We start from the raw sequence: 72,089 nt of genomic DNA, 5'->3' as shown, positions 1-72,089 counted from the left end.
GTCGGGGTACAATGACACCCAATCAACCAAATCACCGAGTCTGACCACCAGATCCACCTTGTCAACCCTTATCACGAGTAAAGGTTGGTGAGGACCAGCTTTAACCTGGAATCCCACGCGGCGGTAATGGAATGACTGAGTGTATAAATGTACATCTGTGTTGACGGGAATATCTTTATTGACTGGAATTGTTTTTGTAATGTAATTGTTCTCAAACCCGTGAAATTGACACGTCAACGACATCCCTGATACTCCTCCAGTACCTGCAAACGCAAACCAGCTGTTTCGACTGGCACCTGTTCACGTGTTAACTCGTGCAGGGGTTTGTTAAAAAAGTGTAACAAATCTAAAAAGTCTAAAATATCTAAAAACAATTTGGTTCACTTTTTTTGGCTGTTACTATGTGAGTTTATTCATGGGTTCCATTGGTGCTGATTGATTGAAACTAACCTCAATACGGCAACCCCCATGGAGTACTGCAGAGGAGTCCATTTCCTCGGGACGTGCCATCTCCTACAGGAAGAGGCATATGCGCAGTGATCGATCCCCAATCAGTCTTCAATAGCTTTCATCGATTGCAAATAAAACTCAGTGGTACTGCTGCGCCGTTTCCGCATGGCCGTTACATCCATGATGAATAACGTCTTCCCTGGAAGGTCGTGTTAAACTCTTAATCGCGCCATTGGCGTTCATGATGTAGGTTTTGCAGTGAACGTGACGATGCCGGGAGTTTAGACAAGCGGACAAATCAGTGGTAATGATTTAGCTTGACTATAAAGGCGAACAGTTTGGGTGAACGTGAAAAAATACGGACTGGATAAGGCTTCGTGTGCTTTCTGATTCTGGTAATTGACATGAGACTGGCTTTGTAAAGAAAGCGTGACACTGTCGTAAGATGAAAGGGGAAAGGGAGAACTCTTTGTAACAATATGAGCAGAGTGACCTGACGATGGTCAACCATCACTCAAAAAAAATATAATTATAAACGTTCTAAAAGACCGACCATTGGATATGCTAATGTGGGGTGGGGTCGGGTGGTGGGTGGCTGTGGTGGTGGGTGTGGTTGTGGTCGTGAGGGGTGATGGTGTGGCTAAACCTGCAATGCCAGAGATTTTTTAATTAATAGTATAAGGCTAAATAAAATGTTTTCAACAATCTGAGGCAAGATTATATTTTACAGCACTTTCTGGGACGATATTAAATTCGATAAAATCCCAGAACCATCCTACTACCCCACCGCCCCGACCCAGCTCCCCCCTACCCCTCCCCCACCAAATCGTCGGTTCCTAAGCCACCCACAATGATAGCATGTTAATCTACATTTAACATAAAAGTAACATGACATATGAACACGATGTGACCTCGAGCGTGTGCGACGTGAATACGCAAAGTGGACCTTGTTTCCGAACTACGGGCTCATGTCACAGTATCTCACGCCACATACTACACCTCGCAACGCCACGCCACGCCGCGCCGCGCCGCATACTACACCTCGCAACGCCACACTACGCCACACTACGCCGCGCCGCGCCGCATCACCCTACTGAAAAATGTTCTGTGAAATCAGTACGTTATATTCGAATATTCGCTACATATCCAACTTCATGACATCTGGAGCTGACTTCTACGTCTTTTATTACAACACATATACGTAACGTGGAAAATCAATACAGCGTTAAGAGACCCCAGTTGTTACAACCAATAAAAACACAGTGAAATTGTCCGCTTCTGGAGCAGGACAATCAAGATGGCGAGAAATATTGTCTCGGTTTTATCGTCACTTGTTCAATACTGCAGCGTCAAGTGTATTTGGTTTCTCCTCGCAAGTGTATACTGTTATAGACTTCCGAAAGATGATAATTTCTGTTGTTTTTTTTAACTTGATTCTCCTGTTGACTTAGACTAAGATGAATTGAAATCCAATTCTTATCATGAAAGTTTTTGTCCATGTTCATCCAAACATTTAGAGAACGCACCAATCATGCAGCTAACTTACATCTCATGGAGGCCCTGTGTCATAATATACTGCTCAAAACAAGTTAAAGAACAACAACGTTTGAAGGCTGTGTGTTGCAACATCCCCCAGTCATGACAGACTAACTCTAATCATATGACAAAAAATCGGGTGTTCATTCACATCTTTTGAGTAGTATACTATAAGTTGTAGCAGGATCACTCGCCGGAGTCAAGGCTCATGTTATAAACCCCATGTCCCCCGAGTGATCCTGCTACAACTCATATATCTTATCAACATGGTTAATCTACCATTGTGAAAGAATTAAACAAATTCAAAATTGATAGAAAACAGTCGAGGTTAACTCGTGCTATGTCACGTGACTTTCACATGCCTGTTTTCTTCGTGGCGGGGTATAAGGGACTTATTCTTTATCTCAGAAATATATTTCCCTCGCAGAAAGTATACATCGTATTTTATCAAGATCACGTGAACCAATAGATCTCGACATTCTAACATGGAGGTATGATTAAAGAATTTACTGTTTCCGTTGTCAATATGCATGCATGCGGATAACTATTGGCCTATATCAGCCTAAGAATCACGATGGTGTTCGAGAATCGAAAACGTGGGACACCAAGAATAATAAAGTGATTCTTGCCTAGAAACAAACTTAGGTATTAGAGACCGAAATTAGATATTTTTTTCAGCTAGAGTTACAAACCAGATATATTTGGTGTGAAACTATGAACCTGATTGTTTTTATTTGAAGAAAAACACCCTGCAACAATGTCATTATTGTGTCAGGCACTTTCTTTTTTTCCAACAGTTTGAAGCATAAAAAATGTTTTTGAAACTCTTCGGGGACAATTAATTTTTTTTGGGTGGGGGGGGGGGGGGGGGGGGGGGGGGGGATAAAAACCCGGCCACCTGACCCTTGAACCTGCCAGAACAGTGGTCGATAGCCTGAAGCTCTTTGACGTCAGATGCACGGTCAAAGTGAGTGAGTGAGTGCGTGCGTGCGTGCGTGCGTGCGTGCGTGCGTGCGTGCGTGAGTGAGTGAGTGAGTGAGTGAGTGAGTGAGTGAGCGAATGAGCGAGTGAGTATAATAGATAGATATTATCTGTTTATTTTCAATCAGGACCACTTAACTAAACAGTATATACAACTGCACAGTTCACTGCCTTAACACGTCAAATTTTTTAAGCGATAAAAATACATGTTTTGTCACCTCAGATCCAAAGCTAAAAAATAATAATGTGATTTTGCATATATACCATTGTAGTACCACTTATCCAATAAAAAGACAATGATATGTTTATTGGCTAGATATAAAGAGAACTGCCATTACGTCACTGGTATCACAGGCCCTTTAAATTTTGAAGACAAAACCTAATATTTTCGCCCTACTGGAAATGTGTCAACATGGCTGTAAACAAATCTCTGGCTGTCTCTCCCGTGGTTCCCTCGGTTTTGTTGATCGTCTTTGTACAAATAATGAGACCAGATAACTCAGATATCCCCGGGCTGATGATACAGCGACCGGCCCCGGAGACAGGACGTAGCACCCATACACAAGATTTATGCAGTAATAAAGGCGTACATCCGGGCTGTTGGTTGTACAGATCTGATTTCCACGGAATGAACGTGTTCTGTGGATCTGACTACCGCCTTGGAAACATTGTCAGACATCTAAAAACAAATCTGACAAGAGCCGATCCATTTTGAAGTAGGCATAAGTCACTCACTGATGTCTTTGAGAACGGTGTGCTGTTCCAGCGCGTAGTAAGGCTAAAGGAACAAGGAACTCGTTGAGGATTATATCATGGTGTTTAGTGTTTAGAAGGCATGTTTTAACAATGGTATGATCAAACAGTATCAGGGCGGTATCTGAATAAAGGATTTTGGGTCCGGCAAACCAGTTTTGGCTTCGGCAACAATACGCGCAGTACAATACCACAATAAGGGGCGTTAGGATAAGCTTTGGCACCTTAGCCGAAAACCCGGGTTCGATTCCCTACATGGGTACAATGTGTGAAGCCCATTTCTGGTGTTCCCGGTCGTGATTTTGCTGGAATATTGCTAAAGGCGGTGTAAAACCATACTCACTCACTCACACATTCCTTGTGACCACCGGATCCCCATTGTTTGCCTGAAGTTTGGCCTACTCCATCCCCTTCCACAAAGCACTCAGCGCTCCTACTAATTCTAAAGTATAGTGAGTGAGTGAGTCGGGTTCAACGCCGCTGTTAACAGTATTCCAGTATGCCAAGTTGGCCTAATAGAAGACGAGTTTCATTTCCTGCTAGTGTGCCCTGTATATACTCACCTACGCCATCTCTGTATTCCTTCAACATATTATCTAGACCCAAATGTCCATAAGTTTAATATTCTTTTATCTACAACCAACACAAAGCTGATTATTAATATCGCTAAATATCTGCATCACAGTAAAGAAGAGAGAACACGTATTTTATCATTGTGACGGTTGCCATATATATGCCATACATTTTGTACAATGGGCCTGTGGCCTGTACTGTACTGAATAAAGAATTCAACAGTATTCCAGTTATATCACGGCGTGTCAACTTAATGTGGGAGGAAAGCCCGAAGTGATGCAGGTTTCAGACGTTTACCACTTCGATGAAACCCACGAGCACGGGTATGGTGCTGACAAACCAAGAAATATAACCGGGGGGAACCTGGATTCGAACCAACAATCATAGGTTTCTGGCAACTCTGCGCAGCTAATCGCGGCGCCTTAGACGACTGGACCAGTCGTGCCTCCTCTAAAGTACAGGAGTTACGCTTAACACTGAGCGCTCTTCGTATAATTGGATCCTTGGAATCAATTCCGGAAACCCCTTGTTGATGGGTGAACAGGACGGACAAGAGCTTATTGTTCCAGATCATTCATGGTTTCTTAATATCCTTTGCGAAAGAGTTTTGTGAGCATGATGTGATCGATAGAATTGCTTGGAAATCTATGATAAATTTTCAAGAATGAATGCATATACATGTATGTTTGAAAAATGTTTTTCATGTTTCGTTTAGGACCAGAGCATTTTCGGAGAAAATAAGTACCCCCACATACACCCCCGCTAAACTCATAAAGTACCATTGAAGGTACATAGGTCCCGTGCTCGTTCACCCCACATTAGTAATTGTTGGTACATACGTCCCCGTACACGTCCATCCACTTTAGTAATTGTTGGTACTTACGTCCCCGTACACGTCCACCCACATCAGTAATTGTTGGTATATACGTCCCCGTACACGGTCAGCCACATCAGTGATTGTTGGTACATACGTCCCCGTACACATTCACCCACATCAGTAATTGTTGGTATATACGTCCCCGTACACGTCCACCCACATCAGTAATTGTTGGTACTTACGTCCCCGTACACGTCCACCCACATCAGTGATTGTTGGTACTTACGTCCCCGTACACATTCACCCACATCAGTAATTGTTGGTACTTGCGTCCCCGTACACGTCCACCCACATCAGTAATTGTTGGTACTTACGTCCCCGTACACGTCCACCCACATCAGTGATTGTTGGTACTTACGTCCCCGTACACGTCCACCCACATCAGTAATTGTTGGTACTTACGTCCCCGTACACGTCCACCCACATCAGTAATTGTTGGTACTTACGTCCCCGTACACATTCACCCACATCAGTAATTGTTGGTACTTGCGTCCCCGTACACATTCACCCACATCAGTAATTGTTGGTACTTACGTCCCCGTACACGTCCACCCACATCAGTGATTGTTGGTACTAACGTCCCCGTACACATTCACCCACATCAGTTATTGTTGGTATATACGTCCTAATGCACGTCCACCCACATCAGTAATTGTTGGTACATACGTCCCCGTACACGTCCACCCACATCAGTAATTGTTGGTATATACGTCCCCGTACACGGTCACCCACATCCGTAATTGTTGGTATATACGTCCTAATGCACGTCCACCAACATTAGTAATTGTTGGTACATACGTCCCCGTACACGTTCACCCACATCAGTAATTGTTAGTATCCGTAAACGTCACAGCGAGGTATATCAATTTATTGGACCCATTTATTTCTGAAAAGCTTATTTACGGTGTAATGGCCATTTGGATGTGTTACGTTGCAGGTTGCCTCCGTGGTGTAGTGGTAGAGCGTCCGCCCGGAGAGCGGAAGGTCGGGGTTCGATCCCCGACCGCGTCATACCAAAAGACGTTAAAAGATGGTACTTGTTGTTACCCTGTCTGGCGCTCGGCAGTAAGTGGCTAAAACAAGGACTGGTCGGCTCGGAGTCAGTATACTGAGTCTGAGTGGGATATTCATGTTAAACTGCGGCATGGTATCTCAGTGAGCTAGCACTATAAATCGGCATCAGTCCGGACTAGTACAAGCAGCCACACACACGCACACACATACACACACACACACACACACACACACACACACACATACACACACACAAGTGCATAAACATTGCTATATACGTGCAATGCTAGTAATCCTGATAGCGGCGTTAAACCCCATTTCACCTCAGTTCCCCCCGCCAGGCTTACTTCCAATAGGGAGTCCGAGGCAAACCTCGTCCCCCATCACTCCTAGCTTTACCGTCTACTAAATTGAGGACAGGACTCGGTGATTCAGCTAATGAATCGTGCACCTATAGCGTTTATCATTCCTGACAGAATCATACACCGTGCGCATGCTCTCAGTCACTGATTTGTCAGGGGCGATTATATATTACCTAGCGTTTTATAAATTTCCCCACCACTAGATAATAACATTGATATTCGAATCTTCGGACTAGTACAAGCAGCCACACACACACACACACACACACACACACACACACACGTACCTGCACGTCGATATATAAGTGCAATAATCTTGGACGCGACGTTAAACCCCATTTCACCTCACCTCACCTTCATGAACAGGTCTTTAACATTAATAAAAGCGACGAGAACCGGGACATGTGATTGACTGTGTGAGTGGCACGACGACGCTGGTGGGAGAAATAGCAACCTATGATATCCAATTTCCTTCTTATTGTCCATCTAAAATTCAGTCGCTTGGAATCAATAAGTCTAAACAATATAAGAAAAGCAAGCCGGTTAAGTAGATACAAGCAATACCATGTGGGACTTGGTAGCTTGGCCTTCCACTGGGGGCGTTTTCGATCAGTTGAACTGGGACTTTGGTGAGTTTGGGTTTCAGATGTGAACTAGTCCCGCGATGTTCCCTGTAAACTCGCTGGTCATTTAGATATCGGTTGATATTCAGGAACGGAACGGGTGGGTGATTTAGGTTTAAAGTTGCTGTACAGTTACTCAATATCATCACGACGTGGGTGAAAAGGGTGAATTTGACGCAGGTCATCGACGCTTGCCACTTTGTGAAACGCTCAGTGCTGAGGAAACTAGTATTTTAATCCGAACTCGACCCCACAATCACCGTATATCAAGACATCTCATCACAGGACCCCCTTTGACCACAAGCCCACCGCGTTCTCGGTTTGTTTGTTTTGTTTGTTTATTTGTTTGTTTGTTTGTTGTTTAACGCCGCACTCAGCAATATTCCAGCCATATGACAGCGGTCTGTAAATAATAGTCTGACCAGACAATCCAGTGATTGACATTATGTGCATCGATCCACGCATTTGGGATACGATTACATGCATCAACGAAGTCAGCGAGCCTGACCACCCAATCCCTTAAGTCGCAGCATCAGATACATTAGCGTGACATTAGTAGACGACTACTCTCCCCCAACACCATGATACAATGGAGGCAGACCGCCCCCGTGGTCTAGTGGTAGAGCGTCCGCCCGGAGAGCGGAAGGTCCTGGGTTCGATCCCCGACCGCGTCATACCAAAAGACGTTAAAAGATGGTACTTGTTGTTACCCTGTCTGGCGCTCGGCATTAAGGGGCTAAAACAAGGACTGGTCGGCTCAAGTCAGTATACTGTGTCTGAGTGGGATATTCATGTTAAACTGCGGCATGGTATCTCAGTGAGCTAGCACTACAAATCGGCATCAGTCCGGACTAGTACAAGCAGCCACACACACACGTGCATGCACGTCGCTATATCGGACGCGACGTTAAACCCCATTTCACCTCACCTCACCTCACCTCACCTCACCTCACAATGGAGGCGTCATCCAAAAGGTGGCTGGTATGTAACGTAACGCAAACTAAACACATTAAAGACAAAACAAAGGAAGACAACGATTGGCAATTTGTGATAATCGTAGTTTGAGGTGCGGAGAAGAAAAATTTCGAGATAAATACCATACGAGACACTGAACAAGTGAAAAATGCTTCTGTGTGTGACTGGGTGACCCTAAGGAGCGAATGAGTGAGGTTTTACGCCGCTGTTAGCATAATCTCGGCATTTAGACGGACACAAGAATTGGCTCTTGAGATTATATCCATGTGGGAATCGAACTTGGGTTTTGAAAGTTCAACGCTTCCACCACGTGGCTGCTCTGTCGTTGCGATTCTAAACTAAAGGATGCCTGTTTGTGTGTTGTCTAACGCCACAATGGCGACCAGGGACGTGGGTTGATGATTGTCTCACCTTGGTCAGAAATTTGGAGCAGATTAAGTAATCGATGGTGTCTTTTTACTTCTGTGTTAATACGATTATTTCTATATGATCCACAAACATTTGCTGATCAAAGAACCTGAGAATCGTTGAAACACTCTGGCGTGTTTCTGTGTGGCGTAGGTCAGTCTCTCCGGATGTCACTGCTCGAACCCAGTAATCCGGTTGACGTACAACAGAAGTGAATAAAAGGAAATTGAAAATTGTGGTTCAAACGATGAAAAAGGACTTAAACAGCTCGCTTTATGCCGCTGACATGCGAATGTGCTACAGAGCCGATGCGCTCCGAACGCTGCTGGGGGACCGACTGTAGGGAGAACATGGCCATCAAATCATCTAAAGTAATTTGTGAGATCTTGGCAAATATTGGAGAACAGTCTCAAGCACGAGTCTTTGTGCCGGACTGCCATGGAAATCTCATACACGGAGATTTATTGCCCAACCTAATTGTTTCCGTTTAATTGGAATAAGAATATTTTGACTCAGTGTGTTAAAGGCGCGACCTATTTTCTGAGGACTTCGGCATATATTGTGAATAGTCTCGTGTGTCTATACGTGTAGTCGTGCATACATATACATGCATACTTATAGACTCTTGTCTGAGGTCCTGTAGATAACGGTGTTCATATCGGTCAGTGGCTCGGCAACTGTTGGGGAAGGTGGGGCAGCCTCGTGGTTAAAGTTTTCGCTCGAATGTGATGCTAAGAAACCATTAAACCATTGTGATGAAGTCACGCTATTGTTGACGTTGATTCTGTGTCAGGAATTCGCTGTCCATTCTGAACTTGCATTTTAACAGGTGAAACTCACGCAACTATAGGACATTATGCCAAATCATAGTGAAGTTGAATATCAACCATAACATGGTTGAAGTCGGAATCACTCGAGTCGGAAGTATAAGTAGAATCAACTTTTTCAGATTCTCATGTCTCGATTACTGAATAATATTCAGTATTCGAACCCAAGATTATTGGAATCTGGCACCCAAAAGGGACGCAACACTGCACAGGGTATAGTGAGTGAGTGAGTGAGTATGGTTTTACGCCGCTTTTAGCAATATTCCAACAATATCACGGCGGGGGACACCAGAAATGGGCTTCACATATTGTATCCATGTCTGGAATCGAACCCGGGTCTTCGGCGTGACGAGCGAACGCTTTAACCACTAGGCTACCACACCGCCCCACACAGGGTGGGCAGGCTTGCTGACTTGATGCACGTCATCGTATCCCAATTGCGTAGATCGATGCTCATGATGTCAATCACTGGATTGTCTGGTCAACACTCCATTATTTACAGACCGCCTCCATATAGCTCGAATATAGCTGAGTGCGGCGTTAAACAACAAACAAACAATCAAATAATTAGACAGTTATTACTGCTACAGTAAAAAAATACATGTCGTTGTAACGTAACAGTTTGTCGTGATACGATACATATTTCGATATTAAGATGCGATGCGATACATATCTCGATAGGAAAGTCGAGATACGATACATATATCGATATTAAGATGCGATAAGAGAGATAAGATGAGATAAGACTTATTTATTATCCTGGGGGAAATTCATATTGTACAGTTGATTAGCACCATAATATGAATAAAATGAAAATATATGATATTAAAATATGTACATAAGAAAATGAGACACTTACTGATATAACCACAGGTAAAAACATGTAGAAGATTTAACATTATCACAGTGACGACAATGAATGGCATTTAAAAGTACATTAATAGTACATGTACGGTACATATCTTGATAGGAAAGTCGAGATATATGTCTCGATCATAAGGTCGCAAAACGATACATGTTACAATAAATCGACACTTGTCATATCATAAGAAACATTTTCCAACATTAAAGGGCATCAATAAAAGCTTAATTGAGTTAATTAATGAAACAGTATCTCGAGACATCCCGGTATAAAATAATAAATTATTTTCATATAATCTTACATGCCAACCATATCGTCTTATTACATCGATTTGTACCGCTAAATGACCCGACGATACGATACTCGAAGGTATCGTGATGTATCAACATTCGACGAATCGTGACACCCCAACATGCATCATGCTGTGTTAACAAGTAACTCTTGATATCATGGGTGGCTTAGTGGTCTAATGCGATCTCATTCGCCAGTTACAATACATGATCTGCTGAATGGTGAGGTTAAATGCCAGATTCGCTATGCATATGATCCTTTATCTGTCAGCATCATACACGTCCCTGATAACGTCTACGTTAACATCAGATACGTCCCTGTAACGTCTACGTTCAACATCAGATACGTCCCTGTAACGTCTACGTTCAACATCAGATACGTCCCTGTAACGTCTACGTTCAACATCAGATACGTCCCTGTAACGTCTACGTTCAACATCAGATACGTCCCTGTAACGTCTACGATCAACATCAGATACGTCCCTGTAACGTCTACGTTCAACATCAGATACGTCCCTGTAACGTATACGTTCAACATCAGATACGTCCCTGTAACGTCTACGTTCAACATCAGATACGTCCCTGTAACGTCTACGTTCAACATCAGATACGTCCCTGTAACGTCTACGTTCAACATCAGATACGTCCCTGTAACGTCTACGTTCAACATCAGATACGTCCCTGTAACGTCTACGTTCAACATCAGATACGTCCCTGTAACGTCTACGTTCACCATCAGATACGTCCCTGTAACGTCTACGTTCAACATCAGATACGTCCCTGTAACGTCTACGTTCAACATCAGATACGTCTCTGTAACGTCTACGTTCAACATCAGATACGTCCCTGTAACGTCTACGTTCAACATCAGATACGTCCCTGTAACGTTTACGTTCAACATCAGATACGTCCCTGTAACGTCTACGTTACGTTGGTCTTTCAACAGCTGACACCAATGGTGAAATACTGGTCAAATGTGTCCAAACTCACTCACTTCTAAATGAAGAAAACAGGGAAAGAAAAGACGTAGATTTAATCAATATCCCGCGTACAGATATTCATTACTTAATAATTACTTCATGATTACTATGTTAATGATTATACGAACAAAGCACCATTAGTTTCTCGTTTGCCAAACCACATTCTGGCTGAATGATCTGCACTGCCAACTCCCCCCATCGCGGACCATGGAAACTACTGTATTCGCGTGGCACGAGAGGGATGACAGCGTAATTCTGCCTCCGTATTAATGGCAGAACCATGTTCCTTTCTTGGTTGTGGCTATTGTCACAATCAGCAACACTGCAAACATACTCACACATACTCCTAACATTAACTGGTTCAGCGGCTTGTACACGTAGGCAGGAGCTCAGTTCATGGGCTATATAGTCCTAGGATTTATTGCAGGTTATTTGTGCGATATGTCTATATTTCGTTAACTTGAAACAGATTTGATTAAAGTTGCTTATTTATGCGGATTGATATATAAATTTACCCATAAATTTACCCATCATCGCATCGCATTCATCGCAAATAATAAAAAAGACACGGGCCTCCCGATGCATAAATTCTCCATGCAGAGTTCCGTCCCTTAGATTTGTAAGGATCATCTGGTCATTTGTTCGAGTCGCAGCTTTTCCCCGATTATGATTGGATATGAATACACGTGGGTTTAAGTGGTAACACCCCTGATACATATAAAATTGCACTTCCCTTTCAAACTGTGTACATCACCAAAATGAAAATAAGCCAACACTTCACTAATACTTGTGTAAAGAACAAAGAAATTACTTGACAGATTTAAAATGTTACTTTACAAAAGACTCAAATATGCCGAGAGCCTTTGGCGTCTGCAGTTTACTCTCGTCGCTATATGCCTGAAATAATGGCGATGCGACGTACGATTTAAACTCACTCACTTACTTCAATTAAAATGAAACACGGGTACTTTAATCTTCAAAGAGACTGTGATATTTGTGATGTTTTTTTTGTTTAACGTCGCACTTAGCAGTATTCCACCTATTTGACCGAGGTCTGTACATAATCGAGTGTGGACCAGACAATCCAGTGATTGATAACATGAGCATCGGTCTACGCAATTGGGATACGATGACATGCATCAACCAAGTCAGCGAGCCTGACCACCCGATCCCATTAGTCGCCTTTTACGACAAGCATAGTCGCCTTCTATTCTACCCCGGATCTTCATGGGTCTCCAAGAGAATAACAAGAGCTGTGAGTAATATGTTAAATGTGTGAATAATCAGAATAATAAACAAGAAATGAACACGGTAACCTTTTAGTAAAGTTATATGCGATGTGTAATTATTAATAGTAACTGTACGAAATACAATGAGAACAACTGACCTATTCAAATTGAATTTAATCCCCACATAAAGAAGACATATTTAAACGCGTAAGGAAAGCTTCAATATTTTACGTCAACATCTTAAAAAATGAAAAGAACAGGTCAAAGTATTTTTTAAATTTTATATAAAATATAATTATTAGTAGTATTAGTAGTCTTGTGCGACTAACAATGTGTCTACTGATGTCCTTGACCTTTGCACTGTGTACCTGAGGACCTGCGAGTGGGCTGGGAATGTCCGGCTCGGACACTGGTAATGTGGACAGACTAGAGCTGGACTTTAGTACGCATTTGTGATAAACAAATCAACTATGTACGTCTCGACTCGTGACCAGTCTGTCTGGCGTATGACAACACCGTCATGGTGGGAACAACAGGAAAAATACATATTGTTTCAACTTCTGGTGATTGTGAATCATGGTATCATCAGCATCACGAACTATGCCTTTATTTAGAGAAAATTAGGGGATTCGTTAATCTTTCTTATATGGAAGATATACAACAACGCACATACCAAATTACAGTACTATTATAACACTTGTGGTTGTATATTTTGCATCACAATTTGAAAATTGTTGTTTTTTTCTGATTATTTGCGTTCATCTGTTATTTGTGTGTTGATTTATCACAAAAAGCACCCATTCATTTTTCAAAATGGTTCACTATTCTGTTATTCGAAGTTAGAAGACCGCCTCCGTGGACTAGTGGTAGAACGTCTGCCGGAGAGCGGAAGATCGGGGTTCGATCCCCGGCCGCGTAATACCAAAAGACGTTAAAAGATGGTACTTGTTGTTACCCTATCTGGCGCTCGGCATTAAAGGTTAAAACAAGGACTGGTCAGCTCGGAGTCAGTATACTGTGTCTGAGTGGGGTATTCATGTTGATTAAACTGCGGCATGGTATCTCAGTGTGCTAGAACTATAAATCGGTATCAGTCCGGACTAGTGCAAGCAGCCACACACACACGTGCATGCACGTCGAGTAATCTTGGACGCGACGTTAAACCCCATTTCACCTCACCTCATCCTTCAACTGCCCTCGTGGAGTGTACATGATCTATAGGCCATCTGAAATGAGTCACTTACATCTATAAGCATAAACATTATTATGTGTCTTTTTGTTTGTTCGTTGTTTAACGCCACGAACAGCTGCACACACGTGTATGCACTCGCTATATGAGTGCAATATTCTTGAACGCGAGATTAAACCTCATTTAACTTCACCTCACCTGCGGGGGCACGGTTGGCCAAGTCGACAAAGGCGCGGCGATACGCTGTGCAGAGTTGCGTCCATTGGCCACGCCAGAAACCTATTATTGTTGGTTCGAATCCCGGTTCGCCCCGATTAAGTTTCAAGGTTTGTCAACACCATACCCGTGCTCGTGGGTTTCACCCAAGTGGTAAACGTCTAAGACCTGCATAACTTCGGGCTTTCCTCCCACATTAAGCTGACACGCTGCGATATAACTGGAATACTGTTAAAAGCGGCGTTAACCCAACTCACTCACTCATTTTTAGCCACCATCAAACATGGAGTTTTACTTTCTTTTGCCCGGCAGATTATATAATGTACGTAGATCATAGATAGAAAATGTTGCATTGGTATTTTAGTAATAATATGGAATCTTTTGAGACGACCCCTTATGACTCATCTGCCAAAGCTGTTTGACTGTAATATCTAATACATCTGACATACTTGTGGTTATGAGAGAAGGCCATCGGCGGAGTGATACAACTGACGACGTCCAGCAGTGAACGACTTACTCAGGGTTGATGAGTACGATAATACGCGGTCTATATTTCACCTTCCAGGCATATGTCGTCGATTAATAAAACCAAATTAAACTAGTTCTACGAATCGCGTGCATAGACCCACTACATTGGAACAGAAAGCTCCTGTTATCATTTCATCTAATGACATTTCAAATATCTCACATTTCAAGACTGCACTCTCAATCTCTGCTGATGGCGGAATTATCCGACCATCTCCAAAGCTGATATGCGCAGAAATCACAATTACGGACATAAAGGGAGGATTTGCATCAATAATGCATATGAATGCCAGACAGATGCGCGAATGTGAAAGCTTCTCCATTCTAGCTCCTTAATGGTTACCAGTATCAGTTTCAAGGTCAAGGCCGGATTGTACGTAGAATGACGTAAAAGACTCATTTATTTATCAGGGTTGGCCATGCTGACCAGGCAAATTGGAGGTTGAGAATTAGATTGTCTCAGTGCTCAAGAGGCCCAAATTCCTGCGTTAGGTTCAGTCGGTATGGTATTCTGACTACGAGTCGTCTTGAAGTCTTACGTTAATTCATTCACAACCGAGCGCGCGCAGTCCCGGCGTGAATGCCCATTCCGCGAATGTGTTGTCGCACGGCATGGTCAAATCTGTGGTTTGATGGCATATGTTTGGATGGCACGTGTCGGGGCTCGTGGCGAGGCGTCCTGGCGGATATGGATTACACTGTGTGATGTGTATTACACTTGTGACGTACACTTTCTCTACACGCCAAATGAATGTGTGGCAACAATGGCAGCGTTCTAAGTCATGAATGGCAGTACTGATTAGGTACCACAACAGACCCTCCCTGCATGACCTTCAACAAGCAACGACTATTCGCACGTGGTTAGCGATATAGAGACATCGATTTCTACATATTAATTATTGTCCAATTTTAACGATGAATGACCCGTGCTACACACGTACATCGATCACAGGGCCCACATTCTCTGTGGCTGACTTGGTATGAGGTGAGGTAAAGTGGGGTTTAACGTCGCGTCCAAGATTATTGCACTTATATAGCGACGTGCATGCACGTGTATGTGTGGCTGCTTGTACTAGTCCGGACTGATGCCGATTTATAGTGCTAGCACACTGAGAGATACCATGCCGCAGTTTTAACACGAATACCCAACTCAGACACAGTATACTGACTCCGATCGACTAGTCCTTGTTTTATCCCCTTATTGCCGAGCGCCAGACAGGGTAACAACAAGTACCATCTTTTAACATCTTTTGGTATGACGCGGCTGGGGATCGAACCCCGGACCTTCCGCTCTCAGACGCTAAAACGTGGTACTTGTTGTTACCCTGCCTGACATTCGCCATCTCAGTGGGCTAGCTAAATGTTTGTGTGTAGCCACAAAAACTAAAGCGGGTGGCATGTAACTGTATTACACAAACAACACATGTATCACAAACTACCGCAGTTCGGCAATTCCCTCAGATCAGTTGTCTAGATGAGACGTCGCTCTCACTATGACGTCAGGTTGGTAATCATGACTATCGTACTCTTTTATTTCCAATGTGCCAAATTCCAAGATATCAAAATACATGCCACCCACCCAAAAGGTTAGAGTTCTATGTTAAACATAAATGAAAGCGACGTTTAATCCGTGTAAATTCGGAAAATACGAACGAGTTAGCACCGACGATTTATATAATGCATCTGTTACTGCGTTACCGGTCGCGGGTATAGACCAATTAGCTTGTCCCTTTACAATAGTCAGCGTTCCTCGGGAGATTTCAAACATCTAAATTGGATCTGGGTGTCGACGCCAGGAGCTCACAGACGCAATACCTGTCGCTGCTCGAAAGATTATGTCACAAAAGAGAAGCCAGTAACTTTGTATATTTGTCAAGTACATTCTTAAGGTGGTCGAGTAGTTACACAATTAGGGCCCAAAATGGGGTATAGTTTGACCCTGAACTGTTATACATGGCTACGTTTGTCTTTCTATGTGATGAATATGCCACTTACAATGGATTACGGTGGTGGGAAATGGTTTAGAACGTTAAGAAAAGTTAAGAAAAGTAACACGTTCGCTTTCTCATAGAGGTCGTGGGCATAACAAATCTACTCCGTGAGATATGTAAACTGATACTTTACAATCACGTCTTTAAAAGCCCAAACAATTGTTGTAAATATGACATTTACAGGCCAAAACAATTGTTGTAAATATGACATTTACAAGCCTAAATAATTGTTGTAAATATGACATTTACAACCTAAACAATTGTACGTATGACATTTACACCCTAAACAATTGTACTATTACATTTACAACCTTAACAATTCTGGTAAATAACACATTTACAAGCCCAAACAATTCTGGTAAATATGACATTTACAACCCAAAACAATTGTTGTAAATATGACATTTACAAGCCTAAATATTTGTTGTAAATATGACATTTACAACCTAAACAATTGTACGTATGACATTTACAACCTAAACAATTGTTGTAAATATGACATTTACAAGCCTAAATAATTGTTGTAAATATTAACACCAGATAACTATGTAGCTAGAACTAATTTTGGAACAAACAGGGATGTCTAAATGTAAACGTGGAACAAAAACAGTGGTCTAGTCTGGATCTAAACTTGAAACAAACACGGCGGTTGGATCTAAACTTGGAACAAACACCGCGGTCTAGACCTAGACTTGGAACAAACACCGCGGTCTAGACCTAAACTTGGAACAAACACGGTGGTCTAGACCTAAACTTGAAACAAACACGGTCTTGGTCCAAACTTGAAACAAACACGGCGGTCTAGACAAACATGGCGGTCTAGACCTAGGTTTGAAAGAAACACAGCGGTCTAGACAAACATGGCGGTCTAGACCTAGGTTTGAAACAAACACGGCGGTCGAGATCTAAACTTGAAACAAACACATCTGTCTAGATCTAAACTAGACCACCGATGGTCTACATTTAAACCTGGAACATTCACGGCGGTTTAGGGAGGTGAAAACTAAAACGAATACATTTCAGTATGGACATGATTCGAAGAAAGGCAGATTGTAATGAATATCAAAAGCAATATGTTTAGTTCCAACCCGTGATTATTACTGAAACATCGCAGAACCACAGCAGAACCCAAATGGCTAACACTGAGTCTGACCTGCTCCATATTGTCTGTACATAATCGGATCTGGACAATCCAGTGATTGACCTCAAGAGCATCGATCTAAGCAAGTGGGATACGATGCGTGCATTAACCATGCCACGCCACTCTTCTGGCTAGTCGGCTCTTACGACAGGCGTGGGTTGCTGAAGACCAATTCTAACCCGGATCTTTACGTCTAAGTCATGACACATTAGGGTGTTAACGTTCAACATCTTCCATGTTACCTTAACGCTGAAAATAAACTCAAAGAAAAAAGTTAAGCACACCCTAATACATCTCATTATTGTTTTGTCTCATTATTTGGAAGTCATGAAGGATATAATTACGGGAAGAATGATGTTTTCTCGAAATGATGTAATCAGTCATGCAAGACGAAAGCTCACGTGCCATGCATGGTGTGCCCGTGCAGCATGCTTCCCTCGAGTATCTCTAAAAGCAGTATATTCAAACGTTAAAATTGCTTCGCTTAAGCTCGGTTTTAAACAGTTGTTCCATGACATTGTGTGACCATGGCACGAAGGCGATTATCAAACGCCACAGGATGGCAAATAATCGGCATGCATAACGCAGGAATGTCTTGTAATGCCATTGGTCGGACCCGGAAGACCTCCTGTGACGACACATCGCGAAGACAGCGACCTTCTTCTACGCCGAGAACCCTTTTTAACAAGCATGCGTCTGAAACAGCTGTGGTTGCCCAATCGTCGTTTCAGCACCAGAACCGCCAGGAACCGGCTGAAAGCAGCAGGACTGAGTGCCAGACGAGTCATAAAGCGTCTCTTGTTCAGAGATCACCACAAAGATGCTCGTTTAGCATGGTGTATTGCGCGACAGAACTGGAATCGGAGAACTTGGAGACGTATCCATTGGTCAGACGAAAGTCGCTTTCTGCTCCACGTCACTGATGGAAGAACGGGAGTTCGGAGACACCGGAACACGGCCTACACCTCCAGGAACATTAAACCAACTGTTGCATACGGCGGGGGCTCGGTAATGGTTTTGGGGTGTATCCCTCACGATTGCAGGTTTGATTTGGTCACCATAAGGGGCAACTTGACAGGGGCTCAGTACATCCGGGACGTTTTGAGGCCAGTCGTCGTTCCTCATTTTGACAACCACCCTCTTGATACTCGACCTCAGTACATGGATGACAATGCCAGGCCTCGTCGTTTGCATGCAGTCGTAGATTACATGAGGGCCAATGCAATAATGATTCTACCCTGGCCAGCAATGAGCCCAGATTTGAACCCCCTTGAACATGTTTGGGATATTGGCGGCGCACACAGGCACGAGATCCTCCTGTACAAGATATTTACGCCAATTGGATCCAGCATTGCATCGGGAGTGGTTGTGGTTGACCCATCAACAGATCCAACGTCTGACTGGAGGCATGAGACGTAGGATGGAATGCGTCATCCGGGCACGTGGCAGTTATACCCGCTACTGATCTGTTTCACGTGTCATGTCAAGTAGAGACTTTTAGGAACATTTTCACATGAAATATCAAACGTAATTCGTTTACTTAATCCTGCAGCTCCATACTTTTTTTAGGTATTGTCTAAGGTCAAAAACAGTACCTGTATTACCATGATGTTTTTGTCAGTAAATTTCAACCACAACTCACCAACGTCTTCTTTATTTGTTGTCAAATGTTTGTTCTATACGATGACATTGGTATCGCCCAGCTCCTGTGGTCAGTCATCCCATGCCATGGTTCTTGCCATTTGTCATGGTTCAGAAATAGAGGTGTGCTTAACTTTTTTCTTGGTGTACATTTCTAATGTCTCAGAGTAATGGAACTATATAGAAACCCTCAATCAAAGAAACGTGTCAAATGATTATGAAATTGTTATTATTTTATGAAATCATGGCAAATAATACATTTTGGGGCTAACAACGCAAGAACATATTTTTTTCTCTAGCAGCTCGACAAGTCAGAACATTCTTCTCGTTGTTCTCGGTCTAAATTTGTAAAAGCCTTTTTATTAGCTTCTGGTCTGTAAATGACAAATTGGGTTGGGGGAACGGGTTGCACAGTAGCATAGTGAGTCGCAATTCACTTTTCGGAATTGCGTCTTGACAGGATCCACTGATCATGGCTTCGAAATGAGGATTGATCCGGTTTATGCTACACACCTTAGCAGCCCCTTATCCGTTCCAGTAGTCTTCGACCTACATCACTCTGGTCTCTTGTCCCCAGTTATGTTTGTTTGTTATTGAACGCCGCACTTATCAATATTTCAGCTATATGACGGTAGCCTGGAAGTAATCGAGTCTGGACCAGACAATCCAGTGATTCATATTGTGAGCAATGATTCAGACCGTTGGGGAACGATGACACACAATCAACCAAGTCACCGAGCCTGACCACCCGATCCATTTGGTCGCCTCTTGCGACCAGCATACGTAGGTCACTGGGGGCCTATTCTAACCCGGAATCACCACGAAGGCCTTAGTGAGTGAGTGAGTATGGTTTTACGCCGCGTTCAGCAATATTCCAGCAATATCACGGCGGGGGACACCAGAAATGGGCTTCACACATTGTACCCATGTCGGGAATCGAAACCCGGGTCGTCGGAGGCCCACGGAGTCCTTAATCATCCTGACATGTCGTAATATTACTGCCGTCATATAGCTGGAATATTGCTGTGCGGCGTTACACCACAAACAAGCAGACTGGAATACTACCGAAAGCGGCGTTAAACCAAACATACTTACGTAATTGCAACCACCCACTCGCTGAAACCCAAAGTTATTATGAATCAGAGCTTGAAGAAACCTCTTCCCTATTGTTCATGTGTATATGAATTTATAACGTAATTATTTAATCTGTCACGTCAAACACTCGGGTCCTGTGTCAATAACAACATGCCTGTCTCTCCTTCTATTTGTAAACAAACCCCGAGTGTTCAAGTTACGAGTGGGCACCGGTCGCGCACAGGAAGTGGTCAGGATGCAGAGACTGCTGGGATTGGCACTGAAGTCACGAGCGGAACGTGTCATATTCCGCGGGAATTTGTTTGCACTGTTTATAAACCTACATGCGTGTTATTCACAACATGCACACGGACATGAATTGGTCCAGAGAGTGAACTAATAGATCAGTGTAGAAGGAAGTATTCCTTTGAATTCGACTCAAATATGTGAAGCATGTTTCACTCCCTCTGTTTTAGAGTGAGTGAGTGAGTGAGTGAGTGAGTTGGGTTTAACGCCGCTTTTAACAGTATTCCAGTTATATCACGGCGTGTCAGCTTCATGTGGGAGGAAAGCCCGAAGTGATGCAGGTCTCAGACGTTAACCATTTCGGTGAAACCCACGAGCACGGGTATGGTGCTGACAAACCTAGAAACATAATCGGGGCGAACCGGGATTCGAACTATCAATCATAGGTTTCTGGCGTGCCCAATGGACGCAACTCTGCACAGCGAATCGCGGCGCCTTAGACGACTGGGCCACCCGTGCCCCCCATCCATCCCAAATAAAGCTAACATGCCACGATAAAACAGAACCAAACTCACTCACTCATTCCTCTCCCCAGATTTCCATGTACATGTAAACGCCTCACTGTAAGTTTGTTTTCTTGTTTGTTTGTTGTTTAATGTCGCAACATTCCAACAATCGACCAGACAATCCAGTGATTGACGCTATGAGCATAGATCCACGCAACTGGACTAAGATTTACATGCATAAACCAAGTCTGCGAACCTAACCAACCCGATCCCGTTGGTCGCCTGTTACGACAAGCGTGGGTCGGTGAAGACCGGTTCTGACCCGGATCTTCACAGGGTGCCTCAGTGTCAGCTACACCTGGGGTTCATCAAGTATGGCAACCTAGATCAAAACATCAAGTTATATTTCCCTTTATTCCCCTTGTTGGCTAGGTATCGTTTCTCAATTAGATTTCGTAATACCTCTCAGTCGTTTCCAAGTGAAGGATCACGTGAGATTTCATGGTTTGATTAAATTTCAATTTGTTACGAGACAAAAGTCTGAGGGAATGTCAGCGTGTTTTAGCACGTAAACACATTAGCTGCTTCCGACGGCATCGCCGTTACGACAGATATAGAATATCTTCAGGAGATAATTCGGCTTACCCTTTAACTAAACGACATAAATGCTGTTAATGATCGGACGTCTGCTCAAGGTTATTCTATTGGTTTGCTCATGGCGGTCGCTTGAAGCTGTAAACTGTGTTGTTGTTTAACTATGCACTATTGACACGTCACAACCAGAGGACAACATCTGTATATATTCGAGTCTGGACCAACCAAACCAGTTTTTGGTATCGAGTTCAATCGAGTCACCGAGACTGACAACTCGATCTATTTAGTCGTCTAGTACGACAGCATGGATTGCTGTGACCTATTCTTACCCGGAGCACCACGAATAAAGTCAATTTTGTTGTGGTTCGAAATCCAAAAGGCGGTCACTCGCTCATGCAGAGTGAGTGAGTGAGTATGGTTTTACGCCGCTTTTAGCAATATTCCAGAAATATCACGGCGGGGGACACCAGAAATGGGTTTCACATATTGTACCCATGTCGGAAATCGAACCCGGGTCTTCGGCGTGACGAGTGAACGCTTTAACCACTAGGCTACCCGACCGCCCTCATGCAGTAGACGCCTACCAAGTGTGGGGTTTGATGTACTGTGGGATCGAAGGGTTTACTAAGGCTTTCTTATTGCTGACATTATACATAACAATGACAATAAACATAACAATAAATTAGAGAATTAATGGACAAATCTGTCTGAAAGGGTTGAACCGAGGGTACTGCCGAGCACAGCACGGTACTTCCGGGTACCTCTGTTCGGCCGGGACTATACTGCTGTCGGGTTTCGCTGAACCGAATATCACATATTGAGAAGATTCTAATATTAATGTTATTATCTAGTGGTGGGGTAATTATCTATAAAACGCTAGGTAATATATAATCGCCGCTGACATGGTAAATCAGTGACTGAGAGCATGCGCACGGTGTATGATTCTGTCAGCAATGATAAACGCTGTAGGTGCACGATTCATTAGCTGCACCCCCCCCCCCCCCCCCCCTTTTTATTTCGAAAAAAATCTTTATTTCTGTATAAATTACCACCAAAGACAATAAATAGATCTTAATTGTGCTCCCCCCCCCCCTTTTCAAAAAAGCTGTATCCGCCCATGACTCCCTTTTGGAAGTAAGCCTGGCGGGGGGAACTGAGGTGAAATGGGGTTTAACGCCGCTATCAGGATTACTAGCCTTGCACGTATATAGCAATGTGTATGCACTTGTGTGTGTTAGGCTGCTTGTACTAGTCCGGACTGATGCCGATTTATAGTGCTAGCTCACTGAGATACCATGCTGTCGTTTAACATGAATACCCCACTCAGACACAGTATACTGTCTCCAAGCCGACTTGTTTTTGCCCCTTAATGCCGAGCGCCAGACAGGGTAACAAGAAGTACCATCTTTTAACGTCTAATGGTATGACGAGGCCAGGGAATCTAACCCCCGACCTTCCGCTATTCGGGAGACGCTCTACCACTAGACCACGGGGAAGTTTGGGAAGGGTAAGAGAGTGAACAACTTTCCATGTTTGGTAGGTGCATCCATGTCATGTCTGGTCAGAAAAATACCAACGTTGTCAAAATAACGTTTCAAGTAGATGGAATTGCTTCTCGAACATCATTTCATAACCATAATGCAGATCTTGCCTTCTTGATACTCCCACATGCATTCCAGAAATATAATTTCACCATATCTCTTATAACTTTTCATTGAGCGGTTGTATCACTCGACAAACACGATTTTCGAAGTAATAACAGCCAGGAAGTCCACGATCCCACTTATTCCCCTACTATGTAATAACGTGGGACTGTCAGCCTTCAAGGCCTCTTTCAAGCGCGGAAGGATGTTTTCATAGACATATTCTAGACATAGTGCTCTGATTAATTTAGTTTACCTTCGCAAGCATGATGCGAGAATGCACAGTGTGAACAAGACCTTGACCTCTGACCCTAAGATTCCACAGCCAGTGTAGTTATTTCTGAGTCATCGTCAACACAAAGTTGATTCAGTGTAAACCTCTGCTAGAGGTTGGTTAGTTGGTTGGTGTGTTGTTTTACGCCGCACTCAGCAATATTCCAGCCATATGACGGCGGTCTGTATATAATCGAGTCTGGACCACACAATCGATTGATTGATATCATGAGCATCGATCCACGCAATTTGGATCGATGACATGCATCAACCAAGTCAGCGAGACTGACACCCGATCCCGTTAGTCGCCTGTTACGACAAGCACAGTCACCTTTTACGGCAAGCATAGTCACCTTTTACGACAAGCATAGTCACCTTTTACGACAAGCATAGTCACCTTTTACGGCAAGCACAGTCACCTTTTACGGCAAGTATGGGCTGCTGAATCTGCTAGAGAGTCCATTGATACTTCTTTACTAAAAGTGTACGTATGACATTGAATACATACATGTATTACACTATCAGCAGGCTGTCTGTAGCGCGTGACATGAGGCGTGAATTTCAATATGATATCGGGTTGTTACTGCGCATGCGTAAAGCTTTACCAAGAGTGTTTCCAATACGGTCATCACATCAATTCAAGAATCGAACCCGACCCTCGTACCGACAACAAACACATTAACAAGCGGGCCTATGACCTCATAGATGAAGCACATGTTTGATAGGATATATAGGACTGGATGGTTGGCCGCTTGTGAATATATCTATCTGCAATCATTGTGCTATGTGTGCAAATAATAATAATAATAATGGTGATGATGATGATGATGATAATGATAAGAATAATTTCTTTTGATATTTGTTATGCGCTGTAGTCCATCCGTTCAAGCATGCTCAAATCGCGAACACATCGAATGGTTGTCTCCAATAACTGAAATATTGACCAAAGCGGAGTTAAACTCAACTAATTTACTCAGTCAATTAGTATTAATAAACATAAAATGATATGATATGAAAATTTTCGAAGAGAAAAGTCTAGATCTTAAATATTTCATGTATTTAAAGCAAAATCCCACTTTGGAAACCCAAATATCAGCCTTATTCCAGGTTGCAAAGACATGTTGTACAAACCGACAGAAAGACAGTTGATCGATTTAGCGCAGGTGGAAGTTAATCTGTTTGGTGATTCGTAACTCTGACATCACTGATGCAGCTATCTTACAGAGAGGAAGAATCACCATAAAATGTTCACTTCGGACAATGTATCTTTTACATGAGGACGGTTTGAGATAAAGAATAAATGATAAAGTAAGCATGCTTTTCGGCCAATGTTGCCAATATTCCGGGTATATCATGGCGGGGAATTCCAAGAATGGACAACGGAACATGAGCCCCATGTATTTAACACTGTGCGACTTATCCCCTGAAAGAGAGAAAACCCTCTTAATTTGATTTACGCTTTGACTAAACGGCATAAATGCTAGTGATGATCAGAAATCAGAGGTCATTCTGTCTGGTCTCTCTCTGGCCATTGAGTCAACATTTACTGTAAACTGTTTGTTATTAACGCCACACTCAGCAATATTCCATATTTTTGACGACAGCCTGTTAATACGTGTATTTCGGTCCATCTGAGCGAGTGAGTGAGTTGGGTTTAACGCCGCTTTTAACAGTATTCCAGTTATATAACGGCGTGTCAGCTTAATGTGGGAGGAAAGCCTGTAGTGATGCAGGTCTCAGACGTTTACCACTTCGGTGAAACCCACGAGCACGGGTATGGTGCTGACAAACCTAGAAACATAATCGGTCTAAGGCGCCGCGATTCGCTGTTGGACACGCCAGAAACCTATTATTGTGGGATCGAATCCCGGTTCGCCCCGATTTTGTTTCTAGGTTTGTCAGCACCATACCCGTGCCCGTGGGTTTCACCGAAGTGGTAAACGTCTGAGACCTGCATCACTTCAGGCTTTCCTCCCACATTAAGCTGACACGCCGTGATATAACTGGAATACTGTTAAAAGCGTCGCTAAACCCTACTCACTCACTCACTTGCCAAGTAAAATAACGGGGCATCCCAGGAAACCTACAAAGACTTCGGCAAACCAAGAACATATGCGAACATCGTGATGTTCTTCACACCATTTACAAGAACAATAAATGTGTACGAAATCTGAACCCGACACAGTAACAAACTAGATGACTTCATAAACGACACCTAAATGTCAAACACACGGAGTTCTCCAAAGTCTTGGCGAAACATCTGCGCAGATGAACATACCCCCATCAAAAACTGCTCCTGACGATGCGTGATGAGTTGAGCAAAAATTGTGTCAAGTCATAGTAAATATTTAGCTGTCGCACAAGGCTCCTAGTGTCTCTGCTATTAACAGGCTTGTTACAAAGGTAAAGGAAACGGTTTGAGTGTGTCTCGGTGCGCCTGAAGGCTGCTACAGAGGCCGGGATTGTGTTTGTTTGTAAACCTCCGCGAGTTAGCTTCAGACGGGCAAACGGTGCATCCTAAGACGCAGTTATTACTCACAGGCTTGGAGGGGTATGCGTATTCCTGTATTCGTCAACTTGAAAGGAATCAGGTTCACATTTTCTCAAGTATTATGAACTTTCGCGACGATAAATAGTATTTGATATTCACAGAATGTGTGGGTTTGTGACCTCGTGGGCTTTGAATCGACCGTGAAAGCGTTTTAAGTGTCGCGTAATTAGCCGAAATGGACAAAGCGAAAGGATGTTTGCATGGATGTGATCGTAGTGGAAGTTAAAAGAAACTCGAGAATTATTATTACATTGAAATCGCTGCATGGTAGTATCTTTATATTTAAGTAGAATGGTTGCCTTCAAAGTTCTCTATGGTCCTTCTTGTGATGTAACACAAGGTTGAAATTAAGGCTATTCGTATGACGAGCGATCGTCGACATTTTCTAGAGAATATCATAGTGTAAGGGAGGGTACGCGATGTGTGTGTGTGTGTGTGTGTGTGTGTGTGTGAGAGAGAGAGAGAGAGACAGACAGACAGACAGACACAGAGAGGGGGGGGGGGAGGTGTGTGTCTTGGTGTGTGTCACATGCATGTACAAGCGGTCATGGTTAAAACATTGTGAGAGAGAGCACTCTCGTTCGTACTTGCGTGTGTTTGTGTTTGTGTAAGTGTGTGTGCGCTCGTGTGTGCGTAGGTATGTGTGTGTGTGTGTGTTTGAGTGAGTGTGTGCGCGCTCGCTCGTGTTTGCATTCATGTGTTTGCGTGGGTACTCATGTTAGCAGCCTTCATGATCATGAATGCAAGTTTGTTCAAATTTCGTTTTAGTGGAGTCATATTAATCTTCTCTCACGTGTTAACATGTGACTGGAATCGCAAATTTCTCTCCCTATGGGGATTCAATTCAGGCCCTCAATTCCCCATGCTTGTTGTAAGAGCTGACTGGCTACAATGTGCTACCTGCTAACCACTGACGGCATGGACCGTTGCTCATGCTATCGACCACCGGTTTTCATGGCCAAGACTCAGTTGCGCAAAACAACATTCACTCACTCATTGCTCCTCCAATAGGTGTCTTTTTCGACGTCCATTATCCCTGGAATAATAATGTTTTGAAATGACTATGACAAAGAATTTGATGTTATTGAGCACGAGGTTGCTGTAACGTTAATAATGTTCATGAGGGCGACGGATTCTTTAACGATAAAGATGTCGATCGATTACCAGAAAAGGCAATTTCTTCAAATTCTTGTCGCATTAAGCCGTGCCACTCAAGTGCCATAACATTGTCAACTCTGAATGAGTAAGCTTTGTTTAACGTCTCCGGTATTCCAGTTTGGTTTTTTTCTTATCACGGCGTGTCAGCTTAATGTGTGAGGAAAGCCCGAAGTGATGCGGGTCTTAGACGTTTACCACTCTGGTGAAACCCACGAGCACGGGTATGGTGCTGATAAAACTAGAAACATAATCGGGATTCGAATCCTCAGTAATTGTGTTTTGACGTAACCAAGGGACGCAACTGTGGACAACCCGTCAACTGTAATGAAGTCCACCCTCTGTTACATCAGTGTTAGCACAGCGGTTAAGGCGTTCACTCGTCACGCCAAAGACTCGGTTTCGGTCCCTGAAACTACTAAATGGCGTTATAACTTCACTGACTATTTCAGTGTTTGTTTCACACATGTACATGGATATTTAGCTACAACGTGGAGGTTGAAATCAGTCTTCTAAACACAATATCGGTGTATTAGATATATTTTAAATAATTATTGTTTAAAATCAGGAAAGCACATACACGAACACAAAATCAAATGATACAGTAACTGCATTAGTTCGGTAAACACACAACGTTTGTGGCTCTTTTCATCTTTTTACTGGGGCGGTCGGGTAACCTAGTGGTTAAAGCGTTCGCTCGTCACGCCGAAGACCCGGGTTCGATTACCGACATGTGTACAACGTGTGAAGCCCATTTTTGGTGTACTCCGCCGTGGTATTTCTGGAATATTGCTAAAAGGGGGGGAAAACAATACTCACTTACTCATCGTTTAAATAGTCAGGATTTCCCCGTGGGTGGGTTGGTTGTGGGATAGGGGTTCAAACATATTTGATTCTTTTGGGTACATAGAATGATTTGGGTTTGATGGCTTGGTGCCCAAAATTGGCAGATGAGTGTAGACTAAACATACGCTGAAACATGGTAGATTTAACAGACGCTTCTCTTCACCGAAAACAGTGTAATTCGTGTGATGTACGGTCTAAGGGAAATAACTCTATTGGACAACGCTAGTTGTAAACAAACAGGGGCATCGAACACTCGACTGGAAACCGAACACCAGGCCGACCGAGATGTTAACTGCACGTGCCGCTCGTGCAGTAATCCCATCATATGGGTGACCCGTCACTGCTGCAGTTTTGCCCATTCGTCACCACTCGCATGTTTCCGTGACCTATAAGGCTCGCCCCCCTCTGGAAGGCCGCCATGCGTCGAAACGGCGCAAGCAAATGAGAAAGCGCATCGGGATACGTGTAGATCAATATAATTCCGAATATTTAGATTAATTTTGGCACTATGCGTTTGTTTAAAAAAATGTAGAAACAGGAGGATTGTCAGTTCAACACAGCAGCGTATACGGATAATAGGACTGTGCCCAGTTGGTCTAAGGTGGGAAAAGTTACTGTGCCCAGTTGGTCTAAGGCGGGAAAAGGTACTGTGTCCAATTGGTCTAAAGCGGGGCAAGTTACTGTGCCAAGATGAATCTTTTACAGTTGGCATGCTGGAAACCAATGACTTGTGGGTTCCACTCCCAGATTTCCCGGAGTATGTTTTTAGGTTTGTCAGCACTATGTGCTTTTGTTTGGTCAAAGTGGGAAACGTCTACAAGACCTGCATGACTTTCGGCATCCCTTTCATGATCTTGTAGGCTAAGCTGACACGCCGTGATATACTTAAATAGTGTTAGACGAAACCATGAGCCTTTCACAGGACATCGTCACACTCTTTCGTGCCATGTAGATTAACAGATACCAAGGGGTGCAGGTGGGCGAGTGGGCGAGGCGCCTTACTACGTTCGTTGTTTAACGTCGGCCACACTCGGCAATATTCCAGCTATCTGACAGCAATCTGTAACTATGCATGTCTGGACCAGACAATACAGTGATTGACACCATGATTCCCGAAATTTGGATCCGATGACATGCATCAGCCAAGTCAGCGACTCTGACGTCCTGATCCATTAAGTTGCCTCTTACGACAAGCATAGGTTTGACTTACATTCTTGACCCGGTTGCCTCGCTAGGTGGAATCCGGTGTCAGAGTAGGTCTCCAGCACCAGCCTGCTCGTCGTGAGGGTTCGACTATATGGATCGGGTGGTCAGTCTCGGTGACTTGATTGCGTCTCTACCGGAAGGTTTGGGGCGTTTTTTATGACTTCAACCACTGGTTTGTGTGGTCCAGGATACGAAGTCATTTTCAATTGTCCATAGTTGTGCCACGTGTTGACATCGTTATTAACGGATAGTAGTGTCGTATGTAGCTGTGAGAGACATGCATGTATTCGTCCAGAAATCTCTAAATGACGCTCATCGCTGTTCTGCTTGGTTCGCAATATTCAAAGCATTTTCTGAAATAGATCTTGATTCATTATTTGACACCATCAATACAGAATCGATGACCTTAAACTTGTCCAAATAACAATATTGTAACATAAAAAGAAAAGTCCGTATTTCAAGAAAAAGGACTTTATTCCTGACCAATATTTATACAACATTCATTGTTACAAATACGTGTGACATAACACAAACTATTATAAAGGGTACGATCGAGACCAAAAATTGGATCTTTCCTGTGACATTTCAAGAATCTCGGCCAACGGATCCCAGATCCCACGCTGGCTTCACGGCCCCATTATTTATCTCCCCTCCTCCTCCAGTTATGTCTACTTTTTGGCTGCCTTCTTCTTCGCCTCCCGCTCTTCATTCAGCCTCTTCAGTTTCTCTTCCCTCATCTGGAGCTGATGCTCTGCCTTCATTTTCTTGATGAACTGGCGACGTTTCTTCTCGTCCTTGACAGCTTTGTGTTTTATTTCTCTGTCCAATTGTTTCCGCTGGACTTGTTCCACAAATCTAGGAAGAAGAATACTAATTCAAAGCATCGTAATTTAAAACACATATATATTCTAAGTTGCGTTAATTGTTGTTCTGCAGATCCAGATCAAATAATTCTTGACCATCTTGAAACAAATTTTCGTTCAGACTTCAGAAAGGTCATTTCCTTTCAAGTTATTAAAAGTATTACTTCGAATCACGTACCTGTCAAGTCTGAATAGATCAGCCTTCTGTCTCCTCCTCTCAGCTGTGTAGAAGCATCTCACTGGGATTTGCTCCAGACGTCGGGGAGTTCTGCCACGGGGAACAAACCCCTCCACTGCGGGGACAGAGAAGGCAACTCCTCCGCTGGTCTGACGGTCGGGGACCAAGCCCTCATCTCGTAACTGTTTAAGAATCTCCGCCCCTGACAGGCGGGGTGTGGGCGGTGTCACCTGACACTTGGCGTAGTACAGTTCGTGAGGACAATTGATCTTGCCCGTCAGAGCCTCTTCAGGAGAAGTCTGCTTCAAAGGTTTTACTTTGGTCTGTTTGCATCCCATTTCAGACAAAGAAAGCAATGACGTTTCTGAAACACCTCTCCGCGATAGTGAGAAAAACAATAACGTGACGACACAATGACGTGACGTCATAGAATCGTGACGTCACACGATCGTGTTTGCATGATTCTTATTCGGGTCTATTCGGCTTATACCGTTACCTTCTTACTCGTGTTTATATGATCTGACAATATAAACAATAATAACTACGTTGGCGTTTCACCTCTATCAGCTAGTAGCTTAAAATACATATCATTCAGCATTATGTTCTTAGAAGTTGTAGGAATATTTTTCTTAGCTCACAGCTTGCGTAAAATTTGGTCAAATATAAAATTCCGTCGCACAGTACGTTACCCCCATGAACTGCAGGGTTGGGGGTTGTACAGCGAGCGGGGAATTAACTTCCTGAAGGCCACTGACATGTATTTTATTTGATTACAGCTTTCACAGTGTTTCAATATAGTAGCGAGTGAGTGAGTTGGGTTTTACACCGGTTTTAACAGTATTCCAGTTATAATGAGGGAGGAAATCCCGAAGTGATGCAGGTCTCAGACGTTTACCACTTCGGTGAAACCAACGAGCATTCAGTATGGTAAAGATTTGTTCATTGATATATAGGGTGCAGTCGTTGAAAACAAGAACGTACGAAACAGGGTTTGGACTACACCGATTCATATTCCCTGGATATCCTAAATAGAAATAGTAACATAGCAAGTACACATGTCCATGCCACATAAAGCGTTAACTCGGGGAATCTTCTATAGCCACTCTGGTTAAATCTACTTTCATTTAAAAGACAGTCTCTAAATATTCACCATAAATGAAATTACCCTTGCTTAGTTCCCCCAACTTCCCCCTCTCGAAGCCAACAATGATATAATTATTCACAAGTAAAATACTTCCCGAGTTTCTGCGTCTGGGGTTTCCCCACATGGTTACGAGGTAAGTATGTAGAATGCGTTTCACGCAATCCTTCCATTAGAGAGAAACAATAGTTTGTTTGTTTGTTGTTTAAGGCCGCACTCAGCAATATTCAAGCAACATGACCGCGGTCCGTAAATAATCGAGTCTGGACCAGACAATCCAGTGATTGACATCATGAGCATCGATTTACACAGTTGGGATGCGATGACATGCATCAACCAAGTTAGGGAGCCTGACCATCCGTTACCGTTAGTCGCCTGTTACGAGAAGCATAGTTGCCTGTTACGGCAAGCATAAAAAACAATAGTCAAATAAACAAGTGTCACACAGTCAGGTGAGTTCTGTACAGCAAGCTATATTTCACCTTACATTAAATATTAGCTTCTGGTTGGTTTAGGAGCGAGCAATTATTTACCATGTAGCCAGCCGAAAAATAAATCGGAATACACCGAGGCTAACTTGCTTATCTCAGGTGTCGGAAATGAACCGAATGTACTGGGTAAAGGGAAGTAACTCTGTTTGTTTTGTCGTCTGCTACGAGTTGGTCGAACTGGGTGAAACTGAGGACAAATATTCTGGGTCTATATGAATGTCGGTAAGATAAATTCGTTGTCAACTGATCATTCGGTGTATATTGTGGGATGTACACTGTGTGTGAGCCTTTGACCCCAAACCGTTCTTACATTTACCATATACCCCTACAGTTCGGTTGATAACTTAAAATGTATATGACTACGGCAGTTAGTGACGCGTTTGAGATGTCCCATAGATCGTGTACACTGCACTGTGGCTGTCGAAAGATGAGTAGGGTAGTGTAGAGGTGAGGTGAAAATGAGGTATAGTTTAGCGTCCAGGATTACTGCACTTTTACATCGACGTACATGTACATGCATGTGTGTGTGTGTGTGTGTGTGTGTGTGTGTGTGTGTGTGTGCGTGCTTGTACTAGTCCGGACTAATGCTGGTTTTATCGTGCTTGTCCACTGACATACCATACCGCAGATTAACATATATGCCACATTGAGACACAATATACTGACTACGAGCCGACCAATCCTTGTTTTAGCCCCTTTATGCCTAGCGCCAGGCAGGGTAACAAGTATAATCTTTTAACGTCTTTTGGTATGACGCGGCCGGGCATCGGACCACTGACCTTCCACTGTCCGGGCAGTGTATGTCTATCTTGTAGACCACGGATCGTATAGTTGTAGATAGTAAATTACTAGCGTATACCTGACAACAGAGTGTATGTATTTTATATCTCCATTCTAACTACTCTTCGTTCGGATTGTATGCCATTATCTCTCTATCTCCACCGTAGCCCCCGTGAAGATCCGGGTTAGAATTGGTCTCCAACAACCTATACGTGTCCTCAGTGAAGATCCGGTTAAAATTGGTCTTCAGCAACTCATGCTTGTCGTAAGAGACGACCAATAGGGTAGTCTGGCTCGCTGATTTGGTTGATTGCATGCCATCGTATCCCAATTGCGTAGATCGATGCTCATGATGTCATGATCAATCACGGGATTGTCTGGTTTATTGACTCGATTATTTACAGACCGCCGTCAAATAACTGTAATATTGCTGAGTGCGGCGTTAAACAACAAGCAAACTTAGCACAGGTCTAGCTGACGAGAGCTGTTTGAAGTGCGAAAGCTAACGGTATTAAAGCAAACACTTTCATCGTTAGGCTACCGACTGAACGACCACAGGACCCAGATGTGACCTTCCGTATCTACAGCTTTACATCGACTACCTTCAGAGAGTGAGTTATCGACGCTTTGGGGGAGCATTTTAGTATAATCAACATGAAGGCGTGTCAGCTTCATGTTGGAGACAAGGCCATAGTTACACATGCCGTATAGACGGTTGCCTCTTTTGTTAAACCCGCGAATGATTCTGATATTTCAAGGCTCATAATTTTTAAACATTTCTTTTCGTCTATCGTTCAGTATTTAACTCTTTGCACATTCGCTCTAAAAAACAAAGGAAGTTGACTCCATTTATCTCGACCACGGTTATATCGAAGTGCTCGGGTTTCCTGAAGTACTTACCCTGGCTATGAACTACAGACAGACAGACAGACAGATTTATTCAGTGATCAGGCCTCCAGCCCATAATACATGTTAACATAATGTAGATCATACATTCTTATATACTATGGCGTTATGTTAAAACAAATAGTTTTAGAATACGTTAGAACAGTGATGAGTTACGTATATTCTTAACTTTAGATAGAAATAGTCCAATGTGTTTTAAAGTTCTTGTGGAGTTTGTTGACATAAGGTTTAAAAACTGTTGAAATATGCTAAAGTTGATTTCACTTTCAGCAAAGCATTCTCTTCTTGCAGCATGGTATCTGTCACAGATTGACAATACATGATACTCATCCTCAATTAGAGTTAAACCTTTGGAGTGGCAATACACGCACACACGTTCTTCATATGGGATTTTAGAATGTCTTCCAGTTTCAACTGCAAGTTTAAAGTTGTTACACCTGAACATACATATTAATCTTTTATAATAAGCAGAGATTTCACATGATAATATTTTTCTGCATTAAGGAGAGATTTGTACTGTGAGTAATATTACATTTAGATGAGAGCTCTATGGAGAGATGCCAGTTTTGAGAAAAACAGTCATACAGCCTCTGTTTAAATTTCATCATAATTTGCTATCACCGCATTCCTGATTTATCCAAATAAAACCAAATCCATTTTGAAACAGGATATTCCTGATGTGTGATGCCCATGTGGTTTTTGCCAGAGTCTTGAGCATACAATAGGACTGATATGGTAATCTTTGAGGCTCCACATATATCACTCTGCTATGAACTACATAGCTGTACATCTCAATATAGACTGGTACTCCATGGACCTAATGTCGACACTGCCGAAACGTCGACATACAAGTTGTAGTAGAAATAAGAACACGAGAGGACATAACATTAATAATATTTACATCGGACAAACCTTTTTTTCATGAACAATAATAAAAAACATGGTATAAACAACTTTTTTCTCATCACAGTGTTATTATTTTGATAAACAATATCAAAATAACAATGTGAAAAACACTCAATGGTAGCTGTAGTATTTTAAGTTGATGGAAAACAATCACAATCGCAATCAATTTAAAATATACTACTCAAAACAGTTCAGGAATACCTTCTTTCATATTACTTTGGGACCCGCGAGGACAGGGTTAGAATTGGTTTTCAGCAAACCATGCTTGTCGAAAGACTAACGGGATCGGGGGGCACGGGTAGCCGAGTCGTCTAAGGCGCCGCGATTCGCTGTGCAGAGTTGCGTCCCTTGGGCACGCCAGAAACCTATGATTGTGGGTTCGAATCCCGGTTCGCCCCGATTATGTTTCTAGGTTTGTCAGCACCATACCCGTGCTCGTGGGTTTCACCGAAGTGGTAAACGTCTAAGACCTGCATCACTTCGGGCTTTCCCCCCACATTAAGCTGACACGCCGCGATATAACTGGAATACTGTTAAAAGCGGCGTTAAACCCAACTTACTCACTCACTCACTAACGGGATCGGGAGATCAGGCCAGCCGACACATTTGATGCATGTCATCTATCCCCAGTTGCATAGATTGATGCTCATGATGTCTATCACTGGATTGTCTGGCCCAGACTCGATTATTTACAGACCGTCGTCATATAGCTGGAGTAGTGCTGAGTGTGGCGTTAAACAACAAACAAACATAACACTGTATCCGGCATGACAGATACACTGTAGTAATATGAAAAAATCGGATGTCCTTGTTCTTTTGAGTAGTATATAAAAAACCCAACAGTACAGCATTTAATTGTCACTCAGCACCAACATGATATTCACTGTATAAAAATTGTAATTTAAAATTGAACAAAATACCTGTGGGTTTCTGATTAAACCCGTCCCTGTGAGACACAACAATACTGTGTATTGCCGTCGTATACAGTCATGTGACGTACCTGTACCGGGAGCTCCTCACAAACAAATTCAATACGTTCATGATGAAATATACTTATATATACTTTATAAAAGAATATACTTCTATGCCATGGATTGATTAACTTTTCATTCTTTGGTAGTTGTTTAACGCCGAACTCAGCAATATTCCAGTTGTATGACGGCGGTCTGTTAATAATCGGGTCTGGACCAGACAATCCAGTGATTGATGTCATGAGCATCGATCCATGCAATTGGGATACAATGACATGCATCAACCAAGCCAGCGAGCCTAACCACCCTATCCCGTTAGTCTATGAAATAATCGGGTGTTGTTTTAACTTCTCATATAAGACAACTGCGCGATAAATCGCAAAGAACGATAAAGAACGAAGCGTGGTTTATTTCACGATAAAACATTGTACTAATTTATCACGACGTCATTTCTGGAGATTCGAATATTCGCTCGTGCGCAACTTGATGACGTTTATCATTCTTCTTTGCAATTTATCACGTAGCTGTCTTATATTCTAACTTTCAAGCACATTAAAGGGCAAGTAAAGTCAACACAGCAACTTTGCTGATTTTAAAATAATACTTAAGGGAATCAATACTTGATTGGCCAAAACTGTATTCGAAAAACGGTAATAGCGCGAAACAGACGATAAAAAACGACAGGCGAAATCACCTTTAAAATATCAAATTTCAACAACAAACATGGCGTCTAACGAAACCGAGAGGTGCTATCGCTTACCAATGCATTTGAAACAGAGCTGTTAAAATTGGAAGAGTTTCAAACAAATAACGCATAAGAAAAACTTATGCAATAAATATTTTACTGAATGTAAAATATATTCACTGTCAACACGGAAATGTAAGTGTTCCGATTTCCGGGTTTTTGCCGCATCCGACAGGCGCAAGGTCGGTTAACCTCGTCCAAGTGTTATTTTCACTGGAGTGAACATATCACTTTTTTGTCACAACTGTGAAAATATCACTTTTCTAAACTTCAGAAATCTCAGTCTTTTGCACTTAAGTATAATATCATAAAGTATATTATATTATATATTATGTTAATTCCTTATACAGAGTAGAACATAACGTCTTGACTTGAGTATTCCTTTTAAGTTGCCATGTTAAAATACCATCAGTGTATGTGAAATATATACGAACATTTTCATCTAGCAGACAACAGTTAGCTTTTTCGAAGTTGAACCAAAATTTATATTGTATCAATGTCTCTGGATGGAGGGACATAGATATTGTACAGGTTTGTTATGTTTCCAAACGTCTGTACGCCAAAACGCCTTCAAATTGTTAATCTTACACATATTAACAATATTAACTATATTATTGTATTTGAACTAAGTGTGATAACAATATGACTATATCTACAATCATCAAACTCCTCCTTGTGTTGAAATTGACCATATGGAATTAATTATGTCAAAGGTCATGTTCAATTAATACTTTCATAAGCACGTACGTCCCGCAGTCATCGAATTTATGAATGAAAACAACGAGTTACGTCCCATTTTCTCACTTCCCATCCTCAGCTAGCTTTTCTTTTGGCACAGTATCTTCCTTCAAGTCGTGTTCGCTCACGACATGCAGTCTCTGGTGGCGTTCTTGTCGTAGCGCTCTCCTGTTTGTCTGCACCGCTGCATTCTGCCTCTCCAATAGCTCCTGGTCTCGGACAAGATTTGACTGTCAGGTGAGTGAGGCACATGTTAGATCAAAGACCACACTTATTTTCTTTTTTTTTAATATAAATATGTATTATTCCATTTCAATATGGAAAGTGGGAAAATACATTTAAAACCAAGGTTTGTTTATTCATTTGTTGTTTAACGCCGCACTCAGCAATATTCCGGCTTTATGACATCGGTCTGTAAAAAACCATGTCTGGACCCGACAATCCAGTGATTGATGTCATGAGCATTGATCCACGCAATTTGGTTACGATGACATGCATCAACCAAGTCAGCGAGCCTGACCACCCGATCCCGTTAGTCAGCAATCATGTGTTGCTGAAGGTCTATTCTACCCCAGATCTTCACGGGTCTACAGTCAAGGTAGAAGACATGAAAAACTAATGTTAGAAGGCTTTATACAACGTTTAAAGGAGACAGTAATTAGACTTAAATACATCGCTATATTATTTTATGAACGCTTCACTCGTTATCATGACCCCGGACAGATGGTAGTTGACAGTTGCTTCCATTTCTTGTGATAAAGATGGATTCCGTTCTGTTTGTTTGTATTTTGTTTTCAATTTGACTTATATCACTCATTATTTTAAGGAATACACCGAAATATACACAGTTTTTGTTGTTAAGACTTGATAAATCCATGAATCTTTTTGCAGAGAGCAGCATATGGTTAACTGCATGCACTAAATCCAAACACGACAGTATATTTTGTTCAATATTTAGGTTACTATAGATATCGAGGACTAGACTTGACTTCCAGGTGAGAGGGGCATATTTTAGAGCAAATATACCTCTATAAATTAGAAAATACACCCTCCATTCACGGCCACTCGTGTCATTCAGGACTCCTCTCGGCCTCTCCGTACCAAAACAATACGACTGGACACGCAGGGCATGGGGTAGTGTGGTACGAAAGAAGAAAACTGACATATACACCAAGCAGGTTTGAACAGAGTCGGGAAATCTTTACTAGGTTAAGTTCCTTACCGGTAGCGGCGGTGGAGTAGCCTAGTGGTTAAAGCGTTCGCTCGTCACACCGAAGCACATGGGTGCAATGTGCGAAGCCCATTTCTGGTGTCCCCAGCCGTGATATTGCTGGAATATCGCTAAAAGCGGCGTACAAGCTCACTCACTCACTCACTCACTCATTCACTCCTCACCGGTGGGTCGTGGGGCTCATGGTCTTGTTTAGGCTGCCTTTCCGTAAATTGTAGGTCGACTGCAAAACAAGGAAATAGTATCCCACAGTCGAGAGAAAGACTTTCAAGAATGACTAAAAACAGCTTGCACGGGAATTTTGATTTGCCAGAATTAGATTATTTAATTTTTCATCACCACAAACTATACACACAGTTGATAAGTTATAGAAGAGTTAGGATATATGTTACAGAAATAGTTTGATCAAGACAAAATTGAACATGACAGTTTTGATTGGAGACAATATGAAGTTACTCGTGTGCGAGCAATAATGGTATCACCCAGGCTCATCTTCGTTGTCAGATAAGACAAACTAGATTTTATATATGGGCGCGACTGAATGACATAACTAATACTATAATTCCTTTTTTTACCAACTGCAGTTTAAAGAGAGTTATGGAACAGAGTGAAAAGTAACTACTGGAAAGTTGGGTTGTATCAAACTTACCTCCACTGGTGCTGGATCTATAACTGTTGGACGATATTGCTGAAACACAAGTCATGAATATGCAGGTATTAGCAGCCATTGTCTGGCATACAGACACAACGGGAGTAGTGAGTATGGTTTGAGGCCACTTTAATCATTTTCCCATCAATATCACGGAGGGCTTCAATAACGGGCTTCACAGATTGTACCAATATCGATACAAAAAACAAACAAACAAATACAAACAAACACAAAACAACAACAAAAACAAAACAAACAAACAAACGAAAAACAAAGCAAAACAACAACAAAAACCAAAAAACCCAAAAAACACACACACACACACACATAATGGTGGAATCACATAGTATCAATTAATTGTCAAATAGCCCTTCCTACAATTGTGCTTTCTACAAGTTTGTTTATTTGTTGTTAAACGCTGCACTCAGCAATGTTCCAGCTGCTCGTATGACGGTATTTGAAGAGCCGTAAAAGTTACAAGTATTCCTCTGTATCATGTGAAATACAATAGGGTCAAGTTTCAATAGCATTGTTTGTTTGCTTGTTCTTTCACGCCACACTATTCCAGCTATATGACGGGGGTCTGTAAATAATCGAGTCACGACCAGATAATCTAGTGATTAACATCATGACCATCGATCTAAACAACTGGGATACACTGACATGCATCAAATAAGTCAGCGAGCCTGACCACCCGATCCCGTTGGTTGCCCCTCACGACAAGCAATTCTAACCCTGATCTTCACGGGTATAATGGTAAAAGTGCAGATTCTTTTCAATTGTTCGCTATTTAAACCATAAGATTAGGTAAACATTGTGTTAATTAAACCTACCCGAATCTCTGGACACAGTTGAACTCGCCGCTCTTTTAAAAGCCAATAACACTTGGTCTAAAGATTCTTTTACCTCCTGGACTAACCGCTCCAGCATCTCGGTTTCAGTGCGAGGGTTTGCCTCGGGGTTCGAACCCGGTCCAGAACCTTCCGTATCGTTTCTTGTAGACGAGAAACGCTTTCTCGCATCAGTCTTGTCTACATGAAGTTCTATTTCCGAAGCAATTTGCTTGTTGTCACACAGTTGTGCGATAAGGCAATTCCGATATCTTTCGAAACTCTCTTCAGGAATGTATTCCGCCATTCTGCTTTGCTAGCCTCCTTAGTCACGAGCGAATATCATCTGAGTGTCCCAGTGGCTACTCGGTGAGCCCCACTAGCCTAAGATAAAACGTCAGAAAAACAGGAAAAATAAATAATAATAATAACAAAGTCTTTGATCGGCATTTAGATAACAATCACACAAAAATTATCAATGCAAATATAAAGTACAATGATCATGAAAAAATACTGTTACAACCATAATAATACAATAATAACGAATATGATAATACTCCACTGATATACTAAAAATAGAAACAACATTAAAAGACAGCAAGTAATCTAATAACCTAATAATCATCTTCGATCTCGACATTATCGATCGATAACTGTTGTGTCCCAATCGGATTAATCCCAGCCTTATACATTAGGTTCAACTGGGTACGTGTTTCAACATTAATTCAGTTGTTGAGACTTGATTCTCTCTACTCTAGTTTTGCAAAGTAGTTCGTCACGTACCGCCAGTTAGAAGGTCCACCCTCGCCGCTTCACTACCATGACAGTAAATGACAGCGAACGCCTCTGCAGCGTTCTTCCTGATCAACAATAGCCGCCAATAGTGTTGTTTGTCGGGTGATCACATGATGTCATCAAAATATCCCGATTAGTGTAACGCTGTCTCAAGTATGTTACCCAGTCATTTTTCTATGAACGATTTACATTCCAATGCATTTCCATGAAAACGTGTACAATGGAAGTGCTCCCTGCCGACAAGGAAGGGGTAATATTTATACGGGGTTGATTGGGGATCAGGTTGAGTGTTTATTCACACAATGATATGTTCTTTTCTTTTTCTTTTTTTTCTTTCGTGCGCGCGCGCGCGCGCGTGTGTGTGTATGTGTTGGGGGGGGGGGGGGGGGGGGAGCTTTTTCACATTTCTATGAACGAATTACATTTCAATGCATTTGCATCAAAACGTGCACAATGAAACTGTATGTGTTCCTAAATAGCAAAAGATAAAATAGATACCTTAGTAACTAAATACATACATAGTCAAAGAGGTAATCTTATTGTATTTAAATAAATAAATAACTTGTGGCTATATTTAAGAAGGTCTTTCGCTATGTTTAGAGAATCAATCTATAAAACGATAACTAAATGGCTAAGTAGCTAAATGAATGGCTAAATAAATAATTTTATTGTAAATAAGTGGCTAAGTAAATACATAAATGGTTAAATAAATAAATAAATTGTGGCTATATTTAAGAAGGTCTTTCGCTTCCATTTAGCGAATCAATCCAGGTCTTCAAACATAGCGTGCAAACCCGACTCGTCTCAACAGTATGGCTTAGGTGAGCAATATACCTGGGGTATTGTTACTATTGCAACAGTTACTACTACTATCAATAGTTAATCTAAGAACAATAATAGGGATTCTTCCTAATAAAGAGAGACTACGTGATTATTTGCAGGCCGTGTTAATCATTTCCACAACCAACAACACGCCAACGACCTATTTTGCCGGCCTATTTTTAACGCCACGTCCCTAGAGCGTAACGCGGAAGCGATCTAACTAACCTTGGACCATATTGAGCAAATAAAACTAATTTTAAGATTGTTGTTTGTAGGGGTTGAGGTAGGGGGTGGGGGCAGTGTCCCCAGTAATCCTCTACGGATGATGATGATGATGTTTCATACAAAAACATCTCCTGTAGAAACCTTGCAGAGAGGTACATAGGCCCCGGTACCCAAAAGTGAACATGTGTCGTTAATGCGACTTAAAAGAGGCTCGCATCGCAAAGATCCGGGTTAGAATTTGTCTTCGGCAGCCTATGCTTGGTGTAACCGGCGACTAACGGGATCGGGTGGTTAGGCACGCTGACTTGCGTGGATCGATGCTCAAGAAATTAATCACCGGATGCTCTGGTCCAGATTCAAACTTTTGTTGTTGATAGTGTTGGTGAACAACAAATAAACAAACAAACAAATAAAAAGGCATCGAGTGGTTTCTGAGTTTGTTTAGCATTTTAACCTGTTTCCGTTAGAAAAAGGCCAAACCGTCATGGCCTACGATGTACAGCTGTACAGCCTGACGTTACTTGTTCACACTCTCAGCCAGGCCTGTAAACAAACACTCTTCAGACTGCCGCGATAAAACGCATATATTTCTTCATTCGACGTGTAAATAGTTTTTATTCTTGAATTTAAGGTTTTACTGCTATTACTTTAAACTCAGTGTTGATTCCGGGCAAAATAGATCCCAATATCGGATGAATGCCGTGAGAACCGATCTGACTGCGTGTGGGACACCGTACCCCGTGAGTGTAGGTTAACGTAGTTGCTCATGCAATTAACCTCTAGTACGCTCTCCAAGACTTGATTGTTTACAGGTCGCCCTGGTATTGTTTGAATAGTGTTGCGGCGTAAAATATCCTTCACTCACTTATTCTGTGCCTAAATGGTGGTTTTTGGATGCACACACACATTTTTGAAGCAAACCAAACGTGTATTGTAAAAATGCATACATAAAAGATGTGATCATCCAAAATGCGACGCCCTCCTCGTATACTGCGTATCAATTTTCAAAAATTCCAGCCAAACTGCATCATCGACGTTATGAATGATTTTTTTAAAAATGCTTGAAACAACATAAAGGTTTCGACATCTGCGTGGTATATTTGTTTGAACTTCCTTCTTTGTATAAAGACTTAACGGTTGAAAGAATGCGTCTTCTTTTATTTAGCTTACCCGCGTACCTCGTCTTCGTAAGGGGCGGCCAGGTTGCCTAGTGGTTAAAGCGTTCGCTCGTCACGCCGAAGACCCGTGTTCCATTCCCGACATGGGTACAATGTGTGATATTGCTGGAATATTGCGAAAAGCGGCGTAAAACTCTACTCCCTCACTCTTCTTCGTAAAAAGGCAGATGTTTTGTTCAAACTTGATTGTTTACTGGCGGTCTTGATTTTGTTGAAATAGTGATGCTGCTGCGTAAAATAACATTCACTAGTGGTAAATTTCACATTCGACTAATTTCGGAAATCAAAGTGTATGTTTTCACAATTTTCACATCACATTATGGCAGTCGACAAGGGGACATGCACTTCCAGACAGTCACTCCCTGTATACACACCAGTACCTCCTGTAGACTGACCGTTGCTTCTTCTTTATACCCAGTACTGTATACACACCCGTACCTCCTGTAGACTGACCGTTGCTACTTCTTTATACCCGGTACTGTATACACACCAGTACCTCCTGTAGAATGACCGTTGCTACTTCTTTATACCCGGTACTGTATACACACCAGTACCTCCTGTAGACTGACCGTTGCTACTTCTTTATACCCGGTACTGTATACACACCAGTACCTCCTGTAGACTGACCGTTGCTACTTCTTTATACCCAGTACTGTATACACACCCGTACCTCCTGTAGACTGACCGTTGCTACTTCTTTATACCCGGTACTGTATACACACCCATACTCCCCATCGACAGACCGTTGCTACTTCTTTATACCCGGTACTGTATACACACCCATACTCCCCATCAACAGACATGGTTTATACCCTGTAATGTGTCATGGAGCTGTGCGTATCATTAATAAAGAATAAAGCAATAACGGAAAACATCGTAGATCGTAGTCTAAGGTTCACAGTTTATTATTATCAGCTGATTGTGGACTGAAGATAGGCACTCTTAAAGATCACGACCCCAACTGACAATGATCACTGATTAATAAATCAGAACAAATATGCAAGCTGATCAGCTGAGCAACTGTACTGTACTATAATAGCAACAGCTAATACAAAAGATAGCTAAATCAACACAGATCACGTGATATGTAGTTATATCGTACGATCGTACATTATTCACATTGCCATATCGAGGAAATTATTCGGATATCATTAAGTCGCACTGTGCACTCTCTCTTCCTTGTGTTATGTGCGAAGGTTTTGTTTTCCAAAATATAATAATGTTGAAAGTAGGTTTGCGACAATGAGATGACGTAACACTATTGTATTTAGAAATTTGGAAAATTATTACAATCAGGCCTAAGTATCACATATTATCACAATACAAACTGTTATCTAAAGATACCACATCAAAAATATTCCTGTTTGTTTTTAAAGGATATTGCCAGATGATATTTTAATATTTACATTATGAACACCGGACGGATATTAAAACATCCTGCCTTGTTCTTTGTAGTGAGTTAGTGCATGCAGTGATGGACCGTTTGATATTCCTGGGAGGGGGTTTGAATGTGAGGGGGCACTTTCCCCAGAAAATACTGAACATGTATTTTGCTTCGGTTTAATAACAGTATAAAAGGATATAAACTGCTCGGCAAAAGAAAGTATACAGTTTTAAATTAAATTTGATCCCAAAATGACAACCGTTATCAAAACGTTACTAGGTTAACGGTCGCCGGAATACTACAAACTAAGGCCGAAAATACAACTATGATACCCGTATCAAACGCACCATCTAATAACCATGTCTTGTTTGATTCACTTTAGCCACCATCTTTTGCCGAGCAGCGTACTCGTTCGTTGGACGTTCTTGTCCTCCAAGTAGGGTCAGACTATGTGTACTCGTTATTAGTCCATGTAAACAAAAAACACAACATAAAAGAATCACAATAATGCCCATATGGACTGTTTATTAAACATACTGAGACACATTGGTATGAAGATCAACATTGCTATATTTGATACTGCTCACACTGAAATATCTAGTAACGTTTTCGGGCATAAAATAAGATTTTACAGAATTCACAATTTCGAAATATAACAGTTATATTTAAATCATAACACTTTAATGTGGCTTAAATCAACCGTATATTTTTATTGATATAATTGCGCGAATCTTTTCTCGCTATCCATCGCATTAAGGCAGGGGTAACTGTGTGCATTAGGTAGGAGACAGACTAACACTCAGTCTCATAGAAACAAATAACTCACTTCAAATTGAAAAGGAGCCCCAGTGAGATGGGTAATTCAGAACATGAGGAATATCTAATATACTTGTTTCATTTAGGGCTTTTGCATTACCGAATGGGATGGGCGGACGGGAAAATAATATTAAGGGACTGTGAGACAGGCTAGGTACCACATTACATCGCTCCCTAATGACCACGTGTTAGTAAGGTTTTTACGTGCGAACCCCAAATTTGCCCCGATTTGTTTAAATTTATTTTTTATCTGTCAGGAACATGTCGGTGCTTCACCATAGATGCAAACATCTGCGGCCTGTGTCGCTTTAGACTTTCCTCTACAAAGACTTTCCCCATGAAACATATACCACACTGTGGCCTAATTACAATGGGTGTTTGTAACAGTTGGGTTATCACATGTCACGTGATATCTCGTCCAAATCTCGTCCATACCACACGACAACAATAATACAATAATTTGTCGAACACATCACCTTGATTGCACATTGTTTTATCAGAGGTCATATACCGGTATATGGTCTCTGTTTTGTTGTTCACTTGGCTGCACTTGGTACTCTCGGGTGTATTCGGCCTTTTCCGGTATTGAACGACGCTCACATTTTAAATATGCTCTTCCTTACTATTGTGAGTATTGATAATTTACATAAATTTGCATCATATCCAGAGTATGATTCACATATAAACATGATTATGATTAGTATCCACGAGGAAATGGAGACGAGGAAAGTTGTTCAGTTAAGCAGATTCTAGTTTAGCTAGAAAATTTATGAGAAAGAGAAATCCTGTGCTGAGGCAGAGAGTCGGAGACAGTGAAGTCACTTCCGACATGAAACTTAAGTGGGGATTTGGTACAGGGTATTTATCATAAAAGAATGGAGCTGTATGATGGACAATCTGAAACGTAATAAGTTTAACAGTTATAAGAAGGTTGTATTTAAAGAAAACAGTTGACAAATTCATTCAGGTTCGTAAAACGAACCTGGTACTGATCTCAGTGGGAATTAAGGGGCAGATTTGTTTGTTTGTTTGTTGTTTAACGCCGCACTCAGCAATGTTTCAGCTTTATGACAGCGCTCTGTAAATAATCGAGCCTGGACCTGACAATCCAGTGATTGACATCAAAAGCAACCAAGTCAGCGTGACCACCCGATCCCGTTAGTCGCCTCTTACGACAATAGTGACATATTAAGCATGGGTTGCTGAAGACCTATTCTGCCCCGGATCTTCACGGGTCGATTAAGGGAATGAATAGAATAGGTATCCAGTACCCCATGCTTGTTACAACGTGTAGCCCCCATCTGGCTGGTGCTTATGTTATCAACCACTGTCTGCTCTTGTCAAGACTCAGTTATTCAACTTTCACCTACCGAAGGTAGAATATTGCAGACTGCTTCCTGGAACAGCATTCATTCATTCTATTTGCATGGAAAGCATGGAAAGCAAGGGAAGCAACAGTTGGTCATCACTTCCCCTTCCCCAGCTTCTTGACGACCGCCGCCGTGGTCTAGTGGCTAGAGCATCTTCCCAGAGACCGGAAGGTCGGTGCTTAGATACCCGGCCACGCCATACCAAAAAGACGTTTAAAAATAAGTCCAGCTTCCCTGCCTGGTGTTCGGCATTAAGAGGATTAAACAAGGACTGGTCGGCTCGGAGACAATATCAGGCTCTCCTGTCTATTTGACTTTTGGTCATGTCTTTTAACATGATTATGGGGGGAGGGGGGGCTCTTTTGCTAAAGCTCGGAACTTTAAGGATTAATTTGACTCGTGACATTTTTTCCATAATCATTCATACCCTGTGGGTTATTCTATGAATTCGTCATGTCACATTCGCCTATTACCTTCGAGGTCTGACTTTGACACGTAGACATCTGCAAAACGTCCGGTATGTTGTCTTTGGCAATACGAGCGGCGTAAAATAATTCTCATTCTCTCACTCGCTCAGTGTCAGATTAGTGTGCACCCACTGTCAGAAGCAACAGTCAGTGAAAACAATAGTGAAAACGGTGATTTTGTTGCATGGCTTGATGATTAACTAATGAAATCTATACTTGAACTAAATGGACGAAGTTATCATGTATTGTAATTTATAACGACAACGCCAGAGAATAACCAGTCTCGATTATCCATCGAAACAAAATCCATGTAAGGCAAATAAGCACTGAAAATCATGATGAATTTAGCATCTGGGATATAAAACTTTATACAACACACCTGTATGGTGATAAAACATAGCTGAACCGCACTGACAGACATATCATGTCACGTCATTCCTCACGTCATGTAGAATGATGTAACATCCCTGCGGTTTGAGAATATACACAGCTGTAATTCAAACAAGCATTCACGAGTTTCTATGACAGCTATTCACGTGCACTATTGTTCGTATCTAACCGATCTGACAGTGAGACGCCGGCCTAGGTAGAGGGTTCATCCTCCGTGACATCTGGGTCTTCTACGGCCTGTCGTGTGCCCCTATCCCGTCGTGGGGTTTGGGAGGCTGCTCCCTGCCGTTCCACAAAGCATACACTCTCAGGTCGCATTGGCACGTACCCAGCCTGTAACAGTGAGTTATCATGCATATAGTCACACCGCCTTCGTGGTCTAGTGGATAGAGCGTCTACCCCGAGAGCGAAAGGTCGGGGGTTTGATCTCCGGCCATGTCATACTAAAAGACGTTAAAAGAGCGTGCTTTTATTATCCTACCTGGCGCTCGGCATTAAGGGGACAGAACAATGAATGGTCGGGTCGGAGTCAGTACAAAGTATCTGAGCTGGGTATCCATGATAAACTACGGCATGACTTCTCTCGGTGGTGGGTTGGGGATGGGTTGGGTTGGGAATTGTCGACAACATACGACCTTTGGTTTGGTTTCCAGGGCAAGTGTGTGTGTTTGTGTGTGTTGTGGGGGGGGGGGGGGGGAATTCCTAATTTCACCCCACCTTATAGTCAGACCCAAGAGAGTGATCGTTATATGAACCTCTGTTAATCTACCTGCCTCCCCGATTCGCTCGCAACCCAGCCTTACACACGGAGCCGTCATAGGCCCACGAGGCGTGACGAGGTGAATAACCCACTGGGACATGAATAACCCACTTAGACACAGTATACTGACTCCGTGCCGACTAGTCTTTTTTGGGCCCCTTTATGCAGAGCGTACACAATCAACCATGCACGTGATTTAAAGTCATGTCAATAAATAACAGTGTCACCGTTGTTATTATCTCCATCGAAGGTATAAAAACGAGGTGAATGCAATCGCGGTTTACGTGACGCACTCAAAAGCTCTGCCGCATCACGTAATATTATCCATTGCACAGCAGGATTGTCAAAAAATACATAAACAGTCTTATGTGCGTTACATTGCATATTACACATTACATATGTTCTTACATTGCACTTTGGACAGTTGTGTTCTTGTAACGACGGGATGGGGGGGCAGTGTTTGTGGGAAGTGTATTAGGGTGGGGTCTGTGTGTGAAGTGTGAAGTATACTTACATCTCCTTTGGCCTCCTCCTGCACAGCCTCAATCAAGCCTTCATCTGTCAACATAACATACATCCAGTCAGCACATTGTATACCTCAGCTAAAGTCGAGCTTAATACTCCAAAAAGTTATAAAAGTGATCTGTTTCTCTCCCAGTGGCTTGAAATGCGACTTTAACCAAACTCAGTTGTGATCAACCTGTTTGTCTTGAATATTTATGGCATTAATGGTATCAAATGTTCTGAACAAATATATCTATTCTTACTGAACAAAATGTTTGTATTACTTCAAGTGGAGTTAACTATAACATTTCCTATTTAGTAATATATCCCTTCCCCTGATATGCATACATGCCTCGTCTCGTTTGTGGTCATTGAACTCGGGACTGGGATTTTAGAAAAAAATAATTGTGCTTCAGGTTTTGAAAAAAATATGTCCTGAAAAAGAAATATACAAATCATCCTTTCATTGAAAAAATATGTTTTGAAGCTGTGTCCGAAATATAGGCTGAGGATATTAAATGATTCAATAATAATGTCAATATTGACAACGAACCTGGACTGCCCTGCCAGCTAGGTATACCACTACTGCCTGAATATGCTGTGAAGAAATAGAAAATATGTACAAATTTGTTATATTAGTGAGTCTCATTGCGATACGGACGGTGTTAGAAGTACACACCAAGAAACACACAATTCAGTGAGAGAAACATACATCACACGCACGCACGCACGCATAGTTAATTCACTACTTGTCGTAAGAGGCGACTTACGGGATCGGGTGGTCAGTTTCGCTGACTTGGTTGATGCATGTCATCCTATCCCAATTGCGTGGATCGATGCTCATGATTTCAATCACTGGATTGTCTGGTCCAGACTTGATTATTTACGCCACATAGCTGGAATATTGCTGAGTGCGGCGTCAAACAACAAACACACATCGAGTTTACCCGAATCTCTGAGTTCCACAGATGCTGTCTCTTCAACAGGAAGTTTCCCTATAAGGTCGGAAATTTCTTTATTTGTCTGTTCGAGTTCTTTGATGATATCTTCAACCATTTCTGGCATCTTAGAAGTCATGGAGAGGGTAGCTTTAACTGGAACCGCCGCCCCATATCTCATTATGTGTCGTTCCTTCAGTTTGGACAGGAACTGTGTGTTTGTCTTGAGTTGTTCGTGTAATGTGTTCTTTATCTCCTTACAAAACTGGTCATTTTGCGGATCTGCGGTGCACTCAGCCATTCTTTTAGAACAGTCAAAGTTCCAGTGATGGTCCTATATATGTCTTCCGGTGCCTTGTCAAAATGGTGACTTAAAATTTTAACTAGTTCCTGAGACACCCGACGTTTTTTAAGCTTAAAGAATTGTACGGAAAGTCCAGGTCGATGAAGCATCAAGTTATTGACCTCAAGGAGTTCACCATTAAATGTCAATTGCGATGATAACGCCAAACTGAAAACGAAATAAGAACAAATAAGTTTGTTTGTTTGTTTTTTAACGCCGCACTCAGTAATATTCCAGCTATATGACGGCGGTCTGTAAATAATCGAGTCTGGACCTGATAATTTAGTGACTGACATCATGAGCATCGATCCACGAAATTGGGATACGATGATATGCATCAACCGCCCGATCGCTTCTTACGACAAATATTGGTTGCCAAAGACCAGGTCTAGCCCGGATCTTCAGGGGTAATACATAAAACATGAAATGCCTTGATTGACACACTTGTTTGACACCATTTTGATAACGTCACGCAATTGTTGTTGCAGTTAATTTGTGGCCAGAAATTTAGTTGTCTTTCCGAACGTGCAGTTTAAATCTCAAGTAAAACTGACGCAACTATAGGTCATTAGCCTAGAGTATAGAGAAATTATACATAAACTATAACATGCCAGAGATTCGTTGAATCTTCGGGGTTCGTTAATTCTACTTCCGGATGTGTCTGTCATGGAATCCATGACATACGCGTATAAAGACTTACTACTAACTGCTTACTACTCATTAATAGTGTGACCCTACACGTAATGGTTTCGACTATATATGTGGATTATGAAGGCGACAATGAAAATGCAAACTAGATAAGATCGAAGAACCCGCTACATGCCGAGTTAAACATTTTCACCTCAAAATGAGTGAGTGAGTGAGTGAGTATGGTTTTACGCCGCTTTTAGCAATATTCCAGCAATATCACGGCGGGGGACACCAGAAATGGGCTTCACACATTGTACCCATGTCGGGAATCGAATTCAAACAATGTTTATATACGTATGACATCACTACCGGTAGCATGGTACGCTATTGGCCTCATCAAACCACAGTTGAGTTTTAGCATGCACCGGAAGGAAAATAGGAGAATAAAGCGCCCTCTTTAAATGGGCTGTCCGATTTGTATGGGCGGAGTGACTTGACATAGCTTCAGTGAAAGATAAGATATAATTATAGTTTGTTGCCGATTTTTTGTTAGCCACAATCTGTGAAGGTATTGATTCCAGCCTCCCATGACTTGATCCCCAAGTTGAAGGCCGCTGTGTGTGTTTCGGCTCGAAACTTCCGGTGAGCACTGTTGACCGTGGTTACTGCGAAAGCTAGCAGGTGGATCCAGACCGATGCTTTGCGTTTTAAGTGACAAGTGGCAGGTTGGTCAGCACGCAACAGGAGTGCAGCCTACGACTGATATTAATTAGGTTGGGCTGTCCTGTCACTGTGGATAGCAAAGAAGGAAAATAATTGTGGTCTCAGGCCATAGTGGATCGTAATAGCGAATGCTTACTGACACATTGACTATCTCATACGCAAAATGTTCATTGTTCTTTATTCAACTTTTATGACACATCATTTAGGATTGATCGATGCTGATTTTCTTTACCGAGTTCGGTAAACAAAGAACCTGTCATTGGCGACTCAAGGGCGGACAACTCTATATTACCGCGGTATGGCTATGTTGTGGAATAGTGTGGATTATGTGGTTTACATCACTTCCTGTTTGGGGTTATGCATAATCAATATTCATACCGGTTGGGTTAAAGGACAAGTGGGTTCTTTTCTAACCAATTACGAATGGAGCTGGGCGTAATTCCAGAACTATCTTAAAAAAGTTAATGTGTATACTTACGAGTAGCCGTGACATCCTGTATTCGATCATGCGATGAAATATTGTGCTTAGTTTTGCATAAGTAAACAGTCGACATGTGATGTAGATTACGAGATTTACCGATACCCCATGATATAGAGTCTTTATACACAACGCGGGATTTTCCGAGGATTTTGATCGAGGGGTCGTATATACACAAATGTGTCAAGTAAGTAATCAAAAACAATCTGCCAGTCTGCGTACTGTTATTTGTTTTTTATGTTTTACAATTTCTCAAGAGAATTAGTAAGAAATACAGATAACTACCGTCGTCGTTGAGAGTGACTTTGCGTCAGTCTATCATGGCGTCACACACGACGGAAACTTTTACGAGTTCTTTTGAATTCACCTGATCATTGTTATGTATATATATTTAATTATTCCTTAATTTGTGCTTCGATACTCTTCCCATGAATATTCTCAAACACGTGAGCCACAGATCACTAATATGCTACTTTTGAAATTCAATTCTTCGAGTAAATATCCTATGTTTAGATTTCTAAACCCACCGTAAATGGTGATTTAGTAATGTGTCAAAAATTGCGAGATTTGCGTTGTACCTATCAGTAATTTTGCTTTGAAGTGTATTAGATCTAGTGTGCGTGATGTATTTTAAATTTTATTCGGCTTCGAAGTGAGGGTTGAGGAGGTGGGACTTATGTGAAGTCCGTCATAATCTGACAGGTCATCACCATGGAGTAGGCAATCACAGTCCTGGAATTCGATCTAACACATAGTTTTGATACCAGTTATCTCAAATAGGTTCCTCACCCACAGGTGTGTAAGAAGCTTGTTAATATTGACGTGTCGCTTCAAAAAGCTACGGAGGCGTAGTAAAGCCTAGTGGTTGAAGCGTTCACTCATCACGCCGAAGACCTGGGTTCGATTCTCCACATAGGTAAAATGTGTTAAGCCCATTTCTGGCGTCCACCGACGTGATGTTGTTGGAATATTGCTAAAAGCTGCGTAAAACCATATTCACTCACTCACAGAGCTACTGGCTGTTCAAAGGTGTTTTCCAAATAGATCTCAGATCCAAATCTGCATCGCACTTTATATGCTTCAGTAAAATACACCTTGATAAATATAACTTGAATTACTTCCTAAGAAACTCGCCTTCTTATATGAGCAGGACAGAGATATGATTACCGCGGCTACGTTAATCCGGAAATCTTCCTTCTTGACGACCACTTCAGCCTCGGAACGCTCACCTATAAGTTGCTCACCTTGTTTGTTTGTTATTTAACGCCGCACTCAGTATATTTTCCAGCTATATGACTGCGGTCTGAAAATAATCGAGTCTGGAAAAGGCAAACCAGTGATTGATATCATGAGGCGAGCCTGACCACCCGAACTCTCCTCCTCTTACGACAAGCACTGTCGCCTCGTACGGCAAGCATAGGTCGCTGAAGACCTATTCTACCCCTGATCCTCACGGGTCGCTTACCTATCAGAGAAGGCCAGTGTCTCTTACCTCTGACTCCACAATCCGGACTTGTGTTGATTAAAGACGGCTTCACTAGGTACCCTCCAATCAGAACCAACGAGTTTCATCGATATTTGTTGTTATTAAGCACCACTGAACGAACTGCACGTTATAAAGTCTCTTCACCGTTGAGAAATCACCTGCATATATGAACTGCGCTTTAAAATGTGAATGTCTATATCTCGCAGATTCCTTCCTGGTTAATGTCACGTTATCAGCTTTTTATAGACCTTACAATCTATATACTACTTCCCGGATTGAATTCCCTGAAATTTCCCCCGAATATAATACTGACAGGTATACAACACCTGGTAGTTTCATGCACATTGTAAGCTCGTCAGTTGTCCTCCAACAGTTGGTACGGGTGGGCCAAAGTCTGAAGGAGTTCCAGTTCGCTGTGCAGTTTCGACCTTTGCTGTCAGGATCGCTTGTCATAGTTCGAATACCGGATTCGCTATAATTGGGTGGCTTGGTGGATTTCAGCAATTGATGAACATTTCCAACCTGTTTCTTGCTACTTGAAGCGGATACAAGTAAACTAATTTTACATATTTTATTTTTATTTACAGATTAAAATAAAAAAATGCAGCAAAGAGGGTTTAGGTGATCCTGGCACAGTCAGGCTGGTTAGGCTCATCATCAGCTCGGGGCCCTTGCCCCCTCTACACGCAGCCCAGACAGCGAATGGGACTTCTCCCAGGAAGCGCTGTCTAGACAAACCCGCCCAAACGTTTTTCGGAGAATGTGAAGACTCATTACCCAGATTGTCGTAAGGGCTGTATTCCTGGTAGCAAACCCGGGTACCCTCCCAATGTCAGTCAACCGATTGGGAGGTACCAAAACCTAAGGCACTGAGAACAATGGAGAGTCGGACAACCTGGTTCTTGGTAAGTGACATTTCGAAAGCGAGGTCTGCATATTTGCCATGTTTTTCCCCAATCTTGTCAATCACATTAGTGTCAAAGGGGACAATTCAATGATATAAATGATTTCATTGCATTTATCAAAAAGTACAAGATCAGGTTTGTTGATCAGGTAAATGGGCCTATTCCAGAATTTTGTATTTATCCTTTTCCATGACGCCCTCTACATATTCCGGGTCGTACCATATATGGACCTCTGTGTCAAAACCACAAGCATGGCGAAGACGGCAATAAAATGTTTGAGCTACACCATCATGTCGTTTAAGATACTGTGTTTGTATCAAAGCTGGGCATCCACTGACAATGTGTTGGGCAGTCTCATTACATTCATTACATAATCTACATTTCATATTTAAATTTTGCTGCAAAATCACACAAGACAGACATGCAGACAAGACAGATATGACATGTAGACAAGACAGACATGACAGACAGACATTAGACAAGACAGACAGACTTGCAGACAAGACAGATGTGACAGACAGACATGCAGACAAGACAGATGTGACAGACAGACATGACAGATATGACAGGCAGACAAGACAGACAGACATGCAGACAATACAGATGTGACAGACAGACAAGTCAGATATGACAGACAGACATGTAGACAAGACAGATATGACAGACAGACAAGACAGATATGACAGACAGACATGTAGACATGACAGACAGACATTAGACAAGACAGACAGACATGCAGACAAGACAGATATGACAGACAGACAAGACAGATATGACAGACAGACATGCAGACAAGACAGATGTGACAGACAGATATGACAGACAGACATGTAGACAAGACAGATATGACAGACAGACATGTAGACAAGACAGATGTGACAGACAGACAAGACAGATATGACAGACAGACATGTAGACAAGACAGATATGACAGACAGACATGTAGACAAGACAGAAATGACAGACAGACATGTAGACAAGACAGATATGACAGACAGACATATAGACAAGACAGATATGACAGACAGACATGTAGACAAGACAGATATGACAGACAGACATGTAGATATGACAGACAGACATGTCGACAAAACATGCAGACAAGACAGATTTGACAGACGGACATTAGACAAGACAGACATGACAGACAGACATGTAGACAAGACAGATATGACAGACAGACATGTAGACAAGACAGATATGACAGACAGACATGACAGACAGACATTAGACAAGACAGACATGCAGACAAGACAGATATGACAGACAGACATGGAGAGAAGATAGATATGACAGACAGACATGCAGACAAGACAGACATGTAGACAAGACAGACATGTAGACAAGACAGATATGACAGACAGACATGCAGACAAGACAGATGTGACAGACAGACATGACAGATATGACAGGCAGACAAGACAGATATGACAGACAGACATGCAGACAAGACAGATGTGACAGACGGACATGTAGACAAGACAGACATGACAGACAGACATTAGACAAGACAGACAGACATGTCGACAAAACATGCAGACAAGACAGATATGACAGACGGACATTAGACAAGACAGACATGACAGACAGACATGTAGACAAGACAGATATGACAGACAGACATGTAGACAAGACAGATATGACAGACAGACATGACAGACAGACATTAGACAAGACAGACATGCAGACAAGACAGATATGACAGACAGACATGGAGAGAAGATAGATATGACAGACAGACATGCAGACAAGACAGACATGTAGACAAGACAGACATGTAGACAAGACAGATATGACAGACAGACATGCAGACAAGACAGATGTGACAGACAAACATGACAGATATGACAGGCAGACAAGACAGATGTGACAGACGGACATGTAGACAAGACAGACATGACAGACAGACATTAGACAAGACAGACAGACATGCAGACAAGACAGACAGACATGCAGACAAGACAGATGGGACAGACAGACAAGACAGATATGACAGACAGACATGTAGACAAGACAGATGTGACAGACAGACATGTAGACAAGACAGACATGACAGACAGACATTAGACAAGACAGACAGACATGCAGACAAGACAGATATGACAGACAGACAAGACAGATGTGACAGACAGACATGCAGACAAGACAGATGTGACAGACAGACAAGACAGATATGACAGACAGACATGTAGACAAGACAGATATGACAGACAGACATGTACACAAGACAGATGTGACAGACAGACAAGACAGATATGACAGACAGACATGTAGACAAGACAGATATGACAGACAGACATGTAGACAAGGCAGATATGACAGACAGACATGTAGACAAGACATATATGACAGACAGACATGTAGACAAGACAGATATGACAGACAGACATGTAGACAAGACAGATATGACAGACAGACATGTAGACAAGACAGATATGACAGACAGACATGTCGACAAGACAGATATGACAGACAGACATGTAGACAAGACAGATATGACAGACAGACATGTAGACAAGACAGATATGACAGACAGACATGCAGACAAGACAGCTATGACAGACAGACATGTAGACAAGACAGATGTGACAGACAGGCATGTCGACAAAACATGCAGACAAGACAGATATGACAGACGGACATTAGACAAGACAGACATGACAGACAGACATGTAGACAAGACAGATATGACAGACAGACATGACAGACAGACATTAGACAAGACAGACATGCAGACAAGACAGATATGACAGACAGACATGCAGAGAAGATAGATATGACAGACAGACATGCAGACAAGACAGACATGTAGACAAGACAGATATGACAGACAGACATGCAGACAAGACAGATGTGACAGACAGACATGACAGATATGACAGACAGACATGCAGACAAGACAGATATGACAGACAGACATGCAGACAAGACAGACATGACAGACAGACATTAGACAAGACAGACAGACATGCAGACAAGACAGATGTGACAGACAGAAAAGACAGATGTGACAGACAGACATGCAGACAAGACAGATGTGACAGACAGACAAGACAGATATGACAGACAGACATGTAGACAAGACAGATATGACAGACAGACATGTAGACAAGACAGATGTGACAGACAGACAAGACAGATATGACAGACAGACATGTAGACAAGACAGATATGACAGACAGACATGTAGACAAGACAGATATGACAGACAGACATGTAGACAAGACAGATATGACAGACATGCAGACAAGACAGCTATGACAGACAGACATGTAGATATGACAGATATGACAGACAGACATGTCGACAAAACATGCAGACAAGACAGATATGACAGACAGACATGTAGATATGACAGACAGACATTAGACAAGACAGACAGACATGCAGACAAGACAGATATGACAGACAGACATGCAGACAAGACAGATATGACAGACAGACATGTAGATATGACAGATATGACAGACAGACATGTCGACAAAACATGCAGACAAGACAGATATGACATGTAGACAAGACACACATGACAGACAGACATTAGACAAGACAGACAGACATGCAGACAAGACAGATATGACAGACGGACATGTAGACAAGACAGACATGACAGAAAGACATGCAGGCAAGACAGACACGACACACAGAGATGCAGACAAGGCAGATATGACGGACAGACATGTTGACAAGACAAATATAGGAGACAGACATGTAGATATGACAGATGTGGGCAAGTCAGATTTGACAGACGGCCAGGGAAGACAGGCGACTGTTGATTTGTATGCAAACGGAGCAAATTTTGAAGGCCGATGACTCAAGTCAAAGATAACACAAAATGCGTGACCATCAACTTTCTGGAATAATAGCGCAAACAAAGCTGACTCCTTCCCACAGCCTTTTGTGTGGGCACTGACTTAAGTTTCTGTTGCCAGTGCCGGTAAATGTCCACGCCGGCCACGCTACCAAATAGACCAGGGAGCCGGACGAAAGCATTTGATGAAACAGAAAAAAAAGAACAAACATGTCTAGCTGTAACACATACATGCCAAGGACGTTTTGCCTATTACTCATCCTATTAACCATCTTTATTTCCTAAGGACCGCCTCCGTGGTCTTATGGTAGGGCGTCCGCCCGGAGAGCGGAAAGTCCGTGGTTAGATCCCCGACCGCGTCATACCAAAAGACGTTAAAAGATGGTACTTGTTGTTACCCTGTCTGGCGCTCGGCATTAAGGGGCTAAAACAAGGGCTGGTGAGCTCGGAGTATGCTCTGTCTCCGTTGGGTATTCATGTTAAACTGCGGCATGGTATCTCAGTGAGCTAGCACTATAAATCGGTAGGATATCATTAGTACTCATTATTAGAATAACGAAAGTTTATCTCTCTCATCTTCATATATTCAGTTGAATATGACATCTTCAAGAACGTTACATTATATACATAAAGTGTCAGCGTCACATGAATGTGTTTCTCCACTAACATTTTGTATTCAAAATGAGTTAAACCTGTAGCGAAATCTAAGTTAGGCCTTTATCTGTAATGGAGTCAGTATGGTTTTACGCCGCTTTTAGTACTATTCCAGGAAAATCACGGCGGGGGACACCAGAAATGGGCTTCACACAATGTACCCATGTCGGGAATCGAACCCGGGTCTTCGGCGCGACGAGCGAACGCTTTAACCACTAGGCTACCCGACCGGCCCATCTGCAACGGAACACTTATTTGAGTTAAATAAGTCTCACATTCTATAAGAGACTAAAAAGAGGCAAAGAATTGAAGAACTGCTTTAGAATGCCAATCTTGAGATGAACAGTCGTTAACATAGTGTTTAAAAACATTTTAGATAGGCCGTATGATCACAACTTCTTGTGACATCCATACTATGACAAAGCCATACGTAAAAGGTAAGTTCTTTACATGAGTACACAGGTCGGGATACCTGCCGGCACAAGTTTGATTTAATCCGCGAAGGTCCGGGATAGAATTAGTCTTCAGCAGCCCATGCTTGTCGTAAGAGGAGGCAATGCTTGTCGCAAGAGGAGGCAATGCTTGTCGCAAGAGGAGGCAATGCTTGTCGTAAGAGACGAATAACGAAATCGCGTGGTCAGGCTCCATGACTTGGTTGATGCATGTCATCGTATCCAAGTTACGTGGATCGATGCTAATGATATCAGTCACCTGATTGTCTGGTCTCGATTATTTACAGACCGCCGTCATATAGCTGGAATATTGCTGAGTGCGGCGTAAAACAAGAAGAAACTTGCTTTAACATTAAATAACACTTAGAAGTAACTAATGTTATATTTGGGATAACACTTTCTTAGCAAAGTACAGATTCTAGTACTTTTTTGGGTTGAATCCCGTCCGGGATTCGAACCCACACCTGCCAGGTTGAGGCACCTAATCGCCAGCACACAATGTCAGCGATCTAACTCACTCAGCCACCGAGGCTTCCACAAAAAAGGCAGTCCGACAAATGGCAGTCTAGATCACGTACTTTGAGTACCCCCCTGACAAGTGTAAATTGGCACGGCTCCCATGGCCGAAAGCTATGAATACACAATGCCATTTAGTAAGTGTTCAGATGTAACTAATGTTATATTTGGGATAACACTTTCTTAGTAAAGTACAGCTTCTAGTACTTTTTTGGGTTGAGTCCCTTTTGGGATGCACGGAAATGACATACAACCAGTATCTTACATAATTTCCAAAATATTTGACATCCTTAAAACCCCCTATTTCACTTCCATAAATCAGAATTGGTTCAATTTTTCTACCAAATATATCAAAGGCAACTTTTATAGATTGCTGTTTTGTGTGCGGAAGGGAGCCTTGTGGTTAGGAGTTTGTGGCTTCACGCCGAAGACCCGGCTCGATTGCTCACATCGCCCTAGCACAACGTGTGAAGCCTATTTCTGATTTCCCCAGTGATATTGCTATAAGCGGCGTAAAACCATACTCACTTAAATATCACGTGTGCGTTCTTTTGTACAAGCCTTATTCGTATTCGTCCTACAAATCAAGCAAAAACCAATCTGCGAATGTTTGATCTCATCTGGTCAAGAAAGAAGCTGTATTGCATGAAAAACGATGTGCTGCATGGCGTTGTATTACAAATGTCTCCCGATATTTCTCGATAATAGCTAGACATTCAGCTAGACATAAACAAACTCGGCGTGTACACCGCGCCTTGGGACAGCAAGCCTTCCGGTGCATTCCTTAGAACAGAGGGAGATACCTCTGCGGTAGAGTGTGACGTGGTGTTGTGGAGTTCATGCTCTGTGTATCCGTCGACTGGTCCACGAACAAAGCTCCAGTCTATGATATTCCCATAAAAGTCCCAGACACTCACAAAGTCAGAATCTCCAAAATAATGAGCAGTTTATTTAAAAGTAGAAAAATGCATGATCATACCCTACAGATGGGGACATGAAAATATACTGTGTGTATTTCCCTTTCATGGACATATTTCTCTTTAAAGGACATATGGTACTTGCGTACTTGCCGTTCTTGTTTGGGTAATAATTGTGTGGGTCTCTTAAACCAAAACGCATAAGCCAAACATAATGTGGGTGGGCGAGGGTTGAGCACAATCAGCCTTATGCCCAACCTGCCTTGACCAACATTTGTATCAACTGTCCATTTAGTCATGGTTCTGTACAATTTCATATTTGTATGACGTCATCGATATCCATCGAGCCAATCAGCAAACGGCTAGGCTCATTGTACCACGTGACCCTTCCACAGTCTCCTGGACTGGCGTGCGGCGGTTGAGGTCTGAAATAATATTGATGACATTTAGTTAAATCGTGATTGCATTTAATTTAGATTAAAACCATAATGGAATTGCTTGTCTGTAGGTTTTCGCCGCAGTCAGCGATATTTTAGCTTTATATAGTTGAGTCAGGCATACCAGTGATTGAAATCATGAGTATCCCATCTACGCAATTGGGATACGATGACATGAATCAATCAAGTCAGTGAACCACGCGATCCCGTTAGTTGCCTCTTTCCACGAGCATATATTCAGAGAGAGGATAGATTGGCTTATTTGCATAACTGTTACACTTTAACTTTCCTTTTGTCGTATCCGCAATGTTAGTGCTACGTATTTCGTAAGTCTATGTTCACGAGCGGGACTTACGATCGTCTTAACGCTGAGGTCGCTTTGTGGAACGGGGACCAGGGCCCCGTTCCACAAAGCGATCTTAGAGCTACGATTGTCTTAAGTCAGTGTTAAAGAATGGGAGTTACGATCGACTTAGCGCTGAGATCACTTTGTGGAACGGGTCCCCTTTATTGGATCTTAAGACTAGCAAGGGGTACTATGAAACTTAATTCAGATCCGGATTGCCAACTATGCTTGTCGTAAAAAGACAACTATGCTTGTCGTAAAAGGCAACTATGCTTGTCGTAAAAGGCAACTATGCTTGTCGTAAAAGGCAACTATGCTTGTCGTAAAAGGCGACTAACGGGATCGGGTGGTCAGGCTCGCTGACTAGGTTGATGCATGCCATCGATCCCAATTGCGTGGATTGATGCTCATGTTATCAATCACTGGATTGGCTGGTCAAGACTCGATTATTTACAGACCGCCGTCATATAGCTGGTATATTGCTGAATGCGGCGTTAAACAACAAATAAACAAACAAAAACCAAAAAAATACGTTCTTCATAATGAATCCTTCGCATTACCTATAAATATATGTTTTTCCCATTATTATGTACAGTTATAAACAACTTATTATCAACCAAGTAAACCTTACACGCATCATTTACATTCCTGGAACCTGTTCCATAAAGCGATCTTAGTTCTAAGTCGATTGTAACTCCCATATTTTAACATAGACTTACGACAGCCGTAGCGCTAAGATCGCTTAGTGCAACGGGGCCCTGGTCATTAAAAACGATGTAATATCATGTGACTTACGGGAAAGGGTAACTGGTGTGAGATTGCCACGTGATCCGACAATACTGGAGTTGAGTCGGTACGTTCCGGTCAGACGGATGAGCACAGTGCAGATGTGATTCACTAATGTCTGAACATCGCCTGGGCTTGCTCTTCCACCTCCAATGAATGAACTCACCCTAGCACCCCTGTCACCATACAGTAGATCCGCCCGCAAAATCTCCTGTCTCCCAAGAAGGTGTTGCAGATGTTCGGTGACAGCAAATAGTTCCGCCATGATGTCACTTTGGAAAGCCCGAGCCATTTCTTATGATTTGTTGATTGGCAAGCCTGTTGGCATGCAAGTGTGAAATTGTGACTCAGATTATTGTCGTGTTTATATGTATACATAATTCATGTTTCCGCCAACGACTATGGACAAAAATGTTCCATGGACTTGGCTGATTTGACTTTCAAACCACCAGTTTAAAACTTGACATTTACCATTTTCCATTTGTTTGACAACCTAAGAGTATATTTTTCTGCCAGTCCATTTGGATAATGTTTTATCGGCGATCATAGTATATAGTGGAATCTCTGTAAACAGAGATCCTCTGGAGCATCTAAAATAGATCAAGTTTTCTTAGTACGAGAAAAAGGGAGTGCCAATGTTAGACCATTCCGACAGAACTATATATTCCATCGTCTGAAGCGATATATCCATCTAAAATAAGTTCGAATTTACGCGGTTGGACGTTGCTTGTTTAGCTCGGCACTTATAATCTGGACGGAGAAACCAGTGATTGATATAATGAGCAAAGTCACGTGACAACGTCATTGAGCCTGGCAACCAGATGCATCAGTAGCCGCTTACGGAATGCATATAAGTAGGTCGCTGGAAACCGGTTCTATAGACAATGTCATAAATCCATTGTAAGTTGCTAGCTTTTTGAAACTGTTTGGTGGGGTAGCAGTGTTATGTGCAAGGAACCGTAAGCTGGGTTTAGGAGCTTTGAACAGTATTTCAGTTATATCAAGACAGGTACCGTAACATCGAGGAAGTTCTGCAGTGCATAGGCGTCTACTACTTTCATAAAGGACTTCCTAGTTGATAGAGCGTCTGTCCAGAGAGCGGAAGGTCGAGGGTTCGATTCCCGGCCCCGTCATGCCAAAAGACGTTAAAAGATGGTACTTGTTGTTACCCTGCCTGTCGCTCGGCATTAAGGGGCTAAAACAAGGACTGGTCGGCTCGGAGTCGGTTTACTGTGTCTGAGTTGGGTATCCATGGTAAACTGGGCATAATATCTCAATGAGTTATCACCATTAAACCGGCATGTGGGGTAGTGCTGTTTGGGTGCAATAATTTTAAACGCGACGTGAAACCCCATTCCCCCCACTACTGTCATGAAAACAGTCGCGGTGGCGTAGCCTAGTGGTTAAAGCGTTTGCTCGTCACGTCGAAGACCCGGGTTCGATTCCCGACATGGGTACAATGTGAGAAGCCAATTTCTGGTGTCCCCCGCCGTGGTATTTGTGGAATATTGCTAAGAGCGGCGTAAGACCATATACTCACTCGCCTTAATGAAAACCACGCGGGAGGGAATACCGTTCACACACCCGCATGTCTTACGCTACCCAGCGACAGATCACAGCAGTGTAGGGAGGCGAGCGCTCAGACCACGAAGCTGTATATCAAAGTTTACATTATGAGATAAACAAACCGCATTGCATGCTTGGCGCTGTGCATAGCTGTGTCCTAGCTCTTTGCCTTCAACATGTGTTATTGAAGCAAAGTAATTGGTTAATAAACATTTGGTTCAGACATTCACGAAACCCAAACATGAACATGTCCCCAAAACAAGTTATGATAAATAACGACCTTTGAGATCCCATGCTTGCCGTAAGAGGTGGCTATGCTTGTCGTAAAAGGCGACTAACGGGATCGGGTGGTCAGGCTCGCTGACTTGGTTGATGCATATCATCGATCATAATTGCGTGGATCGATGCTCGTGATGTCAATCACTGGATTGTCTGGTCCAGACTCGATTATTTGCAGACCGCCGTCAAATAGCTGGAATATTGCTGAGTGCGGCGTTAAACAACAAACCAACCAACCTTTGAGTGAGTGAGTACGGTTTTACGCCGCTTTTAGCAATATTCCAGAAATATCATAGCGGGGGACACCAGAAATGGGCTTCACACATTGTACCCATGTCGGGAATCGAACCCGGGTTTTCGGCGTGACGAGCGAACGCTTTAATCACTAGGCTACCCGACCGCCTCCACCAACCTTTGAGATCAATCGGCAATACTACCATAAAATATGTACGCGAACATTTTAAAGAAACACATTGGCTATATGACTAAAGCTTGTTTGGTATATTCACAACATGCAGGTTAAAATGTAAAATGTGAGCTATTTATCTTCATAAGTAATTTCGAGCTGACATTTTCAGATTCACGGACGAGTAGATCTTTAGTGTATTATGTTGTGGAGTATGTGGAGTTGAGATATTATGTGTATAACATTATGGTATTGAAGATACGCACGAAATTCATCTCAAATGAATCACTGTCAAATGCTGATACGATGATATAAGAATTATCGTCTTACCTGATGAAGTCGGTAACAAAGTTAACACACCCTGCAACTTGCAGCCCCCGATTTGGGTAATGCCTAGCACTGGTCAGGGACGGACACGTCGCGCCGGTCAAGTAGGTCAGCCAGCGTCTGGACGCTATGCAAATCACTTAGTAATATGTTCCCACAATGCGCGAAGTGAGCAATGATATGAACTACAGGGTGTAAATATGACTGAGTGCGTATATGTACAGTTGTAACACCATACATTTGTTGTAAATGAGGGTGGAATGTCTGGGATGTGTCTCTAGACGTCTGAAATGAGAGGTCAAAGTTGAAGTCATGTCTAGGGCGTTTCACTTGTACGTTTTTACTTCCAAAAAAGCATAAAAAACAATATTTCGTAAATTATTTATCTACGTGGTATATCGGCGTAGTTTGTTGATGACTTCCCGGACAATATGTAATAAACATAGACATGAATGGAAAACGGAAATACAGAATGGACAGACAAACGGTCATGTAGATTAAACAGACACGGCAGACAAAAGGCCGTAGACACGGAGATATGAATACAAGCAATATATAGCAGACAGTCATGTAGACAAGAATCACATCTGTCTTGTCTACATGTCTGTCTGTCATATATGTCGTGTCCGCAGGTCTGTCTGTCTTGTCTGCATGTCCGTCTGTGATATCTGTCTTGATTGCATGTCCGTCTGTCCGTCATATATGTCTTGTCTACATGTCTTCCTGTCATATCTGTCTTGTCTACATGTCCGTCTGTCATGTCTGTCTTGTCTGCATGTCTGCCTGTCATATCTGTCTTGTCTACATGTCCGTCTGTCATATATGTCTTGTCTGCATGTCTGTCTGTCATATCTGTCCTGTCTACATGTCTGTCTGTCACATGTCTTGTCTGCATGTCTGTCTGTCATGTCTGTCTTGTCTGCATGTCTGCCTGTCATATCTGTCTTGTCTACATGTCCGTCTGTCATATCTGTCTTGTCTGCATGTCTGTCTGTCATATCTGTCCTGTGTACATGTCTGTCTGTCATACCTGTTCTGTCTACATGACTGTCTGTAATATCTGCCCTGTCTACATGTCCGTCTGTCATATCTGTTCTGTCTAAATGTCCGTCTATCATATCTTTCTTGTCCACATGTCTTGTCCTGTCTACATGTCTGTCTGTCATATCTGTCTTGTCTGCATGTATGTCTGTCACATTTGTCTTGTCTACATGTCTGTTTATCATATCTGTCTTGTCTACATGTCTGCCTTGTCTACATGTCCGTCTGTCATATCTGTCTTGTCTACATGTCTGTCTATCATAACTGTTTTGTCTACATGTCTGTCTTATCTAAATGTCCGTCTGTCATGCCTTGTCTACATGTCTGTCTATCATATCTGTCTTGTCTGCATGTCTGTCTGTCACATCTGTCTTGTCTGCATGTCTGTCTGTCATATCTGTCTTGTCTACATGTCTGTCTATCATATCTGTCTTGTCTGCATGTCTGTTTGTCACATCTGTCTTGTCTGCATGTCTGTCTGTCATATCTGTCTTGTCTACATGTCTGCCTTGTCTACATGTCCGTCTGTCATATCTGTCTTGTCTACATGTCTGTCTATCATATCTGTTTTGTCTACATGTCTGTCTTATCTAAATGTCTGTCTGTCATGCCTTGTCTACATGTCTGTCTATCATATCTGTCTTGTCTGCATGTCTGTCTGTCACATCTGTTTTGTCTACATGTCCATCTGTCATATCTGTCTTGTCTGCATGTCTGTCTGTCCGTCATATATGTCTTATCTGCATGTCTGTCTGTCATATCTGTTCTGTCTACATGCCTGTCTGTCATATCTGTCTTGTCTGCATGTCTGTCTGTCATATCTGTTCTGTGTAGACGTCTGTCTGTCATATCTGTCCTGTCTACATGTCTGTCTGTCATGTCTCTTCTGTCTACCTGTCTGTCTGTAATATCTGTCCTGTCTACATGTCCGTCTGTCATATCTGTTCTGTCTAATTGTCCGTCTTTCATATCTGTCTTGTCTAAATGTCTGTCTGTCATATCTGTTCTGTCTACATGTCTGTCTGTCATATCTGTTCTGTCTACATGTCTGTCATATCTGTCTTGTCTGCATGTCCGTCTGTCCGTCATATATATCTTATCTGCATGTCTGTCTGCCATATCTGTTCTGTGTACATGTCTGTCTGTCATATCTGTCCTGTCTACATGTCTGTCTGTCATATCTCTTCTGTCTACATGTCTGTCTGTAATATCTGTCCTGTCTACATGTCCGTCTGTCATATCTGTTCTGTCTAAATGTCCGTCTATCATATCTGTCTTGTCTAAATGTCTGGCTGTCATATCTGTTCTGTCTACATGTCTGTCTGTCATATCTGTCCTGTCTACATGTTTTGTCATATCTGTCTTGTCTGCATGTCCGTCTATCCGTCATATATATCTTATCTGCATGTCTGTCTGTCATATCTGTTCGGTGTACATGTCTGTCTTTCATATCTGTCTTGTCTGCATGTCTGTCTGTCATATCTGTTCTGTCTACATGTCTGTCTGTCATATCTGTCCTGTGTACATGTCTGTCTGTCATATCTCTTCTGTTTACATGTCTGTCTGTAATATCTGTCCTGTCTACATGTCTGTCTGTCATATCTGTTCTGTTTAAATGTCCGTCTACCATATCTGTCTTGTCTAAATGTCTGTCTGTCATATCTGTTCTGTCTACATGTCTGTCTGTCATATCTGTTCTGTCTACATGTCTGTCTGTCATATATGTCTTGTATGCATGTCCGTCTGTCATATCTGTCCTGTCTACATGTCTGTCTGTCATATCTGTCTTGTCTGCATGTCTGTCTGTCATATCTGTTCTGTGTACATGTCTTCCTGTCATATCTGTCCTGTGTACAATCTGTCTGTCATATCTCTTCTGTCTACAAGTCTGTCTGTAATATCTGTCCTGTCTACATGTCCGTCTGTCATATCTGTTCTGTCTAAATGTCCGTCTATCATATCTTTCTTGTCTACATGTCTGTCTGTCATATCTGTCTTCTCTACATGTCTGTCTATCATATCTGTCTTGTCTACATGTCTGTCTTATCTGCATGTCCGTCTGTCATATCTGTCTTGTCTACATGTCTGCCTTGTCTACATGTCTGTCTATCATATCTGTCTTGTCTGAATGTCTGTGTGTCATATCTGTCTTGTCTACATGTCTGCCTGTCATATCTCTCTTGTCTACATGTCCGTCTGTCATATCTGTATGTCCCTCTGTCCGTTATATCTGTCCTGTCTACATGTCTGTCTGTCATATCTGTCTTGTCTGCATGTCTGTCTATCACATCTGTTCTGTGTACATGTCTGTCTGTCATATCTGTCCTGTGTACATGTCTGTCCGTCTTATCTGTCCTGTCTACATGTCTGTCTGTCATATCTGTCCTATGTACATGTCTGTCTGTCATATCTGTCTTGTCTACATGTCTGCCTGTCATATCTCCCTTGTCTACATGTCCGTCTGTCATGTCTGTCTTGTCTGCATGTCTGCCTGTCATATCTGTCTTGTCTACATGTCTGTCTGTCATATCTGTCTTGTCTGCATGTCTGTCTGTCATATCTGTTCTGTCTACATATCTGTTCTGTCTACATGTCCGTCTGTCACATCTGTCTTGTCTAAATGTCTGTCTGTCATATCTGTTCTGTCTACATATCTGTTCTGTCTACATGTCTGTCTGTAATATCTATCCTGTCTACATGTCCGTCTGTCATATCTGTTCTGTCTACATGTCCGTCTATCATATCTGTCTTGTCTACATTGTCTACATGTCCGTCTGTCATATCTGTTCTGTCTACATGTCCGTCTATTATATCTGTCCTGTCTACATGTCTGCCTTGTCTACATGTCCGTCTGTCATATCTGTCTTGTCTACATATCTGTCTGTTTAATCTGTCTTGTCTTCATGTCCGTCTGTCATATCTGTCGTCTCTGCATGTCCGTCAGTCATATCTGTCTTGTCTTCATATCTGTCTTGTCTGCATGTCTGTCATATCGTTCTTGTCTACATGCCCGTCTGTCATATCGTTCTTGTCTACATGTCTGTCTGTCATATCTGTCTTGTCTACATATATGTCTGTATCTGTCTTGTCTACATGTCTGTTTTCCATATCTCTGGTTTACATGTCAATCATATCTGTCTTATCTTCCTTGTATTGATAGTCATGATATGGTTGAAATGGTGCCTATGTGACTTATAATTTTATCTGACTCACTCACTCACTCACTCACTCACTCACTCACTTATCTTCCTTGACTGCATGTCTGTTTGTCGATGCCTGCAAATGCACTCTTAGAAAAATGTAAGTATGTGTTACACATTTTGCGAGAAGTGATATGACAGACGGACTGATATGCCCATATTCTTCGAAGCAAAATAAGTTTCGAAAGTACACATTGTAAAAGTAAAACGCCCTTGACATGATTTCAAATTTGACCTCTTAGTCCAGACGTCTGGAGACACGGTTGAGACACCTGCCTATTACACAAATCAAATATAAATCAGATATGTCCTATACTTGCTCGCTTCACGCTTTAAGCGACCATATTACTCAGTGATTTGCATAGCGTCTAGACGCTGACTGACCTACTTGACCGGCGTGACGTGTCCGTCCCTGACCAGTGCTGGGCATTACCCAAATCGGGGGTCGGTCATTCGCTGTAGGCTTCAGGGTGAGTTAACTCTGTTACCGACTTCACCGGTTCGACAATAATTGTTATATCATCCATAGCGTATCAACATTTACTACTGACTGATTTGAGATGATTTCGTCCTTTTCTTCAATATCGTACTGCTCTGCAATATATATAATATAATAACAGACCATGGTGTCTAGGTCTTTGTATCCCTACGTTATGATGGGGATCGGGTGACCAGGCTGTGAGACGCGACTGATTGGGTTCCATTGTACCGCCGACAATGGATCGTTACTCATGCTTTCAGCCACAGGTTTGCCTGACTCGTCTACGTACATCCCGCCGTTATAAAACTAAAATATCGCTGACTCCGGCGTAAAACTACAAACAAACAATTCCGCTATGGTTTTTTATCTAAATTAAATGCAATCACGATTTAACTAAATGTCAACGATATTATTTCAGACGCCAACCGCCGCACGCCAGTCCAGGAAACTTTCGGGAGTCACGTGGTACAAATTAAAGAGCCTGCCTGTTGGCTTGGTGGATGACGTCATACCAGGTCGTACAAATATAACTGTTTGCAAAACAAGGACTAAACGACTATTGAAAAATGTCGCAAATGGGTCAAGGCAGGTGGGGGTATAGTGTTGAATGTGCCCAACAATTACCCATCCCGGTTTGTGTTTCTGTTTTGGCTGGTAAGGGAGACCCAAATAATTATTAGCAAGTATGCAAGTGGGCACGTGCCTTGTGTGACATGTGATACACAATAATATAAACTGTTCATCATTTAGGAGATTCTGACTTTGCGAGTGCGTGAGAAATATGGCGATTGAGCTGCGTTCACGCTCGGCAGGTTATGTGATACACAATATGTCTGTTTATATGCAAATATGTGCGTCTTTTTTAAATATATAAACTGTTCATCATTTAGGAGATTCTGACTTTGCGAGTGTGTGAGAAATATGGCGATTGAGCTGCGTTCCACGCTCGGCAGGTTATAATTATAATCTTGTCTTTAGACTTGGAGCATGCAAACAAATGCCTGTCAGTGCGACAACCATAAGTGCAACCTGACCATTGAACCCGCGAATCATGAACTGCACGTGCACCGAGTCATCCACAACCGCAGGCCCCTGTTTTATGGAAATGGATTCGTCCGTTGCACGCAGAACGCCTCCTGTCCCAAGACGCGGTGGACACGCCGATTTTGCAGTGTGTCGTGATAACGTCTGGAAATATATGGGAGAACACTGTCATATGCAGCACATCATTTTTCATCCTCAATCCATGCCTCGTGATCACTGTAGCACAAAGTTTCAAGATTAGATCAAACGTTTGTCGATTGCTATCTGAGAACGAATACGAACAATATTTGTACGAGAGAATGCGCACGTGTTATTGAAGTGGGTTTTATGCCACTTTTAGCAATATTCCAGCTGTATGAGGGCGGGTGACACCAGAAACAGGCTTTACACAGTGAACGCTGTTACCACGAGGCTAACCACCGCCCATATGATATAAAGAAACTAGGCAGAATAAAAATGGCACTCCCATCATGTTTGAGTCAAATCTGTAAAATCACAATGGGTAGTCTGCTAGTGTGAAATCTGAAGGAATGGTATGATGCTTAAAATTCTTTAAATATACGTCACGATTAGTTCGCATAGTTCTGAATGATTCAGTGCTGAACATACATACTCTCGAGGAGTGGCCATGGGCCATGTACAGAGGCGGATACAGCTTTTTTGAAAAGGGGGGGGGGGGGGGGGGGGGGGGGCGGGGGGGATGCACAACTAGGATCTATTTATTGTCTTTGATGGTAATTTAGGAAATGAAGAGTATGATTGTGTGAGTGAACTTTTGTTTCCCACCCTTGCTTCTTACCTTCGTTTCTCAGCGAAATGTTTCACCCTTAATTATCTCCGTTGCTAATCCTTGTGTGTTTGTTTGTTTCTCTTTTTTGTTTCTTGTCCTTTGTTTCTAAATATTGTTTCGTTTCCACATTTCTCATCCGTGTTTCTCATCCTCGTTTCTTACCTTATTTCATTTTAAATCCTTGTTTCTCATACTGATAAGCCTAATTACGCAGAAACATCGTCTCATTTTCGTGCAGAAACTTGAAATGGGCGCGACACAATTGGTCAGTATCGCTGTCATGTTTCATACATTTTCTCAAGTTTGATTATAAACATCAACAAGGACCGCCTCCGCGGTCTAATGTTAGAGCGTCCGACCGGAGAGCGGAAGGTTTAAAGACGTTAAAAGATGGTACTTGTTGCTTCCCTGCCTGGCGCTCGGCATTAAGGACTGGTCGGCTCGGAGTCAGTATGCTGTGTCTGAGTAGGGTATTCATGTTTAACTACGGTATGGTATTTCAGAGTTTTAGCACTATATACTCGGCATTAGTCCGGGGCTAGTATAAGTCCATACACACCCACCCACACACACACACACACCCACGCACGCCACGCACGCACGCACGCACACCCACACACCCACACACACGTGCTTGCACGTCGCTATATGAGTGCAAAAATCTTGGACGCGACGTTAAACCCCATTTCACCTCACCTCACCTCACCTCACCTCACCTCACCTCAACACCGACATGAACCTTTCAACAATTCTTTCTACAAAGGCACTGTTTATGTGTCTCACCCGCCACAGACAGATGTCAAATACTTCCTCATATCAAAGCATGTGCACCGTCCTGTGTCTAGACAACTGGCTG

General features: G+C 42.3%; 3 protein-coding genes across 3 annotated transcripts; all 3 read right to left on the bottom strand.

Moving 5' to 3' along the window:
- Positions 1-30,205: 30,205 nt before the first annotated feature.
- Positions 30,206-30,919, bottom strand: LOC139469325 (uncharacterized). The gene is made up of 2 exons (XM_071251465.1): positions 30,579-30,919; positions 30,206-30,392 (listed from the first exon to the last, which is right to left on the bottom strand). Exons 1-2 carry the CDS (start codon positions 30,914-30,916, stop codon positions 30,206-30,208), a joined length of 525 nt encoding a protein of 174 aa, XP_071107566.1. The 5' UTR covers positions 30,917-30,919.
- Positions 30,920-36,813: 5,894 nt separating this feature from the next.
- LOC139468989 (uncharacterized) lies at positions 36,814-41,128 on the bottom strand. Its single transcript, XM_071251126.1, has 5 exons — positions 40,750-41,128; positions 39,970-40,350; positions 39,137-39,175; positions 38,652-38,710; positions 36,814-37,486 (listed from the first exon to the last, which is right to left on the bottom strand). Exons 2-5 carry the CDS (start codon positions 40,271-40,273, stop codon positions 37,319-37,321), a joined length of 570 nt encoding a protein of 189 aa, XP_071107227.1. The 5' UTR covers positions 40,274-40,350; positions 40,750-41,128; the 3' UTR covers positions 36,814-37,318.
- A 3,857-nt stretch (positions 41,129-44,985) lies between these two features.
- LOC139468666 (uncharacterized) lies at positions 44,986-53,430 on the bottom strand. Its single transcript, XM_071250793.1, has 5 exons — positions 53,282-53,430; positions 49,625-50,126; positions 49,231-49,275; positions 48,688-48,731; positions 44,986-47,746 (listed from the first exon to the last, which is right to left on the bottom strand). Exons 2-5 carry the CDS (start codon positions 49,914-49,916, stop codon positions 47,606-47,608), a joined length of 522 nt encoding a protein of 173 aa, XP_071106894.1. The 5' UTR covers positions 49,917-50,126; positions 53,282-53,430; the 3' UTR covers positions 44,986-47,605.
- Positions 53,431-72,089: the final 18,659 nt, after the last annotated feature.

Source organism: Haliotis cracherodii, unplaced genomic scaffold, assembly GCF_022045235.1.
Source record: "Haliotis cracherodii isolate W230 unplaced genomic scaffold, xgHalCrac1.p SCAF_2, whole genome shotgun sequence".
NCBI lineage: Eukaryota > Metazoa > Mollusca > Gastropoda > Lepetellida > Haliotidae > Haliotis > Haliotis cracherodii.
The sequence above is the reverse complement of the archived record's forward strand: the minus strand, read 5'-3'. Positions and strand labels throughout refer to the sequence as shown.

Bases quoted from the DNA above. Each gene is read 5' to 3' on its own strand.
- LOC139469325 (XM_071251465.1), bottom strand. From the start codon at position 30,916: ATGGGATGCAAACAGACCAAAGTAAAACCTTTGAAGCAGACTTCTCCT. The intron at 30,393-30,578 runs GTACGTGATTCG...TCTTCTTCCTAG, and splicing joins GATCTATTCAGACTTGACAG to ATTTGTGGAACAAGTCCAGC.
- LOC139468989 (XM_071251126.1), bottom strand. From the start codon at position 40,273: ATGGCGGAATACATTCCTGAAGAGAGTTTCGAAAGATATCGGAATTGC. The intron at 38,711-39,136 runs GTAAGTTTGATA...CTTGTTTTGCAG, and splicing joins TAGATCCAGCACCAGTGGAG to TCGACCTACAATTTACGGAA. The intron at 37,487-38,651 runs GTGAGGAGTGAA...CTCACCTGACAG, and splicing joins ATGAGCCCCACGACCCACCG to TCAAATCTTGTCCGAGACCA.
- LOC139468666 (XM_071250793.1), bottom strand. From the start codon at position 49,916: ATGGCTGAGTGCACCGCAGATCCGCAAAATGACCAGTTTTGTAAGGAG. The intron at 49,276-49,624 runs GTAAACTCGATG...ATTTCTTCACAG, and splicing joins TGTGGAACTCAGAGATTCGG to CATATTCAGGCAGTAGTGGT. The intron at 48,732-49,230 runs GTTCGTTGTCAA...TTATGTTGACAG, and splicing joins TAGCTGGCAGGGCAGTCCAG to ATGAAGGCTTGATTGAGGCT.